Source organism: Falco rusticolus, chromosome 4 (genome assembly GCF_015220075.1).
Source record: "Falco rusticolus isolate bFalRus1 chromosome 4, bFalRus1.pri, whole genome shotgun sequence".
In the NCBI taxonomy this organism is placed as follows: Eukaryota; Metazoa; Chordata; class Aves; order Falconiformes; family Falconidae; genus Falco; species Falco rusticolus.
The window spans coordinates 106,106,209-106,173,625 of NC_051190.1; the positions used below are offsets into that span (position 1 = coordinate 106,106,209).

The following is a 67,417-nucleotide window of genomic DNA, read 5'->3' on the forward strand; positions in this document are numbered from 1 at the left end:
GTTAATATTCTCCTCTCAGGTTATGACAGGTGTATTAGCATTTTTAAAAGTTACACTAAGATATTGCCCTTGTACCATGAATTAGTTCCTTTCCATTATGTCAGATAGTATCATTATCATCAACATCCACTATGCAGGTAAGAGAGCACATTTTTGCCTTTGCCTCTTTATGCTACTGTTCTACTAGCCTGTCTCTCAGCTATTTATTAATCAGGTAAAAATGTGTAGTAATTATTGGAAAGCCACATATTTATACAAACACTATAAGGAAAAAACCAGTTTTGACAGTAAATGTTTGATCCAACAGTTAAACAAACCTTAAAGCTTTTTTTTTAGTAAAATTTTAAAAAGTTTACTTGCTCAAACCTACCGGGAAACCCAGAACCAGTGAGAAGTCTCACTTCAGTAATGTGAGACAGAGGTTGGTATGAGATTTGGAGGTAGAAAATTTGAGGGGGAGGAGGTTGCTTTTGACTGCAAGCTCTGTAACTGCTGCATATTGGAGAAAGTCAGGGTTCTGGTCAACTGACAGATTGTATAATGAAATTAGAATGCATACTCAATGGATACATTGAGAAAATGTTAAACATTGATACACACTTTATTGACTCATGATTCCTCTTTTGCTCATTATGCTTACGTAGTTTCAAGACTTCAGGTTGGTACTTATTGTAATCATGCCGGGGATTAAGACACCCTTCTGGGATTTGTGAGATTCCCTGGCACTGAAAGATTCTGTGGCAACTCGGACATGTACATGTCATAGTACCGACAGTAAATCATGTCTGTAGTGAAAGGGACAGCTGTATCTGCTCCATACAGTAATCATTGCATACATTTTCCTCTCTGAAATCTCTCTTACGAACACATCAAGACACTTATTAATCTTTCACCTCCTCACTTACATTAAACTGATCAATAATTGAAAGTATTTTAGAATATAAATGTACATCAAAAAGGCACTGATACAATAAATGTAGGTATGCTGATTTATATCTTATTAAATTTAGCTTAATGAAACACATGCTATCTCATGCTTTGGTTAACATGTTTGTTTTCCTCTTACGTGTGCTGTTTTAGTTTTAAGTAGAACAAAGTATCTTTGAGAAAGAAAAAAGTAAAAATTGTAATTAGAAAGTGGTTAAGGATAACTCAGAAAAGAGAATACACTACTAGTAACACATTCCAAAACAGAAGTGGCCAGAACTTACAGGTCTACTCTGATAAATTCTTCTGATATGTGAAAGAAATAGCACATATGCGCATGCATAAAAAATAATGACACTTAGATGACAACTACAATTCTTTTTAACCTTGCTGAAGGAGAAATATCAATTGTCTGGGTGTCAAAATCTTTTCAGCTTATTATTTCTACAGGTTTTTCAACTAAACTTGGTCAAGTTAGTACAAGATTTTTTTGCTCAGATAAGCCTGTCCAAGCTTCTTAAAAAAATGTTTCCTGCTTTTCTGTTTTCAGGGAAGCAGTGGCTGTATCAGCATCCCAGTCCCCACAGCTCTCACGTACCAAATATTCTTAAACTCCTGACATGACACTTCCAAGCTGATAATAGTTACACACGTCCTACTCAAAACTGATTAGAACTGAACAGCCTTCTGGTGGTCAAGGAGAAAAGCACCGCAAGGCAGCATGAGTGTGCAAGTCACAAGAAATGAGAACAAAGCTGACTCAGCAAGCCATAGGACCATAACTGCTCTTCCCCAAAGTTAATGGAAAGCATGACAGTCCTATGTGCCACTAACCACTCTCCCCGCTAAGGAAGGAAATACTGGTAGTGCATAAGAGCCACTTCTAAGGATGTCCCTCTATCAGAGAACACTTTGCAGTATTAATTAATTTGGTATTACCACTTAATAATATATTGTATATACCTCTCCTTTTGTCTTCACAATAAGTACTGCATTGCATACATTGTAGTTTCCACCTCTGTATCTTTTTTTTGATAGAGGTAGTGAAATAGGAGTCAAAACTACCACCCTACCCTAACCTAACTGAGCTACCCTGATGGCTAAAACTGGTTGATACGTACATCATCACTGTGGTTGCCTGATGAAGGGCTGGACATGGGGCAGCTGAAAAGATAGGTGGGATATTCAAGTTGGGTATCTGCAGGCAGGTTATTGTCATGTGAAAAAGGGGGTGGGGTGGTGGGGTGGTGTGGTGTGTGTGTGTAATCCTCTCAACCCCAGGTGTTTGATCTGTCTATTAGTGCCTCAGGAAAGCCGAGACCCTGGTGCCCAATCAGTTTGTCAGCGTCCCGTTACCGGGATCCTTTACTGAACAGTCCCACTGGATCAGAGGGCAATTTGACTGCCTTGTTCAGGGTCATTCAGACCCTCAGCGGGTTTTCCCACTTTGTTCAAATGTGTTATCCACTGCCAGCAACTGTTAGCGCCCGCAAAGGACTCAACACTAACAGTTTACAGAACAACACTCTTTATTATAAAATCATGATGAGTTAAGATTCGTGATTGCTAGTGATAGGGACTGTCTGCAAAAACAAGCTTGAAATGATACACTATCAAACTATATACAATCAAAACCTTAATTACTAATGACAGTTAGAATGAGTTAGTTATTTAGCACGCATAAGTCAAAATTTTTACCCAAAAGGCATCCCTATGGGGGAGAAGACAGGTTCAGCCCATTGACTGATCCCAGAAGTTACGATGGAATCTTCCCCTCTCTTCTCCCTTCATCTGTCCACTTTTTATACATCATAGTATATTGCATATTCATTCATCATACACAGGATTGGTTACAAGTTTCTTGCTTCTAATGCAAATTAGAAAAAATAGTATGCATCCTCAGATAGCACTACTGAAGTTCTCTGCTAACTACGCATGCTCCTCAAGCGGCGTTTTGCCCTCTTTCAGGGGAGCTATTGGAGTCAGAGGTCGTGATCTCCCCCTACCACTATTATCTTTGTCCTATTTTCAACTAATTTTCTGTTGATGTCAGTGGACTGCAACACCTTATCATCCTGTTTCCTCTCGGAGCCAGAACTTTACTCACTTGAAGGGTTCTTTCCGCGTTAACTTAGATAATGGTGTTCTTTTCACTGTCTGTTCTCATGCTCCCCAAGGCCGACTCCCTTAATTAGAAGTCCCTTCATAATAACAACTTTAGAATAAGTCACATTGACCTAGCTTCGTGTAGACAACAATTCCCCCTGCCCTGGACTTATTTTGGTCCAGGACTAGTCCATTTCCATCACATTTAGGTGGAGCTTGAGTGACTCTAGTCACACATATTGTTGTTGCTAACTGGTCTTGTGTGCCCAGCGATGTGTAGTACTACCTTGGAGGCAGGCAACTTTGGGAGGTAGGTGTGCGTTAGTATTACAACAAGATTATTTCATCTGGGGAAAGTCATTTCACCACAATGGTTGGCTCAGCCACAGATATCTCATGGATTCTTCACGTGACAGCTGGTATGCAGCTTATCAGCTGTGTGGTACCATCAAGTTCCCATTCCTGCAGGGAGCACGACAGAGCATGGCCGCAGGGTCTCCACACCACTCCATCCTCCGTCACTCCTATCAACATGTGCTGAGTTGGCAGGATGTGTTGCTTAGGGAACTGTGGTGACGTAGATTCCGTGCATGCCAACCATCCTGAAGGCGATAGCTGTATTTTACCCTAAAAAGCTTTCCGTAATATTACACTTCTATTAGGACCCAATTTTTCTCTAATTCCTTCCCCGCCCCCCCAGCTGATTTTCCCACAATTATCCAGCTGCCTGCATCAAGAGCATGCCATCAGTCACCACACCATGGCTGCTCTTCTGTCCTCTACTGGTGATCACCAAAAATGAGTGAAAAAGGAGATACAGTGAGTCTAATCTGTCCTTATAAAGCCATACAAATTGATCCTCTTTGAAACCAATAAAAGTTTTAAAAATATTTTCCAACAAGAACTGAATTATCAATACCTCTCATAAGCATCCACTAAAAAAGTTAAAATACCATTTATTTGAATGTTTTGATATTGTTAGCCATAAAAGGAACAAATTAAAATTCCATAGGGTATTTCACATCTGATTGCTTGCTTAGTTGGGAAGAAGAGCTTTCTAACTTTAAGCCCTTTATATAGACCACTAACAGAATGTGCTGGACATCAGCATCTTACACCACACTCAGACTTGAACTCTGGCAAGAAGCATCTAGAATGTTCCCAGAATCACAGCTCTGGTTCCTATAATTTGCTGTAATTATACGAAGCAACTCTTTCTTTGTAATATGTCAGTAAACGTAAGATGAGAGAAAATCTTTTAATACTCCAAATCCAGTCACAGTAGCAGCTGTTTAGCCACCTGAGTACACCCGCTAGAAATGAACTAATAATGTAGACTACCTCTGGCATCAATCACAGCATCAGTCTTCATAGAGGAAAATGTGAAATTGCTTACAGCAAAGAGTCAGTCGAGCTAGAAAAATTCACTGCTAGGAACCCCACACTATAAATAAATAAAATAATACAGAGGGTGTAACCTGCAAATAACCTAATAGAAATACAACTGTCTTGAGATGACAATAACGCAGAAACAAGCACACTTTGGTAACAGTGAAAATGTGATTATCAGGATATAGAAATTCAGCATTAAAAAACAAGAGATAATCTGCAGAAAGATCCCCAAGTGTTTCTGAAAGAGGTGTAACAAAATTCACGGGTAACATTAAATACAATAGAAAGAAGATGAAGAGAGGATTTTTTTAATCTTGATATAGGTATACTCAGGGAAAAAAAATAAATAAGAGTAGCACTTAGAAAGCAATGAGGAAAAAATTATTTGTCAATCAAAGCACGGTTCATTTAATCACAATCTGTGTATTTGTGTCAAACGAATGACAAATGGCTAAAAGACCTTACTAGCATTGCTGGAAACTACCAATTGCTACTTGGCCAAGTGCAAAACACCTGCTAACTTTAAGCCAGAAAAAGTTTGTAAAGAAAGGAATTACCGTCAGTTAGCATAGCTGGTGCTTAGCTGAAAAGAAGAAAAAAAAAATCCAAAAAACAAACCAACACCCCATCATCAAGGCCCCAGAAGTTGAATTCAATGAGCTAATTTCATTTAATGTTTAGAAAGAGTTGTTTGCAAGGGTCCAGATGAGGCTGTTAGCTGCTGTTGAGTGGAGAAGTGTGCCCAATTATTGCTTGTAAAACAGTGAGAGGCCAGTAGGAAGTGGATGCAAGGTTAATTGTACAGTATCAGAAAACTGGTATTTCTACTGGGTGTGTGATTTTTAATACCCAGTACTTCTTTCTTTTTCTTTTTTTTTTTTTTCTTCCTTTTCCCCCAGGCCTGCAGGGTTTTTTGTTCTGTTTTGGGAGGGCTGTTTGGGAGCTAGAAGGATGGGTTGATAGGTGTTCGGTAGACTCAGCAAGCAGACAGAAAGAAGCCAAAAGATGTAAAGAGAAACTATAAATTGTGTTGCTCTGGTTTTGTGTGACAATACTGAGTAAGAGGGTCTAATGTGTTTAATTTGCTCAATAATTTTTCATGTCGAATCCTAAAGAAATTGTCATTCTTTTTGACATGACCTCATGTTTCAAAAGGGGATCCTCACACTGCTCATTTATCAGATAGAAGAACACCTTTTATTCTGCTGTTAAAATCACTTAACTGATTCTTTTCTTCTCCCATCATAAAGCAGTGTTTAATCAGTGTTCAGCACTCCATCTTCGATATGCATAAATATCAGCATTTATTAATCAGTTACAGTTGTTAAAAAAATTGTATCATTAAAGAAAGCACCCGTGGGATGGTAGGGAGGGAGGTGAACAGTGGCCTCAAGCCTGGCACTCCCCGGAGGAGGCTTCCCTCACGGCCTAGCTTCCCTCACAGCCGGGCTTCCCTCACGGCCATGCACGGCTTCCATCAAGGCCAGGCTTCCCTCACAGCCAGCCTTCCCTCACGGCCAGGCTTCCATCATGACCGGGCTTCCCTCACAGCCCGGCTTCCCTCATGGCCAGGCTTCCCTCACTGCCGGCCTTTCCTCATGGCCAGGCTTTCCTCATGGCCAAGCTTCCTTCACAGCCAGCCTTCCCTCATGGCCTGGCTTCCATCACGCCAGGCTTCCCTCACAGCTGGGCTTCCCACACGGACAGGCTTCCCTCATGGCCATCCTTCCCTCATGGCCGGGCTTCCCTCACAGCCAGGCTTCCCTCATGGCCATCCTTCCCTCATGGCCATCCTTCCCTCACAGCCAGGCTTCCCTCATGCCCATCCTTCCCTCATGGCCATCCTTCCCTCACAGCCAGGCTTCCCTCATGCCCATCCTTCCCTCATGACCGGGCTTCCCTCACAGCCAGGCATGGCTTCCCTCACAGCCAGCCTTCCCTCACGGCCAGACATGGCTTCCCTCACAGCCAGGCTTCCCTCACAGCCCGGCTTCCCTCATGGCCATCCTTCCCTCACAGCTCAGCTTCCCTCACAGCCGGCCTTTCTTCATGGCCAGGTTTCCATCACAGCCGGGCTTCCCACATGGACAGGATTCCTTCATGGCCGGCCTTCTCTCACAGCCAGGCCTCCCTCATGGCCAAGCTTCCCTCGTAGCAGGGCTTCCCTCACACCAGGCTGCGGGCCTACCCTCAGCCACATTCATCCTATGCTTTGTGGCCTGGCTGTGCGTATACCTCACGGCTCGGCAGCTGCCACCATCTTATTGATAGGGTTTTGGAACAGTTTCTTTCATAAAATAGGTTTAACTCTGCAGCTTTTTTAGTATTTTAATTTCAAGCTGCAATAGCAGGAGTTAGGAGCACTCCACCAGAAACACGGCCCAGAGTGGAAAGGCTCATCTCACTACTGGTGCAATAAGCGATTACTATTAAGTATCTAAGGTAAGTGGGTTTTATCTCCTAATTTTTCTGTTTAGTAAACAGCTGTCGTTCTGCCTCTATGTCTTTGCGCTACAGCAGCTGAGGCAGTGCAGGTGAACACAGGACCGGGGGCCTGGGCTGCCCTGGCAGGGACCATCGGGCGCCTGAGCCCGATTTCAGCCAGAGGCCAGGTCTGGGGTGAGGGGGTAGCCCCAGGGCGGCCCACGGAACCGATTACACCCACCGCGACCGGCCCGGAGCGAGCACGGCTCCGCGGCGGCCGCCCCTATTCAGCCAGGGCGCAGGCGGGCGGGGCGGGGCGGGGCGGGGCGGGGCGGGGCGGGGCGGGGCGGGGCCTGCAGTGCCGCGCGAAAAGGCGAGACCAGGCGCGATGCCCGGATTAGCACGGCAGCCATGTGGTGACGTCACGGCCGGTCCAACCAATGGGAGGGCGCGGCGGTGGTTTTTGAACGTCAGGGGGCGGTGCCAACTGCCGGTTGTGTGTGCGGACGGCCTGCTGCGCTCGGCCCCCGGGGCGGCCGGCGGGTGCTGCCGCTGCCGTCGGACGCAGCCGCGCCGCGCCCTGCGGGGGCCGCCAGGTAAGAGCCGCCGCTGCTGGGCTAGCGGCTGCTGGGCTAGCGGTTGTTGGGGCTGCGTTGCCTCCGCCCGGGGCTCGGGTAGCCGCGGCTGCGCGTGTGAGGCGCCCGGCGGCGCACCCGCCTTTCTGAGGAGGTAGAGCTGGTGGGTCGGTGGGGGTGCCGTGAGGGCCTCCCCTCGGGGCTAGAGGAGCGGCAGGCCTGCTGCCGGCGCCTCGGGGACACTGCTCTCCCTCGCTGCCCGTCGTACCGGCCCATGCGAGTGTTTGGAGTCTTGGGCCCGATCTTCAAGGCGGGCACCGCTTTGCAGTTCAGGTAATCGGCGACGGTGACAGCAGCCACGTGACAAAAATTGTTTTGAAAATGGCCGTAGCTGTGTATTTGTGTTTTGCTTTTCATTTCTGTGAGTCTGTTTTATGTGTGTATATGCAGCTTAAAAATACCGTAAGCTTTACTCTTGCTTTTCTGTTCCTTCCCTTTTGGCGTTGTGGAGTGTTGAGCAACACCAGCTTACCGAGTTACTTGCCATTTATATTTCCAAAGGTAGGAGATGGCAGAATACTTGAAAAAAACCTTCGAAGACAGCCTGACTGAAATAAAAGAACGAATGAAAGAGAAAAGAAATCAGAAATGGATAAAGTTGGGTAAAACTAGCCAGATCTCCACCGTAAAGTGCAAAGTAACAAGTAAGATACTTAAAATATTTTAATAGCTTTCATAACTTTTTTCTTTAAATCAAGTTGAAATACTGTTCTGTTGCAGCCAACAGCTCCAAGCAAATGAAGAGCATCCAAGCAAACAACAGAGCTCTAGCGCAGGCTTTGCAAGAAGAAAAGCTCAAACTGAGGGATGCCCAGGCTACCATTTTTCATTTACAGAAAGACTATTGTGATCTGCAGTTCCAGATGCTTGATTTGCAAAGAAATCTTAGGCACAAGCAAGCACAAGGACTTGTTGAGGTATTGCTAATAGTTTTATGATTTAGTGATGGTGAACATCAGAATCTGTACCAATCCACTGATCTTTATGATCTTCAAAGCTTCATTAAAAATTAACTCAATATGTAAACCAAATTTTTTCATATTTACACCTTATTTGGTAATTAAGTAATATTTTTTTCTGGCTACTCTTTCTTCTTTAAAATCTATCTTTTGTGAATTTTTTAACTTTTTATCACAGATGAGGGTACCCATCACAGCTATCTTCCAGATGTAGTCATCTCAATACCAGTAAGGTATTGGTAGCTAAAACTAGAGTATGATAATGTGTTATTTTCCTTTTGTCCATTAGAATCGACTGTTGGCCTTGAATGAGGTAATTTCAAGTGTTTCTCCGGATTTACTGGGCTCAGTTGATCACCTTGGTCCAGCAAATAATTTGTGTTCTGTAAGTATAGTGAGTAGCCTTTTCCTCTGGAGGGGCAGGACTTCTGTTGATTCTTCCCCTTACTCCTTCTGCCACATATGTGAATAGTTTTTGAGATTTGAGCCTTAGTTTGGAGGTATAACTAGTCCCAAAGCTCCCAGTATGACATGAGGCCCACACTGTGAGGGTGTCTAACAGGTTGTTAGTAGGACTGAGGCTCTGCTATGAGGTGGTAGGTAGGGGTACCCTGATTTTCTATAGTTTTGTGTCTTGTGCCCTGTACCATCCTCACAGTTCCTTCTCAGTCCACTGTCTGTATGATTGGGCTGGTGATGAATGTGCAGGAGCTGAGTATGTGAGATCTCACAGCACTTTGTGTTAGCCAGCCAGAAAGAAAAAGAGTAAAGGGCCTCTTAGGCCCTTCTGTGGGTAACTTGTCTAAAATTTGTATATGGTGCAAGCTTGTTTCAGCTATTTAGTCACAGTAAGATTTATTTTGTTGACAGAATCAGAGTGTGCCTTCTTCAGTTCTTGAACATAGTTCCAGTGTTGCAGGACAAATACATTCAGTGTAAGTATCTTTTATTAATACCTAATTAGATTTGAAAATTCTGTTACAGTAAGCTTAATTTTCTGACTGGAAAAAGGGAAGAAATCTAGTGTAATAAAGTAGTTAATTGTTATAATTTGCTATTCAGTAAATCCTACCTTTGGTATTTTCTGTAGAGGACCTCTACAGTGTGCTGATGGAGATGATCAAGCACTTTCAAGTGGGATGGAGGCTGGTAGTGATAGAAATGAGCTGGCTCATTCCCTGTCAGAGATCTGTGAGGAATCTGATAATGCCACTTCCTTAATCACAATAGTTCCAGGCAAAGGTAACTAAACCAAAAAGTATCAGACATTGCTCTACTCTGAATGGGGCGGGGGGGGGGGGGGGGGAAATGTGTGAGTGTAAGTTTAAAATATAATTAGTCCTTTTGAAGTAACTGTCAAGTGATCTTCCACTCACTGTCTTAAAGGTTAGATATTAATGTTGGGAAACTTTTTGAATGAAGATGCCTAGCAAAATGAGATAGGAATTTGAAAATGCTTTGTCTTCTATATACCTGCAATCTAGTTTCATTACCTAGCGAACAATGCAACAGAATAAAGTTAACTTTAGTCATCCATTATCATTTATGAAATCAATAATTGTTAACAAAGCAAAATGCTCAGAAAAATAAATGATCTGTTGATAACCTTTCCAAACAGAACAGTTTAGAGGAAGATACTAACGTATTGTATTGGGTCTAGCCATCCCTCATAGCAGCCCTCCTAGGGTTGGTAGCTAGAAAGGTGTTGATGACCCACCAGTGTTTTGAGCTGCTGTTGAGCAGTGCATGGACAGCATCAAGGCTTTCTCTCCAACCTCCCACCCAGCAGGCTCTGCAGGCAGGCAAGATCTTGGGAGGGGACATAACAAAGACAGCTGACCCAAATCGACCACTGGGATATTCCATACCATATGATCTCTGTTCAGATATAAAAGCTAAAAGAAAGGAGGAGGGCAAGGGGGTGTTCGTTATTTATACCACTTGTCTTCCGGAGCAACCACTTGGTGTACTGAAGCCCTGCTTCCCGGGAAGTGGCTGAATGTCACCTGCTGATGGGAAGTAGAGAATACTGTATTTTGGGGTTCTTTGCTTCTGTGTATGCAGCTTTTGCTCTTGGTTTCATTAAACTGCCTTTATCTTGCCCACGAGAGGTTTTTTTAATCTGATTTTATCCCCCACCCTGTTCTGCTGAGGAGGGGAGTAATAGAGTAGCTTGGTGGGCACCTGGCATCCAGCTAAAGTCAACCCACCAAAAGTATACTTACTGATTTCTGTCTGGAAGCTTTGTTAAACAGAGCTTACCTTGATTGCCAAATAGTGGTTTATACAAATCTGTGGAGAAAATTCTAATAGTCTTAATTTTTGACAGGCTCATAACTTGCACAAAACCATAATAGGTTGTTACTATTTAGCTTTAATACTATTTTCTCTTCAATTACAAGGACAAACATCTCACTTTCAACTGGACAACATAAGGTCAGAGCTGGAAAATGTTACTTCAAGTGCAGAGGGTAAATTCAGTGATGTGTTACCAAAAAGTGTGTCTACCAGACGTCGCTATTCAAAGATGAGAAATTATGATGAACTTTGCACCAGTGTCTTGGACTATTCAGAAGCACCTGGTTCAACAACAGGGCATTCTAAACAGGATGAAATTAGACTTGAAGGTCTAGAGAGGTGTAATGTAGAAAACACAAATCTGGATATTTCTCAGCTGAATGAAAACAATGTGGGCTCAGAGCTGGTGTTGAGGCGGACAAATTCTGAAACTGCACAGTTCAACTTTAACAATAATTCTGATCTTAAACATTCTCTGTGTAAAAGCAGAGAAGGCTCTCAAGTAAGGAAAAAGAAGCATCAGAAGGGAAAACCGGAATGGCCTATAAAGATTTCCAGACAAAGACCAAAAAAAGGACAGGATAAAGAGGCTTCCAAAGAAAAGCTGGATTTCTTGGGGGGCACCAGTGATGCTTATGACTTTAATTTTGAAGAGAGTGTCCATGTTACACCTTTTCGACAAAATAAGGTGAATGACACAGACACTGATGTGGATGACAAAGAAGACTTATCTGAAACTAATACCACTGAGTTGAGTGATGTTGAAGACGATTCAAATGATAGCCTTTATGAGCCTTACAAGAGTAAATCGAAAAAAAGGAAGAGTTCAGTGGACAAAGATACATCACCAGTCCATACTAGGCCAAGGTCTAAAAGACTTTTGGCACAGCATGAGCAGAAACTCCATAATGAAAAAGAGACTGAAAGCAATAAATTAAGTGACAAGTCTATGGGTAAGTGTAGAAAGTGTTCTGTAATTGCTATTGTTTCCTTGAGAGAAAACATTAAGGGAATTTTTTTTCTTTAATAACTACAACAATGTTATTCAAAAAATCTAGACTCATTCCTCTCTGCCTTTTTCCTAATGGAAACTGGAATTAAGATATGTTTTGTTTAAGAAATTGTTTGACAATTAATACTGTATTTTAGATGTGTTCAATGGCTTATTAAAGCAAAGAACAAGATTATAAATGGAGAAGTGGAATAACAAATCACACTTTGCCTGACACTGCTTGGTGTTAATTTATTTTTCCAAACTAAACTCCTGAGTATTTGTTGATGCTCTTACTTATTAAGTGGAAGGTTGAAGAAAATGGTTATAGCTGAGAGTTACTTCACATCTAGTACATTCATTGACACTCTCTTTCAAGCTACTCTGCCTGAATTGTCTTAAGTGTATCTAATTTCTTCCCAGGGCAGCCTTCTGAGCCGTCTCGTGGTCATCTTTCTGATGTTACCAATACCACTTTGTTGCTCCCCAGCACTGGGAACACAACTACTCACCCAGAAGGTGAACAACCACGATCTCCAAAACGCAAGCGAAGCTGTACTCTTGCTGTGAACTATAAAGAACCAAGTATTGCAGCGTAGGTGTCTTACATTGTGGTTTGATATATCAAAGTTAATGACACTCCGTCAAATGAAGGGTTTGAGAGGATTATTTAAATACCGGAAATAAGTTCTTAACAAAACATTCTAAGAGAGGTCTAACGTTAGTAATACAAAATAGTCCATGTGAAATTGAACTTCCTAGCTGAAAGTTAAAACTTCAAGTGACATGAGCAAAACTTAATTTTGTGGTTTTTGTCTTTTTTTTTTTTTTATAGGAAACTCAGGAGAGGAGATCCATTTACAGATATAAATTTCCTGAATTCTCCAATTTTCAAGCAGAAAAAAGATAATAAATGCCGTTCTCTTAAGAAAAAATGTCTGTTGAAATACAATGAGAAATTTGTTGGTTGTCATTGAGCTTTCCAGTCATGATAGCAAAACCATGCTTCCTTCAAGAAAAATCTTTAATCCAGCAAATCTTTGTTGTGTTATAATTGTATAATATATAATAATTTCTGTGTCTAATATTAAGTTTATCTCCTTTAAGGGATTTAGACTTTAATCCCATGGCTTGTTTTTAATGATACACAGGACATGAGACTACTTCTATAACTAAGGTGATTCCATTTGACCTCTTGAGAGGAAGCATCCCTCTATCGTAGGTCTGTGAGATTATCAGAAATATCTGATGGAAAAGAGGGTGAATGTAATTCTATGACTTACACACCCTGCGTGCAGTGACACCCTGTGTGCAGTGGTTGGCAAAGGTGAACATAAGGCACTTTAGACCAAATATTTCTGTGGGGTTTTTTTAATAACCAAGTTTGTACATATCTTGTTTATGTAATGGTTGTAGTTTCACATTGAAGCTCAAAATAAAACATCTTGGTGTTTAATAACAGCTTGGCTAGTGTTCTTTTTGTGTAGTTTTGGTATTTGCTTCAATGGTAGGCATGCTGCAAGCCAGCATACTCCTTCCCCATCTTACGCAGCATAAGCATTGTTTAGAAGCTAGATTACCATTTGTAATTTGATTACACAGCTGGAGCTCTCAAAAGTACCAATTTTGGGTTGGTTAGTACTGCTATGAATGCAAGTTAATCAACCACGCAGGAAGAAAGCAAGTTTATCTGTGAAAGTAGGTGAAGGGTGCTCTGCTTTTGGTGGAGTGTAAAGTAAACTGCTATTATGGAACTTCATAATAATTTTGGCCCTGCTTTGCCAAGTACCTCTACCATCTGAACCGGTACTGTTGGTACCACAATAGGCAGTGGGCTGGAAGAACAGTTACAAACTGTCCAGCAGGAATTCAAGGTCATGGAGTATTCTAACTTTTCTTTGCTTGAGAAACATTTAAGAAGTATTATACATGAATACAAAGAGGAAAGCTACACTCAATTAGGAAAGTACAAAAATAGGTTCTTAATTTGTCAGGCAATCTTGCAAGTCTCACCTGTTCTGTATCACCAGGTGTATCTCTCTGTAATAAAAATGTATAGTGTTAATTACACTTTACTAGTAACTTCCTACATGACTCAACAGTAATAAAAGCTGCAGCTACTGAGCGTATGCAAGGATTTGCTCACAACACAGGCTTTGGATGTTGGAACTGACACTTAACCTTCCATTTGTATCCTAAAATTCTAGCTCTGGGCATTAACATCTTCATTCTGACACCCTTTCCTACTATAGGAACTTAAGAATGACTTGACTTCAGGTTTGCTGCTTTTTCAGCAAACAAAACTGTAACAGCTGTTTATCAGGGACAGAAGAACAATGGGATAGCAGAGTGGCCCAAGGCAGGCATGGTGGGTCTGGGGGTTTTTTGGACTGACTGAGTAAGCTTGAAGAATTGCTGCAGTTCCATCACAGCTGCAGGAAGGAGTCTGAATCTAGCTCACCTAATCTGGTGTTCTTAGAAGTGTCCAGAAAAACAGCTAAGCCTCTTTTGACCAGTATTTGCTGCTCTCTGAACAGTGCACGTGACTATTGTGGCACAGGACTAAATCTTAGTGGGTGGAAGGGAAAAACAAAAAAATGTCTTCATACTCTAATTGTCTGTCAGGAGTGGACAGGTGCAGGGTTCATAGTATGCAAAGTACTGCATGAGTGACATGGTGAGAGTAGCTCAGCATGGACTGTAGCCTGCCCCTATGTGTATCGTGACTTGTGAATAAAGGAGTCAAGTCGACAAAAATGAGAAAACAGTATGAATGTGCTTTGCAGTATAAACCCAAAACTTTTTAACAGCTAAGGCAAAGAATTGTTTGAGATGCTGAGGAGAGAGGAGTAACAGAACTGTAGCTCAGTACAGAGCTGGCAGTGCTACTTCAAACAGTCACAGCTTTCCATGCTGAAAGCTCAGCTCAGCTTAGCACACCATGCTCCTGGTGAACTTAAAGGTTTTTTGCGTGTTTTCTAGTGTACCTGGAAGATGCATTGACTGCACGCTTGTAGACTCGCTGTGCTCAGCTGTGAAATTGCTTCAGTGTGTAATTTGCAGTGCAAGAACTAATTAATGAAAAGAGACCAAAACAAGTAGGGTTTTGTACATATATAATTTAAAACTATTCTGTACCAGTACAATATATTAATTTTACAAATGTAAAGTTCATCAGCTGTTAAAGCATTTGCAAAACCACATATCCTACCGTACTTTATTGCACAGTATCTATGAAAATATTAATTCTTAAATTAGAAAACAAATGTTTCAATATAGAAGAGACAATCTGATTGAAAGACAATAAGAAAATCTACTCTGAAAATAACAAAATTTCACAGGATACCAAGCTTAACAGGTGCATCTGTAGGCCCAATCTACAAAACTGGACTATAGCATCCCATTATCCCATTATAGTACTGGCTATTAAAAAAAAAAATACTCACTGTACCTTTGTTATAGAACCAAATGCAGGTCAGACTAATCTCATACAAAACACTATGGTAAGTCTAGTGTTAACATTTTGAATACCTTGTGTACCACATTTACTACTTCCAGGGAGTTCCTGACATCTACTTGCTGAATTGAGTTGTGTTTTAACATTGCACAGGAATTTTGCAGGAATATATTCTTTGACACAGCACAGGACTGGGTTTTTTTCAGTCTTAGAGCTATTGAATTTTACCAGTGTTACATCTGTGAATATAAAACACCAAGAAAGAAAGTTAAATTTTTTTCACAAAAGCAATTATAATTTACAGTTACAAACTCTAGAAAATGTCAAGTGACAACTTTTTGGCCTGTACTGATCTCCATTAGGAAGTTGTGTACCTCTTAGATGTAGTGTAAGCAGCAAAATATATGTATTATATATATAAATGCTCAATTTGAAGATATACTAACGTGAGTTGTAAAATGTTAATATGTTCCTGGGTCTAAATAATCACAGTTAATAAGCACTTAGAATAAAGCTTGGTAGAAAATCCAGTTTACCACAGAGCCAAGTATATAAGCTAGAAGCTGTCATATGTTGACTTCTTTGTTGTATAATAGTTTTATCTCTGCTGAATAATCTAAAGAATTTATCAGTGAAGAGTAGTAAATAGGGTGGATCATGAAGTGCATCAAAACCTTAACTCTACTAAGCCAATTGAAATTGTCTAGTATATGCGAATCAAATTCTCTGAAGTTATTTTGGGTACTTATGTCCTGCATAAGCCAAGTCACTATGACATTACACATCTAGACAGGTATTTATTCTTTTTTTAAAATAGTGGTTATGAGATTACAATTTGTAGGTAAAGCATTTATCAAAACCCAAAATGAATAGAAAAACTTGCATCTATCAAAGATTACAGGCAGTCCTTTTTCAGAACTGGCTGCTCTTCTCTCACAGCTTCTCAACCAGCTGAGTGTTTCTTTTAAAAAATAATATCTTATAAAAAGATTCTACAAAGAAACAAGTGTTTCAGACCCCTCCCCCCACTTGTTGTTTTCCCTTACTATTTGCTTTTTTACTGGAAAAAAAAATAATAAAACTTTATCAAATAGGTACTGCATTAGGTAAGCTATAACATCTGTTGTTTGGGAATTTTCTTCGTATTCCCAAACATGTGCAATTTCCCACATGTTTTGTGGGGTTTCTGAGGCTGTAGCTGATAAACTTAGTATGAGCATACGGTATTGGGCACAGAAAAGAAATTTTCTGTAATTAAATACATTATAAAGCATTTTAATAAAATAATTTTTGTAACTTCAGTATAGTACATGTTTGCAAAACTAAAAGGGTTTTTAAAAGTGCTAAGTATTAAACACAAGTTTCTTGAAACCTTAAAGTCCCAAAACTCAGATATACAACGGCTTCCCCTGCCCATAAAGTAGGCACACTATTTGGTTGCAAAAAAGACAGTGTCACTTGTCAATTAATCCAGCTTCTTTAATTTTTGTGTAGAAGAATTTCTCCAGTATATTGGCACATTTGTAGTATTCACTCTCGGGGGGGTTGTACTCTCTGCAATTTGTAAAGACTCGCTGCAAGTCTGCCATGAATAATTTCTTAGACACGTAGTACCTATTCTTGAGTCGCTCACTCATTGTTTTGAGATCTGTATAGAAGAAAAATAGATTAACAGCGTTTGATTCAAATACTTTCTATATGCAATATCCCTTTAGACTGATTTGCCATTTAACACAAACTGGCAAAGCTAGGATTTGGAATTCCTAATTGCCTTCATCTAAGGCATGGTCCCTCTTCTAGCTCCAACAGCAGCTGAGCCCCTGGAACTAAGCAGTATTTCACTGTACGAATGATTTTGTGTAGAGTCTGGGGTTTTTTTCTTTAAAAGATTAAAGCATCATTGTTTTGTGTTCTCATATGTCTCTGAGCTTTCAGTGGGTATTAGATGTCCGTAACTAACTGCTCTGTGAGGCAAAGCTGTTGCCAACTCTTCTCGAGGAGGCCTTAGGAGTGTAACAGCAAAGAGTTCAAATATCGCAAAACATGTATGTTAACCTAAAATCCTTGCTTCTGTGTGAACACAGCAGAGAAGAAATATCTGTCTGTACTACAAGCAGTACTTGCAGCTTTGAAAAAAGATTTAAGTTTGTTCCATGCTTTACATATATTTTAATTACATCTTCAGAGTTTATAGTTATGTATCCCTTTGTAAGAGTCATGTAAGAACAAATCTCTCCTTTGAATGCATCATACAAAACCTTTACTTACAGAACATTCTTTAAGAAATGTGTTCTTTTCTACTAAAACCAGTCACCCACAAAATACATAAACCATCTCAGTGCTCACACAATTGCTTTCCCAGTAATCCTTATCAGGCATTTAAAAATATTGTCTACATTAAAGCGTTCTAGGAGTAAGTACAGGAATAGAAGTAGTGGGAGCTGTGCTGCATGTCTTGGCTTTTCTCACCTCAGATGCTCTAACAACTGTTTTTCCAGCAATGCTTGAGCCAGGCTTCAGCAGCACCTTTGTGAAACTAACAGAAACAGCTGAAATGGAGCAGACTTACTGCCCAGAAGCATTGCAAGGAAAGCTGAGATCAAAGACCTCCAATGCAAAGGAATTAAACCTTGAAACTTAAGATGTAAAAATACAGATGTGGGTATTTTCGGTTTGGTTTGGTTTGAATGTTTTTGTTTGTTTGGGTTTTTTTTTGGGGTGGTGGTGGTTTGTTGTAAGGGAGATTTGACTTTGGTAAAGCAGAGGAAAACCCTGCCAAATTGACCTGAGGGAATTATTTAAGAAATTTTTGATAGATGCCCTCAAATACCTCATCCAATGATATATAACTTGCCATTCACTAGCGTTGCACAATATTTTGCAAAAGCAAAGGTTCATTCAGCTCCCATTAAGTCTGAAACATAGGTACCTACATCTAAACTAGATATCCATAGTCTGATAGTACCGAACTGAGAAGGCTGTTCAGCTCACTCTAAATCAAACACTGCCTTGGCTGGTCAGTTAAATTATTCCTTTCTAACTACAGTGAAAGTTTGGCTCCATCTGTCACTCAGCCATACAGATTTTGTATTGCAGATGAAAAGGAAAAAAATGCAAAACTATTTCTGGAAAGTAAGTGGCTGAAAGAGCACTTAAAACAGGGGGGGAAAGTGTTTATAAATGAGAGCTGACCTTAGGAGATAGTAAAAAAACCCTACAGCTATATCTCTCAAATATTGTACAATTTAGTCTGTATGCAAACATAAAGACAAATGAGTATCTTGTATGTGATAGCATAAGAAAATACAATGCTGTTTCTTTTTAATTGAAATTATGTCTGAGCAATTTTTGTACAGTATCAGCATGCTGGCGGTGAGAGCAGAAAAACCCCAGAAGCTGATCATAAATCAAAACGTGATTAAGTTGTGCTGGGTTCCTTAGCTGAAAAAAACAAGCAAAACTAAACCAAAGTCTTCAGCTTAACCCTAAAATGAGAGCTGCTTCCCCTCACTCCAACGTAATACATCTGAACAAGGAAGGGATAGACAACATTCCTACTTCAGGTTTGCCAGCCCCGGCAGTAAGTTCTTTGCAACCACTCTTCAGATTAAACAACCACCTAGACCTAGCCTCTGCTCAGAAAAGCAGACAGAAAACTGTCATGGGACGGTGTCAAGATTCTTTTTCTTTATTGCTAGAAAATACATTTGTGTCAGGGATACAGGAAGCCAGCTGCTGTTTTATAAAGTGCACATGTATTTGCCATTTGGAAATCGTAAGTTGAATATTGAAACATCATTATACCAAACTGGTATACACAGCCTAGGACCCTATGTGAAGCAACATGAACAAACACTTTAATTCTCCGAGAAATTTCTCTGAGAAGTATTAATAGTAGCCTGCAATGAACTTGTATTTCATTCTCTAATAACGTTAAAAGCTACATGGAGGTGAACATTGCATAAACAATGCAGGAGTAGCAGGATTCTGTTTTAAATATGCTGCAATACAAATCAACACAAGCATCTGCTTAGAACAGCACTGAATCACCATTGATATTCTATGACCCAGCAGTCAAAAGCAAAGAAAAATGTTATTAGCAGTTGTGTACTTCCCTTTGCAAGTAATCCTGCATAAACAATAGCTGCATGATTTAAAAATTTTAAAAAATAAGTAAATAAACCACCTTGGACAACTCTGGCAGATCTAAAACACAAACGCAAAAGTTATCTTACAATCAGTTGCATGAAGCATTTTCCTAAATTTAAACTGGAACAAACTGTTAAGACTTCACTAGGAAACCCTGGTACGTTTGGTAAAGGTTTTCTCTGTGTGATTTGGAAAGGGTAAATCTGTATTTCAAAGCAACTGAAATGCTCAGGTGTTCCTGAAAGTTTGCCCTGAGATTTTTCTGACATACCAGTAGGATCTGCAATGACCAGTTATCACACACAAGAAACATATTCATACAACTCACATAAACCAGCTCAGTCCTGAAAGTTTCTACCTGACTGCACTGTTTTAAGAGCTTGCTAGGGCTCTCTAGGGCATACTAAGATTTCACATGTATACATTACAGATGCTTCACAAATGTCACAAAGCAGTCATAAATTTCAAACGACAGCATCGTACATTTTGGTACTTCAGAGCTGCAAGCTGTTCAGCTGCAAGTAATATGTATCTTTTAACATAAAACAATCAGATTACAATTTATCTGCTATGTCTCCAGCTATAAAGATTTTTAAACTCTATACTTAAAAAATGTTAATGGCATTACCCATGGGAAACCTTATAACTTCATAATATCCAGGAGCTTCTGTTCTCTTCACAGGTTCCATGAAGGGCCAAGCGCTTTGATGGCTCTTTGGTAAAGAAAAAAGTAAGGTATCTAATATGGAAACTCTATATTGGAAATCATTTAAAAATCGTTACAGAAGGTAAACTAGAACTAGCACTCACCTTCACTTGCTGCAGGATGGTTTTTAATGTGCTGTAAAGTTGATCTGGATCCTTGGGCTCCTTACTTGAAAGAAAGTATGAATACATGAAGATTAGCTTGAATCCCTTATCTTCATTCCTATGATGAGCATCCTAACCTAAAAAGAACTCCAAAGTTTCAAGCATTTTATGGAAGAAATAAAATGGGAAAACAGACACCCCGCAAAGGAAAAAAAAAAATCCAACCAAACCCACTTAAGTACTCATCCCTTGCAGATTATTTATCTATTTGCCAATGGATTTAAAGAAATATCAAATGACGTTGTTTAAAGACTTTTCTCAAAGGAATCTCCAAACCGCTTCAACGTTTTACTTTGTGCAGCACTTACCCTCTTTCTTTTCCACTCGGTTTCCAGCCAGTCTCTCCTGTACACCAACAACATGAGAGGAAAGATTACATGGGAACTACAGTAGGTCAAAACATTGAGTTATCGCAGCTCTAAAAAGATAAGCCATTTCAGCACTGCTGCAGTAAAATGGATTTGTTTTAATACAAGTTACTCCTAAGGAAAATCTAGCCTACAGCCCCATTCAATTTCCTAAGACCTCTTCTTCCAGACTGCTGAAAAGATTCTAAAATACTCCTACATTAAACACTTCAGTAATTCAGCGCATATGTTACCACAACCTCTGTAAAGAACAACGATGTCAAAGTTATCCAGTTTGATTCCCTACAGTCAGAGAATAAAGTGCGGAAAAGCACAGCTGAAAAAAATCCCCCAAAAGATGATACTTAAATATTCTAATTCTGGTTTGTCCTGTAAGTCCGTGTGTAGCATAGAACTCATCCTAGTAGAGAGTGCAGTGCATACCAGTGGAGTCAAACTGCTGACTACACTGTGACACAAATCACAGGGGGATCACATAATAAAATTACACACGTGTACATAAAAGAGGATCAGCCTGGGATGCCTTGGGGAAGTCTTGAAGACAGCAGTTGTAAGGGAAACATAACAATCTTAATAGAAATCAAATCAGCAGACCAAAACGATTCCATTTTAATCAAAAAGAAATATGTGGCTACATTAGTATTTCTAGTCTTGGACCCTTCTTGGGCTGTTCTGCTTCTGTTATACATTAAAAGAGGTTGATACATACTAATTCCAGGAATGCTTTCTATAGGAATCTGCCGTACTCCGTCTTTGAAGCAAGAAAGGCCAGGATAAACTTTCCGTATCTGAGCTTGTTTCCTTTCTATGAGCTTTTTAATGATCTGTAATAAAGCAGCAGAGTAAACAAAAAATAACTGATTTGCTCAAAAGTAACTCAAAGGATTAATGCAGAACTGTGATGAACAGAAACGCTCTTGCTTCCTAACCCGATGGTCCTTCTAGACCCACCGAAGCTGGTAACAGAGGTGGGCTACCTGGACGAAGACTGGTTCTGCAGATGAGGCTACCAAGTCTCTCAGCTGCCTATTTAGGCACAAATCTGGAAGAAACTGAGTCATTGCTTGCCGTATTGATCACAAGCTGCACAGCTCCTGGGAAGGTGGCAGCAGAGGTAGGGAAGGAGATTTCCTGGAAGCAGGTTTGGGAACTGGCTCCGATTCTAACAGTTGGTGCTTCTGAACTGCTTCATCCTAGCTGGTCAGAAATTTCAAGGCACATACTGAATGCACCTATTTCAATGTACATACATGTCCATATTCCAAAATTTTAGAAATACCTGTTCACTTCGAAGTCTCCATACAACTATAGGAGTTTCTTAGATATCAGTCAGAGGTACTTTTACTGAAGATTTTCTCTTGAGGAAGTCAGAATGATGCCGCTCTTTGGAACCAAAATTCTGTTCTGCTTGTAAATGCCAGGAAAGGCTTTTCCAGTTCTGGGGTACACTCTGTTCTGCTTTGCAATCTCATTACCTCAATTCTAAGTCATTTGCTTTGGTGCTCTCGGTACACGCTTAGACACTTCCCTAAGCTTTGTGTGTCCTGAATATGTCACTTTCAAAATGGCTTGCTTCATAAGTGGGAGTAAAGAAACGCACAGCCATTCAGAACACCATAGTTTGAGAGACTGTTTTCTTTGGAAATAATGAAGATGGATGTATTTTTAATTTTTGAGGAGCTTCACTCCCCCACACATTGTCTTTTCTCTCGAAGAATAGGAAAAGAAAAAAAATCAGACTTCCAATAGAGGTTACAAATGTTAAGAGAAATGTAGTATACCACAGCACCATGGCCAGATTCCAGCATAACGTCAAAATACTTTCAAACTAATTACTAAATCCACTTTAAACCCCTTCTTACAATTTAGGAACTAGTGGCTGGCTCTTCCTGCTTCAGATGAGCTGTTCATTCAGTAACACTGATTACTAACGAGTCAGCAGGTCACAAAGCTTTGCCTAAAGGGATTTTTCTTATTTTTTAGAACGACTGTAAATAAGCTACACACCAGGTAGTGCAAACTCACAAATGGTGGTTCTGTGACCAGCACCCAAGGGTCGGGTGACATGGTCTTAGCAGCCATAGGCATATGCTCTGACTCTTTAAATAAAAGCTGAGATCCCATTAAAAGCTTCACTTCTAAAAGGAGAAGACTATAAAATTCTGATGTCTAGTACTGGCCCATACCAGCAGCAAACCAAATCAGTACCTAATCTATAGCATCAATGCTCAAAATTCCACTTACGTCCAGGTATCATCTTCATTGCTTTTGATTTGAGCTGACAAGCAAACATTCTTCATAAAGCTGCAGACTGTGAGGGCCATTTCTAAATTTCCTTGGAACAGGGAGAACAAAAACCCCGATCCATGTTTTGAGTGTCAAACAGGCAATCCTAAGATGCACTTCCAAAGGTGTATATATTTATTCTTTAAGAAAATACAACAGCAACAAGCTCTCTTTCTAATAATGGTAGACGTGAGATGGCTGGAGGACCAATGCACTTGAGTGTTTCCAAGCGCTTTGAAACAATATGGACATCCCACCAAATCAGAGAGTGAAGAATGCAAAATAACGTAAACAAAAATTGTAAACTAAATGTATAGCACTCAGATATTGTCTTTCTTTCTGCAGTCACGGGCCACATAGTTATATTGGAATGAAAATAATTGTTCCATAAAAGAGCATTTTAACACAATAAAAAGTCATGAGATTTGACCAACCTTGAAAGAACCAATTATCCTTGTAACTTGTATGTCTTTAAAAACACACAAAGGTATTTAAATACAACTTGAAATGTCTTAATTCTTTGACTAATGAACTATGCTATCATATGGAATATAATTTATGTATTTCTATCATAAATTTACCTTTAATTTATTATGGACTAAACAAAGAACATCCCACTTGAACTCTGCTATTATATGGAATATAGTTTATATATTTCTATTATAAATTTATATTTAATTTATTATGGACTAAAGAAAGAACATCCCACTTAAGCTCTAAGAAGGCACAGCCTGGAATTTAAGACAGCCCACCCTTGACTGGTATATTAAAACAGTGGCAGAAAAAGTAATCCTCTTTCTTTCAAGTAGAATACAGGGCACGCAGTACAAACACTCCATTCAAAAGTCACTCTAAAGTACACTACTGTCATAGAGGGGGGGAAAAAAATGACAAAGCTGCAGAACAAATCAATCTCACAAGATTTTGCTTAGTATCATCTATGACAAAATTTAGCTATGAAATACTCCTCAAAATACCAGTACTTTTCAACACTTCTGTTATCATAAAGTTAGTAAGGTAGAAATTAATGTTTCAGCTGCAAAATTATAGCACTGGGACCTCAATGAAAGAATTATTCTACCTAATAGAAGTACATATTCCAATATTTTAAGCACCAAAGCAAAGACCAAAGCTAGCCTGGCACTGACTGAATTTTGTCTAAACATCTGAATACATCATAATAATCAGTGTTTCATTTCAGCCTTTACCTCTTTTTGCTTTTTAATGATGACAGAAAATTCCGTGTAGGGGATCCTTGGATTTAATTCACATCCCATTAATGTGGCACCCTCATAATCCTTGATGTAGCCAACATATTTTGCTTTTGGTACTTTAATATCTTTGGAGAAACCCTGAAGAAGAAAAAAACTCAAGTTGTCATGATGCCATTTTCCTTTTACATTTGTTTTAACTGAGAGGCTATGATGATTTAGAACTAAATTCATTATAATGTTAAAATACAGACAATACAACAGGACGAGTTACAGACCATGGTTAATAGTGTCGCAAACACCTTCTCATGGGAGTCACTTGATACAAGAATAGTTAATTGCTTATATGCATAGGAAAGCAAGGGAGATAGGAAGATTAAGAGATGGTCAAAAAAGATTTTCACTGTGTATAAATTTCCTGGATTTTTCAAAATATTTGCTATTTTAATATTAAAGGATGCTAGTCTTGTAGTCATCAGTCAACCAAAATTGCTCTGAAGTCAATGAAATACAGTAATTTTATAACAAGAAAACATAGTATTTTTTTCCAAAGTTATACCACAGTCTTCATACAGTTCAAAAGTTAACTGAAAAACAAACCCACAAAAGAATTAGCCAAGACAATAAAAAGCAGCATAGGACTCTCCCTTTTGGCTGCATGTTATTCTTCTGTTACAGAGGTTACAGCCTCAGTAAAATGCAGAAACCAAACCAGGACTTCTGCCTCAATTTACCATCAGTGGCTTCAGACTTACATGGAGACTGGGCACCTTCAAACTGGGGAAGGGACATTTCAGACACAAAAAGGGTCTGTCTGCACAGCCGCATCACAAGCCCCGCTTTTATTCATTTTGAATGTGTGAAGAGCAAATTGTATCAGTTTTATATACAAAGTCACAGAACAGCTGCAGTTGGGAATAGACTTAAGGAGGTCACCTAGCCCACTCCCTGCTCAGAGCAGGTCTCATCAGGTCTGGTTGCTCAAGGCCATGTCCAGTCTTGAAGACTGCCAAGGACAGATTCCACAACCTCTCTGGGCAACATTTTCCAGTATTTCACCACCCTTAGGACAGGAAGAAAAAAAAAAAAAAAACAACTTCTATCTAGTTGCAATTTCTCACGATCCAATTTCTGTCGCCTGTAGTCCTATTGCTGTACATGTCTGAGAATAGTCTGACTCCATCTTCACTCTGCCATCTGACCAGATAGTTGATACCTGTTTAATCTACCAAATCTATTTTGACAGATTAGACATCACAATCCTTCCTGAATTTGAACCTCACGCTTCAAATCAGGAGGAGCTGTGAGCACAGGTCAGGTAATTTCGAGTCTGCCACAGGTATGTCTGGGCTTTTCTTACACCTCTTACAGAATCAGTGAATGCAGCGAATGAATGAAGCAGCAGCCAACCCATATTCGACTGGTTTTTACATTTGCTAGGCCGCACACCTATATTCAGGTGATTCCATCGAAGTAAAATGCATTATAAGCTAATACCATTACACAAGATGAACACAGAGCACATCTGTAGATAAAAAATACACACATAAAATTGCACTATGCATTTTATCCAACTACTTTGTCAGATCTAGCTTTTTAGTTCATCACTGTTAACTTCTTGCATCAAGGAACTTCTTACATTGACTTACTTGTTTTTTGAAGTAGCCGATAGCGTATTCATCTGCGTACGTGAGAAAGTTGAGAATGTTGTGTTTGATGTGGTACTCCTTCAGATGGTTCATTAGGTGAGTCCCATAACCCTGTGTGAAACGTACGAGGAGAAAGCCGTTGCAAAGCCTTTGGGGACTGCACACATTAGAAACTGTGGACTAAGGGTTATTACAGACTGTTTTTCAAAATGCAGCCTTTCCTCTAGATCCTGTTTTAAAGATTTTCTCCTAACTATACTTGGTGAAGCAGCCTCAAGATAAAACCATTTTCAGCCTTGTAAGGCTATCTTTGTGGCCCAACAGGGAACACAAAATACCACATTTTCTTGTGTCTGATTCACTTTTAATCTAAAGGAGACCAAAACCTAGACTCTGTAGGGGTAAAAGCATGGCTCTACAGAGGTACATTGTCCTGGAAGCTGTAATTGAAGGTGCAGACGTTATTTTTTTCCTTTTAAGTTAGATATCAGCTATTAATGGTCACATATTTCACCAATAGCAAAACTACGTATATTTTAATAATAGAGCACCCTTTCTTAGCCGTATCACTTGGAAACTTCAAAAAAGGAGGAACACCATTCTGAGATGCGTCCCCTGTTTCACTGTGTTCTGTGCACCTGTAGCAGAAACAGCCTTTGCCTCAAAGATTTTTTCATCTGAATTTATCACAGGGCATAAGAGGGTATAGTGAAACAGTTATTACCATAATAAGCAGCAGAAAATTATTGAGTCCACAATCAAATAAATAGCTATGCCTTCTGACTGCCCACAGGAGTAATTTTCATTTTCATTCAACCCCAAAGTAAACAAAAAGTTCCATTTATTCACAAGTAAGCTATAGTCTTCCTCTTCTGCCGTGAGATGAAAAAATGTGAAACAGACAGGAAAGCCCATAATAATGTGTTGCTTCTGCATACATTCCAATTCTAACATCATGGAGACTAACTGGACACTTACAGAAATACATACGGAATCGTTCTGGGTACTTTGTTCTTGAAAACTGGGGAAATTTTCACTTATGTACATAAGCCAGAAAAATAAATCAGAAAATACATACTTTTGATTCAAGTCACAATTTAATAGCCCCAAACATGGAAATAGCCAGATAAAAGCAAGTTAGGTAAGTGCTGAAGCTTAATACAAAAAATGTAGAAGTGACACGTTTTCTTTAAAGTCCTGCTAATCTAGGTATAAAATTTGTGCCCTTCCTTTCCAGCTAGTGTTTGGCGCATCTGGCATTCGGACCTCATATTTGAAATTGAGACCCCTCATATGTGTAAAAATAAGTACTTCTGAATTTGAGGAGGCTCTTAAAGCTGTATGTTCACTTGTTCAAGTGGCACACATCAGGCACAGCATCAAATATACAGAAGTGGTTTGACAACTGGCAACATGTTAAGTGGTATAGCATTTCTTCACACTCAGAAGCGCTCAAGATAATGAAGAGACTTTCTAATTGCAAATCTGAGTTCTCAAATTCTTTGAAGAGGACAAAAACTCTGAACCGAAATTTTTAATGAAAAATATTTTCCTTAAAAGAAGACTAGCAGTACACTAACTAGCCAAGCTCCTCACTTCCCTTCTCATCAGCAGGGAGAAAGGGACAGCATTTGAAAGACTGCCTTTATTTACACCTGAAACACTGCAACTCATCCCAGTAATTCTCAAGAACCTAATCTCTGACAAAAAGCGTCAGCTTTGTGTCTGAAAGAAATTCCAGCAATTATGATGGCAATTACTTCAATCATTTTTTGCTGACCTATTATTTTTATAATCTTCACAGGATTCATTCATTCTCACAAACACTTGCCAAAAGTCTAACAATCCTAAAAGGAAACTAAGCCATGTACAGTAAAATCTAAAAGAATTTTGTAACATGGGATCAAACTATCTCAAAACCAACCCAACTTTTAGATATCACATATAAAGGAAAGCAGTACCCATATTTCTTAATCCAGCCACAATCTCAATTAAAATAGGAATTTATTTTTCCCAAGAGTAGGCAGTTCATCCATGTGTGAACATTTCTTTTTTTCTCAGTTACCTGCTGGTAGGGGTCACCTTACTCGGACAGGAACATGGGAAGGTAAATTTTCAGACAGAGTCAACTGATTCAGCAAGGCACCCAGAGGGTAGCAGAATAAATTGTGCATTATGTGTGCATATGCAGCCTCGAAGGCTCTCTGATTGGTCAGATTTATTTGCTCTGTTATATTCTGAAAGGTTATTCCTGGAGAATCACAACACACCTTTGGCAGCCTAACTTTGGCAGTGTAGTGCAGTAGGTTGTTTTAGTGGAATTAAAACACCCCTTTTATCAACTAGTCAAGCTTAGAATAGATATAACTTCAGCATATTCCATTATTTTTTGCATTTGCTAAAATGCCTTAGATACTTTTATGACAGACCACTGCTAAGTGTAAGGCAACGTTCCTCTAACACCAGCGCTGAATAAAATCAAATATATTCCAAGTACAAACAGCTGTCACAGGCTTTCAATCCTGCTCTGTTATCCTTCCACACCCAGAGGTCTTCCCTTCAAAACAAGGCACACAATTTCTGCATGCTCAACTGCTACGAACTCTGAATTAACCCACCCCTCGGCTCTTGCAGTTTCAACTGAAAAACATGAAGCTACAGCACCATCTATAGGCAAAATCCCCAAAGTCACAGTTAGATCTACCAATAGTCCCAGGGAAAGCAGAAGGGATCTCCTGTATTCGTAGTGATCTATATTTTTTCAACACAGCTGCTAATTCTCAACACTCGGAGAACATTTTGTGAAATTAACTCAAAAATAGAGTGTATAGAATAGACCATGCGCTTATTTTGAGATGCAAAACTATATCTAATTTATAGATAGATATTTGATTGTAGTCATGTAACCATGACGAAGTGATTGAACACAAATTACAGTCACACACAAGCAATACTTGTTTCAAGTCAACCACGAGGTGTTACACTACACAGAGAGGCAACTGCTGGAGACAGAGGAGTGAACAGTCCAAGAATGGGAGACTACTGGCCCCTGTTGTTGTATTGAGAAAGATTTTATTTCTTTAACTAACTACAAGTAATCCTACTATTACGCTGACAATTCTAAATCTGCACATTTGTTTAGGTTTTGTGTATTATATTCTGAATCACTGTATCTTTCAAACTCTATTTTTGTTTGGCAACTCCGCAATATATTCAATGTGGCTAACAAAATTAGGAGCATGTGCAGCAGAAAATGGGACTCAAGTACATTTAATAAACTCTAGTTGAGCATTATTTTTACCTTGACTTGCTCATTGGAAGTCACAGCACAGAAAACAATCTCCGTAAATCCTTGGGAGGGGAACATGCGGAAGCAGATACCACCAATAACACGACCATCTTTTATTAATGCAAGGGTCTTGTGTTTCCTGAGTAGACAAAAACAACAGTCACTTTAATTCAAGCACATAGTACATCAAATGCCGTTACCTACCTTTTTTCAGAAACTTGACTCGCTTTTTTCCACAATGCTAATGCAATTGTATATGCTTATATCTATAGAAGAGTTGCTATTCTAACACCATGCTTTGAATTTATCGTAAAATTAATCACTCTCGCAGCGAGGTCCTGGCCTCACCAAGTACTCCTAGATACTAGGGTAATGCCCAATAAATAAAGAGTTGTATTGCTTTCATTGAGTCTATTGCTGACAGTTATGCCATTGCACAGTTCTCAGGATGATTTTACCCTGACTACATTATAGAGATTAATGGAGTTACAGGACAGTAAGTCCTCTCTAACGGATTCCTGTTTCCTTGCATGCACTCTCTATAGCTAAGCTACCAGTTTCAAATGCAGCTGATGATGCAAGAAATGATATTTGTTATTTCTAATGACCCTCTCTTAGAGGAATCAAGACCAGAGTAAGTATCTATTTCTGTTGCTCTTACACTGACTGCCAGGAAACCGTAACAAGGTGCAATCTGAACTCCTGTGTCAAGGACTAAAATTTTAGTGTAACCCTCAAGGTCTGGAAAGATTGACACTGCACCCATTTTCTAGATTATTCAATACATGGTATCGTATAAATACAGTAAATTTACAGAAGACATCATTTTTGGGGGAAAGGTTAGTGCGAAAAGTAAGCCCTCGCCATAAACAGTGGTCTGAAGAGTAGTTATGTTTTATGTGCTACCATTGAAGGAGATTTTATACATTTTATATATTCTTCTTTTCCTTGTACTTATTTTAGTGCTTTTTGTTTGTGGAACGACAGCACAAATGCAGTAGTTTGAGCTTTTAATTTTGTTTACTCATGTCTGAATTGTTTAAGTAACAAGATTCAGTAAGGATGGCCGTTTCGGAAATAAGAACATTAAAGGCGATAGTAAGTAAGGTAATAACTGAAAAAAAAGAGATTTGGGAAGAGAACTGTCAGACTCCAGTATCTCACATTTGATGCAGGTTTGGGGGTACCCACTGTTTAGCACGGGTCTCCAGTGTGTGTGTCCCTGGAGACTCACAGCAGACGCTGGGGTACCCTGAGCTGCCCAGGCGATGTGCTTCGCTCCCTTCGGGTCAATGTTTGCCTCAGGCACACAGAGGAGGGCATTTCCTAGCTGTTGCAATAGCCGTACCTCCTCCTCAAGCACAGACTGCTCTCCAGACACATATCTATACTGAAGAGCACTTAACTACCAGCAGTTCCTCTCAACCTGCTAGAAGAGTCTTTCCCAGTAGGAAGTATGGGGGAAAGCCATGACTCAGCACCACTGCTTCAGAAATTTGCTTTGCTATCTGGTTATGAGGGAAGGTGGCTTTCTCAGCCAGTAGCCTCTGCTTGAGACCATAATGCTGCTCCGGCTCCTAAACTCAGACAGGATCCCGGCGCTGGCTCTCTCTCCCAGCTGAGCACCTCTTACCCCAACACAGGAGAGGTAGAAGAGAGTGGGCTGGTGCTGGCCCTCACCAGACAAGTGCTGTTCCTCCCTGAACAACCCAGGGGAAGGCCCCAGGATCAGTCTCTTGTGCCCACAGACCGAGCCCCCGTCCAACAGCCCCCAGCACTGGGCTGCTTGTGCTTCAGGGCTGGCACAGCCCCAGCAGCAGCAGTGTTTGCTGGCACCGAGAGAATATGGCTGAGGGAGTGCCAGTGAGCCTAAACGCAGAGGGAATGGTTCCAGAAATGTTTTCCTAACCGCTGCAGCTATAATATAACACTGGGCACAAAGACAGGCACTGATATCGCTGGTGGTGGAGACAGGTTCTTCCACAAACCAGGCTGCACAGTTGGCTGCGATCAGCTCAGTCTGAGCTCCTCAAGGTCTCTGTTGGCACAAAGCAACGAGCCTGCCCCCTCCACTGCGAAATGCTGCAGTCAGTGCAGTAAAACCCTAGCCCAGGGGTCCTCACATTTTTTAACCAGGGGGCCGGCGCGCGGATGCAGTGGCAGGCAGTCATCTGCGGCTGCTTGGTTTCCCCCTCAACCCCCGGCGGGGGCGGGCGGGGGGGTTCTGTAAATACCGGGGGCCGGATTGAGGACCCTGGGGGGCCGTATCCAGCCCGCGGGCCGTAGTTTGAGGACCCCTGCCCTAGGTTGTTATCGGGGACAGATTGTTCAGAGGCAGAAATTTTGGGAGAACACACCGTTGAAAGGAAGCAGACCCTGTGAGAAACGCAATGCTGGAAAAGTGGACACCGCTGAGGAGAACCTCCCTTCATGCTTGAGCAGCTGAGGCACAATTCAGTCAGGACACTGGGCTAGGTGGAGGACCACATGCAAACTGTGGATGCTGCTACAACCAGTGTGTCTCTTTTCAAGTGCTTGCAGTGTAAAGCTGCACCCAAAGCAAGCCAAGAAGCTTGCACTGATCAAGAGAAAAGCAACGTGCTTGGGTGGATGAGGAGTGATTTCTCCCATGCCGACTTAAACATTGCTGTTTATACAAACACAGAATTGTTTAGGTTGAAAAGACCTTTAAGACCATGAAGCCCAACCATTAACCTAGCATTGCCAAGTCTGCCATGAAACCACATCCTGAAGTGCCACATCTACATGCCTTTCAAATACCTCCAGGGATGGAGACTCAACCACTTCCCTGGGCAGCCTGTTCCAATCCTTGGCAACCCTTTTGGTGAAGAAATTTTTCCTAATATCCAAGCTAAGCCTCACCCTGGCACAACTTGAGGCCATCTCCTCTTGTCCTATCTCTTGTTACTCAGGAGAAGAAAGTGATCCCCACCTGCCTACAACCTCCTTTCAGGTAGTTGTAGAGAGCAATAAGGTCCCCCCTGAGCCTCCTTTTCTTCAGGCTAAACAACCCCAGTTCCCTCAGCTGCTCTTCATAAGACTTGTTCTCTGGACCCTTCACCAGCTTCACTGCCCTTCTCTGGATGCGCTCCAGCACCTCAAAGTCTTGTAGGGAAAGGTCCAAAGCTGAACACTGTTCTTCATAAATCACACAAGTTCTTCTCATCAAAAAACTTCAGTCTCTGCTGCCATTTGGTGCAAGATCTCCACAGATGATGGAGCAGCCTGCAACTTAGTATGGGCCTGGAAACCACTAATAAGCGTTAGAACTGAAAGTCAGAAAGTAATTATGACATTAAAAAGTACAAGATAGGTAGAAGCCTTCCCCACAGGCCCACGTCCCTGTATCGGGTTTGTGTGGCAAGGTTTTGGTAGCAGGGGGGCTACAGGAGTGGCTTCTGTGAGAAGATGCCAGAAGCTTCCCCTATGTCCAACAAAGCCAAGGCCACCCAGCTCCAAGACGGACCCACTGCTGGCCAAGGCTGAGCCCATCAGTGATGGTGGTAGCACCTCAAGAAGGGGTCTGGGGGAGAAGGGGGGGACTGCAGACTGGAGCAGGGCAGGGTGTGGGGACCCTCCCCCTGAGGGGGAAGGAGCGGCAGGGACAGCGTGTGATGGACTGACCCCAGCCCCCTGCATTGCTCAGGGGTAGGAGGGAGAGAAACTGGGGAGTGAAGTTGAGTCCAGGAAGACAGCAGGAGTAGGGGAAAGGTGTTTTACGATTTATTTTTTATTTTCTCATTGTCCTACTCTGGTTTGATTGGTAATAAAATCATTTCCCCAAGTCAAGTCAGTTTGGCCCATGACGGTACTCGGTGAGCGATCTCTCCCTGCCCTTATATCTTGACCCATGAGCCTTTCGCTGTATTTTCTCTCTTCCGTCCAGCTGAGGGGGGGGAATCGTAGAGTGGCTTTGGTGGGCACTTGGTGTCCAGCCAGGGTCAACCCACCACAGTCCCACAACAAGAAGTCACTTGTCATTAATACAGCCACCGAGATAGTATTTGGGTAGAATCCAATTAGATTACCCAGGAGTGAGTGGGAGCCTGAAAAGATGGGAAAAGGTTAGCACAGGCAGAGCCGTCCTCCACGCCACCTCTGCTGGTCCCTTCCTACATTGCTCTGGCAACCAGCACCACCCTCTTCGTCTCACCCCCTAAACCCCTCTCCAGCAGTACTCACGGATCAAAGACCAAGCGTGTGATGTACTCCTTCGGCATTCGAGGCAGCTGATGGGAGAACACATTCTGCAAACCAACCAGCCACATCATGATCTTCTTGTTGGGCTTCTGGTTCAGCGAGTTGCCAACTACGTGGAACTCGATCACCCCCCTGCGCTCCTCCAGCCTCGCCGCCTCGTCCCGGGCCGAGTGCGCCGAGAGGAAGTTGGTCTGCACCACACAAAAGAGGAACAAAGTCACGTTTTCGAGATTTCACATCCTCTGATGGAACAGCCTTAAACACACACCCCTCTTTTTTCCAAGCCATCTTTTTTACAAAAATAGAGCTACCAATGATTAACTTTTTTAGCAGAAGTGACACCATCAAATAAGCTGGATGGAAGTCTATACTATAGCATACAAAGGCTTATTCAAACTTCTTTTCAGAAAGATTCGGTAACAACAGCGATGGCTATGACTCAAGAAGTTTCAGACTCTCGAGGGACACACTCATCCAGTTGAAGCCTATGCCCCTAAGTCTTCATATTTTCTTTAGTCCTGCCAGCTTGGACAAAAGCAGTGGATTCGCCTACACATACTGCAAATCACGTATTTTAATGGTGGTACAGGCAAAGCTGTATTTTTTTTCATTTTAGTAGTGTTTTCCACTATCTATGCCACTATTATAAAAGCCTAAAAAGAACATTTTAATGCCTACTGATTTTGCTGTTATGTATCTAGGAATGCATCCATATATTTGAAAGGAGATTAATTTTTTCAATACAGACGATTTATTTAACTTTTTTTTCCAGATCACTTTACAATGCCAAAACATCTCTGCATGCACATACTGTTTACTTTTTAGAGCAAAGTTTGGCTGCTGTGTTTCTAGTCACTGCCAGCCCCAACAGCCAGACTGGCACAGCATTTGTAATACGCAGAGCCATCAGTCACAGTATATAGTCTGAGTAAGAAATGTAGGTGGGGTTCCAAATCTTCAGCAGTCTCTAGCTAAACCTTGGCAAACAAGAGCTGCTGGCAAAACACAGCCTGGCGAAGGAAACAGAAGGACGAAAAGCCAGCCAAAAAAGAAAAAGAAAAAAAAACCCGAAACTGTGCAATTCTGTACATGGCATAATTCTGCAATTCTGTTTGTTTTTCTCTTCCAGCAGAAAAAAAGAGCAACTGTGGAAGATGGAGCAAATAACTGTTTAGATCAGCCCTTCTGCACTAACAGAGGTTTTAACTTTGGATCTTTCATTCTGCTGCAATACTTGAACCCCATTTACCTTAAGAACTACATCTATGATTAATAATAAAAAGCATACTCTGGAACTGTTGTGTAACAGAAGTACCTTGCAAAATAACCTGGAATCCACTTTTTTTACTATCACTAGTTTCCAATTCTCTTTGCAAACAGTACACAATGCATAAAAAAAAAAAAATCAGAACTATTCACGTTAATGATGCATTTCATCAGCATTTTTTTCTCACCTAATCATACTCTTCAAACGTCTCTATTTTTCTTATTGACAGCATAGCAAGTTTTGTGGACTCGTAGCTTACAATACTCTGTCCATGTGGAATATTTACTAAAATCACACCATTTACAAACAGACCATTGCAACACCAGGTTTATATATTTCTTACCTCTGGCCCAAGCATTGCTGCAGGATCTGTAATTGTTGACATTACTTCATTGATTAACTCAATAGGAATATCTCCTACAATCCTTGGTCTTTTGGAATCCTCCAGAGAATAGGGTTCATTATTTTTTCTCTTTTCCCCTATAAAAAAAAACCAGGACAAATTAGAAACAATGAAATTGTTACAGACTTACATTATGAAGTCTAGGACTTATGCTATATTCTCTAGTTTGTATGTCAAGTTTTGGGTGTTTTTTTTTAATTCCCTATAGAAAAGGAGAAAGAGAAGTATTGTTCAGATTTCATTTATTTATCACTGCTGTAATTCTGTCTTTGCCCTGGGATATTAGCATGAAGCAGGATTAATATACTTCTCTTTCTCCTATGCGTTTGCAAATTCACAGTGAAACTATTTGCTTTTCCTTTTTGATCCAACATTTTCTGCAGTGAACCTCCGTGCTGCTTTCTCGGAAGGTCAGTGCTCAATACAAAAATTATAGTGAATACTTCTAGGTAACATGAAATCCCATTTTGGATTCACTGGAATTAAGTATCCATTATAGAATTATTTCACCCTTTTTGTAAGCTAAGCAGCACATACAGTCAGATGTCATACATATTTGACTTAGAAAAATCCATTGTATTGGGTTTGCGTGGCAAGGTTTTGGTAGAAGGGGGGCTACAGGGGTAGCTTCTGTGAGAAGACGCCCGAAGCTTCCCCTGTGTCCAGCGGAGCCAGTGCCAGCCGGCTCCAAGATGGACCTGCCACTGGCCAAGGCTGAGCCCAACAGTGATGGTGGTAGCACCTCTGGGATAGCACATTAAGAAGGTAAAAAAAAAAATCAAAACAAAACAAAAAAACAAAAACCCTGCGCAAGCAGAAAGGAGGAGTGAGAATATGTACAACAACCCTGCAGACACCCAGGTCAGTACAGAAGGAGGACAGGAGGTGCTCCACGCACTGGAGCAGAGACTCCCCTGCAGCCCCTGGTGAAGACCACGGTGAGGCAGGCTGTCCCCCTGCAGCCCATGGAGCTCCATGGTGGGGCAGGTACCCACCTGCAGCCCATGGAGGAGCCCACGCTGGGGCAGGTGGGTGCCCGAAGGAATACAGTGACCCATATGAAGCCCATGATAGAGCAGGTTTTCTGGTAGGACTTGTGGACCTTTGGGGGACCCACACTGGAGCAGTCTGTTCCTGAAGGACTGCACCCTGTGGAAGGGACCCGTGCTGGAACAGTTCATGAAGAACTGCAGCCCGTGGGAAGGACTCACGTTGGAGTCCTTCCCCTTTCTGTAAATCCAGGTACGCAAAACCCTTTCCAAATGCTCACTAAGCCCTTCACAGATAAAAAAGTACATTGAATTTCCATGCATGATATTACTCACGCATTTAGTCATTCCATTCTTAATCAGTTTATTATTGTTTCTTCTAACTGCCTGAAATAGGAGACTTACAATTTCATTAATTCTCTTAGAACCCCTTTAGAAACTGGTTCTGCATCTGTGGTGTTTCAATTCTGTAGTGCCAAGGGCAATCCCAATGATGACTCAGCTGCACAAAATGATTAGTTCATCAATTCCATATTTCTTTTCAAACTCTCAAAAAAGATAATTTATTTAGTGACTACTTACTACTCATTTTGTTGATCTGTAATTAAAAACAAGTATCTTCAACTCATTCCCACTTTGAAGACCATTTCCCAACCTGTCCCTCAAAGAAAGCTGAAGTTTACGAGCTGCCTTAAGTTCCTCTGTAGTGAACACTGAGGCTAAGAATTCATTTAGCTTTTTCTTCTTTCTTGAGGACTCACTTTACATAAGCTCACGATCATGTGTCTGACCTACAAATTTTCTTGACAGGCTCATTAATCCTGAGGTGTTTGGGAAAGGAATTATTTTTGAGAATTTATGCATTTGACAACTACTTTTCCCCAAAAACTTTTTTTTTTTTTAACCTGACCTTATTCAGGTTTTAAATTTAAACCTGGTTGGTGTGTTTGTGCTTTTCTTTATGGCTCAACTGTATGCAAGTTCAGCACCTTAAAAGATTTTTTAAAAAAATATGCAATGGCCTCTTGTACTCTGTCTTCATTTAAATGAAACATTTTTTCATGGCTCATAATATATGTGCTCCAAGTAAAGTATTTTGCAACACCCTCTGACACCAGCAGACCTTTCCCCTTTTTAACTTCATTCAAACATTTTTTTTTCCAAATACAGTTGCCATTTATGCTAGTTAAACAAGCAAGCCTCCCTCTCTGTTACCTAGGTTTGGGTCAAGGGCAGAAGAAATTTTGCAAGCAGGACTCATACTCCCACTGTTGGGTTGCTCCAGAGACGAAGGACTTGCACTGTATGAAACAGATCTTGCCACAGGAGGAGGACTGATAACTGCAAAGGCATAAAAGAGAAACAAAAATATCAGGACACAGAACGCTGAAGGACTGTCACAATGATGGACCCAACATCACACCCACCACCTGACAAGTACCAGCTAATGTGCAACAGAGCAGTGCCACCAGTTCACAAGCAGAGGCATGAAAGCTTTATCTCAACATATTTTTCTAAACTTCTACCTAACGAGGCACTGTATTACTGCTGGATGACAGAGGCTGCAAATAGCAGGCTTTATTATTCTGCAGTGCTGAGCACAAGCTAAGAAAACCAACTTCCTTCACATACCTGCCAAGCCTGCTGGTGTTTAGCTTCATGAAAAGGCTTTTTTTGGGGTCTATTGAAAAGCAAAATCTCATCACTCAGCTTCAGCCATCCACTTTAACAGTGTTCAAAGGCTGGTTGGACAAATCAAATGCAATAAAGGGAGAAGCTGTTGCACCAGCCAAGAGCATGAAACTATTATTCTAAAAGGCCACAGACTAACATCTCCCTCTTGAATATTAAAAAAAACCCACCAACATTCATCCCAAATCATCCAGGTTTCATTTGTGTGAAGACTTTTGGCAGGTGAGCAGGGAGTTGAGGTGAAAGCTTGTAGTCTGGACACCTGCAGTCTTTCTCTTTACATGCCTTTATCCCGGTGTAATCACCAGCAACAGCTCTTTTGTACCACATTCATACCAAGAACCCAGTGCTGAAGAGGTAGACATTAAAATGAAGTACTGCAGAAATGTACATGATAGAATGAACACTGAGAGCAACACAACTTTAGAGCTGCAATGAACTTGTGCCAAAGGTATAACTCACCAGCTCACGGTGCAGACCAGGAACGCCTCACAAAAAAAGTATGTATCTGTCACAGTGGAATTTCTCTGCTACTCTAGGAAAATCATTACCAGATAAAGGGCTGACATGATGGTTTTGTCAACTGATAATCACAATTGTTTCAAATAAGGATTTGTTAAAAAATACTGAATTAAATAGCTGAAAATTGAAGTCAACCCCTGAGAAACAGTTTTGAACAGGAAGGAGGAGGAGAAGGGGAAAGTGGAAGAAAATCATCAGTGTCTCCGTGCAATTTTAGGGATGACTTGGATCAGTACCCTACCTGAGGAGAAGTGAATAAAGCTGCAGAAAGCTGATGAAGCACATGAATAAGAAACAAAGCAAGGAAAAGCTAAAAAAAGCCAACAAAATCAAAGGCATGTGTAAAGGCAATGGAACATCTGATGTAGAAGGTTCTTGCTTTCCTATGCTAGGCCCCTACATCCCTGCTGCTAAGGAGATGGAGGACAGGCATGGGTTTACATGTGAGGGGACCACTGTCCAGCAGGTGACCCACTGCAGCCATTTACCCACTGACCATTCTCTCTGCCCACAATGGGTGCACTCAAGTGGCTTGAGTACTCAGACGATTTGCCTCAGCCTGCTCCATTGGTACCTCCAATTAGACGGATTTCATCACCAAAATGGGATCTTTATATGAGGAAGCAACAGAGAGTCAGACACCTGACACCCTACTCGAGGCAGACTGATTTCAGTACAGGCTGCTATGTATAAAGCCGCATTTCTATGTCTCATTCCTTAGAATTCATGACTCGCACAGGTTCATCTCTAAGTTCAGGTGCTCTCTAACCCATCACTAAATGCAAATTACCTGTCTGGATTCCCAGCTGGCCAGTTCGGGAACTAGACAACATGAAATCCTGATCCCAAATGGGAGAATTCTGGCTGTACACTTCTTCTTCCAGCATCGACAGAAACCTAGGCACAAAACCAGGTGAAATTTTAACTTAATAGGATCGCTCAAAACAGGTTATTTTTCAGATTAAGCATTTGCAACTTGTTTTAATTTGAAAATATTTACTGATTCAGTAGGAAAATGCTGTTGGCAATTTCCTTTAAAAAAAAACAAAACACAGTAGAGTGGGTTTACCTATGAAATTTTATCTCTGATTATAAGCAGTATCTTATTTGAAAATGCAGAAACAGTTACAAACTACTTTTACAGAACAAACCTCTGCACTAGTAAGAAAGCTGAGTTGACAGATGCCAAGGTACTCATGTTATACAATGACAAATGAAAAAATATGTCTATTTTGATCAACCAGTGTTTTGCAGATGCACTTGCTTTCTGCCTCTTACAGATTTACAAAATCCCAGTGTTAATTATTAACAACACACTTAGGAAGTTATTTTCATTCCTTGAAGTGTCCTACTGTAACACTGAACTGCATGTTTGTGCTTGCCTAACAACATTTTTAATCTTACTTTGGTACACTCACAGAAACAGCATGATTTTAAACCTCTCTTGCTAGTATCAGATATGAAAGAAATTCCACAAATCAGACTATCCAGCACGCTTGCCTTCACAGGGGTAATACATCAATTCCCTCTTAGAAGCAAGATAGCTGCTTATCCGATGTTGCACAAAAGCTGTTTTCAGACCAGAAGTTGACACAGCACATTTTTACCCTCTGGAGTCATCTGTATGTATAGAAACCAGCCAGCTGAAACCAACAGGACTGTTGAGCAAGACTTTCTTGCACAGGATAAGGATTTTCAGGATCAAGTCCTACTCTTGTATTTTATATATAGGGCATTTATAGCTAAGCACAGCACTGTGTAGTGTTTGCTGCTACCTACACAGCTGATAACAGCTATAACATTTGTGACAGCTACTTGCCCACCTGTGATGGAGCAGAAGCACAAATTAAACTTCAGCCAAGGCTACTTGGCTACATCTACAGGCAGCACAGAGGCTCTGTGTTCAGACCCCGTGCAACTGTTTGCTAGGTACCTACAGACATAACCTGTGGGTGCTGCCTTTGCCCAGGAAGGAGCAGCTGGAGCAGCCGGGAGCCCTGCACTGATGCCAGGCACCGTCCGTGCTCTGAGCCGCAGCTCCTCTGCAGCGTTCACCCTGTGTAACACCAGCAGAGAGACAAATGCTTCAGACAAGCACAGCCCATAAAAGATTTAAAGGTTTTTCATATTTCCCACAGATCATCAGCAAACAGTGCTTGTCTGTCTTTTTTTTTTCCCCAGCAGAATATTAAAAGGAACTTCAGCGAATAATAATGCTTTTCAAATTACTTATTGAGGCTGTAAAAAGCAGGGGAATCAGGGGGGCATATGCACACCTCCTTCCCCCCCACACCTGCTCCTCGTATCAACGCGGTGTTAAATCCTTTTTTTATACCTCTTTCAAGGCCAGATCATGATCCTATTCCCAGATATACACAAACATTCCTGTACCCATAACAGTCTACCCCAGAGAGAGTTTAAATTCTTCAGAGTGGTAAAAGGCACTATTAATAATAGTAGGAGGGACAAATCCTGGCTCTACCCAACTTTGGAAAGCTCTTGTTTTTCATTCCCCTGAGCACTAACCCAACCCTAGCCCCAGGCAGCGGCTTGCATACCAAAAGTGCCACCAGCTCTCTTGTAGGTTCTGTGTTGTTTGAAGGGACAGACTTTTAAAATACGGGTTAGAGAGCCAAGCCACCCTGACAAAATAAAAGATATTTTTGAAGTGATACACTATTTTAATGGGAAGCAAGTAAGATGAATAAAGCTTTTTATAAAGCAAAGCCCTAGGACAATGCAAAGCAAGTGGTTGTGTACATACAATACATTAGTTCAAGCTATGCCAGAAAAGAAAGCTGTAGTATCTACTTGTTGCTGAATAAAAGGAGAAATTCTTTTAAGCTACAGGTAATTTTTCCATTTCCATGCCAAAGTGGCATACTACTAGTTAACTCTGAATGCAGGCACGTTGTGACCCCTTACTTGGGAAAATGGGTGAGGATTAGTGTTCGTTTCTCCTGAGGAAGCTTGTCTTTTTCTTGCCTGGCCTGCTCCAGCAGTTGCCGTCTCATTACAGTAAAAACAGAGCGAAGCAATGTCCTACCGAAAACCTGTGTGGTTTCATACCGAGGTAGACTGTCACAGAACTGAGGGACATTGCAATAACAAAGCCATCTGTAAAGGGAAAAAAAGCCAGATAATTATCACCATCTAACATTTGAATTAATGCAATAAACCCACTACCCACATCATTTATAACGCGGCTGAGCCTATATGACCATATAAATCAGTTCCACATCAAGTCTGGACAGAGTTAAGCAGCATTTATATTGCTCAGTTTTTTAAAGAAATGACAGCCAAGTACTTTTAAGTCTCCATATATTCTTTTTCTCTGCGGTCTAGTTTCCACAAAGCACTCTTGTTCCAGACAATAATAATTGATCACATAAAATTCACGTTGATGTCAGGGATTCTCACCACAGCTCATTCATTCAGCCACCCAGGTCTCCTGTGTGCGGCTCCAAAGACCCTTATTAGCCTGGGCCATTTTCCCCTCTTTAAACTTCTACATTTCCCCACATAGACACAAAAGGGGTAACACATGTAACTAGCTCCATCCCAATCTGACTGGGCTCCCATCCTGGTCTCCCACCAGCTGGCTTCTTCCCATTACACCCTGACTTGATACTCTTTCATTTAGCAGTAACTCCCTCCATAAAGAATTCCACATTAAGGTGTGCATGTGATAATGCAGCATGTCGTGTTCCTCTCCTTGGAAAAGGGATCATGGTACTGAAGAGGTAAATCAGACATACACTGACAGTGTAGGTCACAACACCTGTTAAATTTATAAACATGATTTGGGTATCTGTGTGTAAGTGAACAATCAATGGTATGTGCAGATTTAGCAGAATCAGACAACAACTGTTTATGTTATGAAAGCTCCAACAACGAAAATATTGTGCACTGGATGCAAACAGACTGTGCTGGATCCTGCATAGATTTTCTCATCCAGATCCAAAGTACAGCCTGTCTCAAAATGCTCTCCCAAACTCTTGTGTCTCAATCCTTGCAAAGGCAAGAGATGCAAAAGATTTGTGAGATACAGTTGCTCGCAGAGCCCTACTCCCCGTTCTTGGCTGATAAGGCACACCTTTCAAAATACAAGGATGCCTGCGAAACTGATACAGTTTCACTCCAATCATCTGGTTTTCAAATTGAATTGGTGACTGCAAGAAGCCAGGAGGTGCACAGCAGCTTCCTCAGCATCCCAAGCAGTGCCTTGAACACCACCAGGGAGGGGTGAAGCTCACAATGACAGATGAGATTGGATGGCGAGAGGCAGCGCTTTGGGTCAGAGGGAACCTTAGGGACTGCGGGCAGGAAGGTTTGAGAAACCACAAGTGACAAAATGATTAACAACAAAAGTCACCAACCAGAGCCAATGCTAGCTATTGATTCCTAATAAAAGCTGACTCCAACCAACCCTGGCCGACATCTGTATCACTAACAAATGGAGGTCAAAGACCCACCGAACATGGTCTTAGGAACCCCAAGGATTATCAATAACTGTCCTTTACAACAGGTAGAGTTATCTGAGGTGACAGGTCATCTGAGAGCATCCCAGTCGGACACAGACACAGCGCAGTCTGCAGTCATCAGCCACAGTCTCAGCTCACACCAGGGTTTGCTGTTCTCCTTCATGGAACTGAGATTTGCTAGAGAAAAGGCCACCAGGAAAGTGAGCAGAAGGCGATGCTCATCCTCAGCCAGGAAAAGTGTCCCTGGCAGGTCCTGGGAACAGGCTGCTGACAAGGGACCTTAGCTAACTGCTGCCTGTGCTCACAGACGGCATGTTAACTGTTGCCTGCACTGGCAGGAACCTTAACTGCTGTCGTCGTGCTAACTGAAAAAGGCGCTGCACTATTGTTACGAGAAAAGCAAAATCAAAAAAGACACAGCTTTTTGTCCTAGCTCTTCTTCCCCCAGTCACTGATTTATTCCTTTGAATTGTGACAACATATTAAAACGTCACAACAAGAACTATCATTTTAAGGAACCTAATAATATCTATTCCCCATTTAGCTTTTTAGCACTTACAAAATTATTTTGATTTTTCAAATCTTCCATGATTTGGTTTCAAACTGTGACGCTTTACAATGCTTATTTTCATTCTTTTTTTTTTTTAAGTTGAATAACAAATTACCTAAATTTTTAGTACATGAAATAAGGATCTTAGATGATGCTCAAATCTTAAGACTGAGAGCAACTTTGCAAACACAGGACTTGCAAAAGCATTGTTAGATACAGATATTTTCCTGTTCTTCACTGATAAAGCACACACCTCAAGACACAAGGACGCATGTGAAACTCTTGACGTAGCATCACTAAAATCCCCAGGTCCTCACATAAACTCCACGACTGCAAAAATTCCCATGGTGGTGCACCTCTGGTGTACAGTTCCTGCTGTATTCCTGAAGCATGTACATGCCATACTGGCAAGCAAGACTTGTAACAAGCAAAAGCAGCATTACCTGGTATAATTCACTTTATACCCCGCAATATCATCATTAGGTGATCTTAGTCTTCGCTGAGAAGGTGTCTCCAGGTGCCAGTAGTTAATGCGGTTCAGAAACATTTTTGCCAGTTCCACTATCGTTTGCCTTTCCTTTGAGGGTAAGTGGCTAAATTTGTACTGCACGAAATTATTCACACCCTTAAAACAGAAGAAAATTATGTTTAATTATTTAGCCATAATTTTTGTAGGAGCGTCCTCAAACATTCCTCACTTTACATTTATTAACCCTGAACTTGCACTACCAGGAAAGAAAACAAATACCGGAGACCATAAACTCCTGCCTCAGCTACTCATGTAGTGCCACAAGCTGCATCCCCTGTACACAGCAGCAGGTACATCCAGATGTTTTTATTCTATTCACTTCCATCAGCTGACTTCAAGGGAGAGAAGGAAAATTCTCTTTCCTTGCTTCTCAAAGTAAAACATTTTGTCAGGGAACAGAGGAAGATCCAGTAAGTTTTCTTCTATATGCTCACATATGCACAATTTTGCTGGTAACCATGCTGCATGATTTATTTCCTCTGTAAATCAAGTATCACCTATAAACCTCTCCAGCTACTTTGCAACAGTAGAGCCGGGCTTGTGGACTTCTAGTTAAGTTTGCATTGACACATCATATTATTTCTTCAAGAAGTGCCAGTATTTCACAAGTATATCCCCTCATTGCACTTCATACACTGTCCACTTCAAAAAAAAAAAACCACAATCAATGATAGTTAAAATGTGTGACTAAAAGTGCTGCAACATATATATGTATTATAAATCAATTATAATAGGGCTGATCAGCAAATAATTTTGTGTGATTGAGCTGTTGAACAGCTAAAACCAGAATTTTAAATATTGATTTATTTTAAGGGAAAATTATTTCAAAATAAACTGTATAAAGAATTACCCTTTCATCTCTATGCTTCCCTTTCTTAACGAAATTGAAACATGACAAAAGAGTATACTGCACAAAACCTTTTTATAAAGTATATTTTAAGGACTAGGAGTGTGTGGAGATTACAAACACTTATTCTTTGTTTATATTCAAACCAAAGGAGAACTTAAGGTGAAGACTTCCCAGAAACTCAGCAATAAAGTGTTTTGATTTTCCTAAATTACCAGTGAGAGTCACAAGGAAATAATTACTACACGTGACAGTCTTCACATTTAAAATACTCTTTGTAACAATAGAGCACCCATTCATCTACCGATGGCAAAACACTGAGCTCCTGTTTCAGTGAGGTATGTGAGCCCCTGCAGTGTCTCACTGGAGCTAATGGGTCCGCTTGCGTGCCAAAAGTGCATTCTCAGGAGCTTACTTAACCAAAATCTGAATTTGTCATATGTTCTTTATCCACTGAGTTAGAAAAGCCTCTGTTATTCTTTGGGTTTGGCTTTTGTTTTTGTTGTGTAACCTTTGAAAGAGAAGCCTATGATCTCACTGAATTGGATTGTAACATTTTCATTGATTTACAGAAGACAAGTGTCATTTTGATACCGGATTTCAAAACTTCAACAGCATTTTTTCATCACTCGAAACAAAGAAATATTAGAACTGCCACACATAAAACTAGTATTTTAAGTTCATTTCCTAAAACCACAAAAAAGTTGGTTTCATTAAAGCATAAGATGAATGATGAGGAAAGTCAAATAATGTAACTATTGTACCAACACTAAAGGAGAAGCAGCAGCAGCAGCCTCCTCCCGTCCTCTGCTTTGTCCCAAGTAACACACAGAAACGATCTGCAAACTGCCTCAAGTGCCATGTTTTCAAAACCAGCATCTAGCTACATTTACAACAACAAAAACCCAAACCACCAAAACCCAGAACAAACAAACAAAATCCAAAGAACCCCACCAAATCAAAAAAAAAAACCAGCACAGGAACCAAACCCACATTTTGACTGTTTACCTGTTCAATGCTAGGTTTCTCAAATGGGGGACTTTCCAAAGATCCTTCTACTACAGGTTTTCCCATCTGTAAAATGCACTTCCTCAAAAGCTGTTGAGAATATACAATTTTTTTCAAAATTAGCGTATTTGCATACATAGAGTCAATGGAAGTCACAGGTGCGCAACACACTGCAGTGCTGAAAAATCTCCTGGCTATATACCTGCTTGCTTCATCATCTAAATTTATAGCTACTAAACTTCACTGTGAATTCATCTTCTTTGAAATGCATGTAAGAGGCTTCTCTGAATGAATGTAGGCAGCAAAGTTAGCATTTATGTCAACTGAGTTTCCCTGACGTGCAAGTGAAGAGGGGAAGCCCTGCAGGCTGTGCAGTTTATAGATGGGACTCACGGTCAGCTCCTCAATCATCTGGATGACTTTTGGAGTAAGATGTGGTACATCGCAAGTCCCAGAAATTCCAGCCCACAGTTAGTCACTAGAGCATCACACTCGAGAAAAAGTCTCACCAAATAAAGTCAATACATGCGTGAAAGGCACTGAAATTGGCTATGTGAGAGAGAGTGAAGATACTACACAAGCTCAGCTTACTTTGAACAGGTAGAAATAAACTTGCTTGGTGTCTGCATCTTCCTCTTTGTGGACACAGGTGAACAGATACTCCACATCCAATACAATCCCAAGGAGCCTATTCATTTCTTCTTCAGACACGTTCTCCAGGTGAGAAACATGAGCAGCTAAATGAAATAGAAATCCAAACCTGTACAAAGCCTACTGAGAGAACCAATACCACAAATATTCCCCAGGATAACTCAAACTGAGCCATAATGGTAAAGGCACTGATCCTGTTACAACACATCTTATCAGAGGTAATTGAAATATGTGTCACATCGGAGCAATTTGTAAAGGTCGCCCAGTGCTGGTAATTCCCACCGCAGAGGAACAACAGCTGGTTGGAATCACAGCATCTGTTAACACTTAAAACAGACCACACGAGTCCTGTTTGTATTAATACATGTTGCAATATATAAATAACTACACACATTTTTGTCCCAAGAGGTATGCTTTTGAGACAAGGTTTCTTCACTAAAGAAAATAAATCCGTAATACCTATAAATTAGCTAATCCATGTGTTGATGCAAGTAGCTTCTTATCCTGTGAAGAGTTAAGTAATTTTTTAAAAAAATCAGCTCCACTAATAGGTTTTTTGTTTTAAACTGGATGTTACTGGCTAAGTTTCTTACTTCCATGTTATGTAAGGTCAAGCTACGCTTTGCGCATGTTGTATTAACAAAGCTTTTGCAGATTGTACATGCTCATTTGTTCAGAAGTTTACAGAAAAGCATCTTTCATCATATCATAATTTCCAAGTGACAAACTCCCTTTTATCATCTCCGAAGGTAAATACAGTTCCACATCTGTAATTTTAAAAAACCTGAGGTTTGCCGGCATGAAGCAGGACATTCGTTTCAAGCTGGTTTGAATAAGTGGCCCGAGGAAGAGAGAATGCAATTTAAAACACAAAGTCAATTCCCAGAAAGAAGATACTTGCATTACAAAAAGCAATGATCTTCACTGACTCCAGACCATTGCATACGGTATGCATATCCTTTCCTCCGAAAGGACAAGAAAATATCCTTTAAAAGAAAAGGAGAATGATATAAGAGGTTGGGCATATTTGTTTTTCTAAGCTTTAATTATTTTTACCAATATTTACTTCTTAGATTAATAATTATGTTATCTTAGATATGCCAGTGCGATTAGGACTGTTAAGAAATTTTCAACATCAGTCTGATTCCTTAGTGGGGGAAGAAGTGAGGAGAAATAACACTTGACTTGAAAATTATCATATTTATTGGCCACTCAGCAAAGATGGTTTGTTTTGTTTTGTGAAGTTGAGTCTGACACCTGCTAAAACATTTAAATTCAATAAATTCATGCAGCTTCAAGTAAAAAGGGTGCCACAGCTCAGAACATTAAAAAAGGTAACAGCAATCATTTCCACTTAAATGAACATTTATAATAAACTATCTTAAGTTCCAAACATATGCTCATAAATGAAAGGGGGATGCCCACCATGAGCTTTCTTTAAGGACAAATATTCAGCATTCTGGCCAGAATAAAACAATTTAATTTCTGTCCTTGAGCTAGATACGAAGGTTTAATATTCCCAGCTGTCTGTTCTGATCTTGTAAAATAAACGCCCTCCTAGATGAGCACTGCACTAGAAACTGATAACTTACTAAAGAAACCTTGGACTCAACTAACAAATCAATAAAACGTCAGCATAAGAAGCCATTTCCACACAGTTTCCAGAACAATACTGCAAGTTACCTTGACTACTTAGTGGCCCTACTTAAACATTTTATTAAACTAGAGAATTATTACCCACACAGTCAGTCTAAAAGTAACATAAATGTATTACCAGCATGTATTTGCCACTGGTTACCATTTACTGTAGTTACAAATATACATCAGCCCAACAAAATATCTTTCTTCAGATGTTCACAGCCCATTCCCTAATTCTTGTGGCCATTAGTAAACCTTGTATTAGCATCAAAGCTTTAGTACACTGACAACAAATACTGCCTTACTCTTTGACTAGAGTTACACAGTCCCATTCATCTGCATTGCCTCACTGGTACACCCTCCTTCAGCTGCTGTTATGCTTGCAAAAAAAAATATTTAAAAAATAAATTAAGAAAAGCAAATTAAACCCCCACAACTATAGGCTGCTACAGCATGCAGAAAATGAAAGTAAGCAGAAAGAGCAAGGCCAACGCAATGGTATGATGACCTGAAAGAAAGCAAATTAACTACTTTAGTTGTGCAACTTCAATAAGCCAGTACTTGACTGCATGAATTAAAAGCAGTGAGAAAATAGACTGAGAAATGTGTCCACAGTCTATCTCAAAATCAGCATGTACACAGAAACACTGATAACGTATACAGGACAGGCAAACCAAGAAATACCCAAACACGCTACATGAAGGTGCATAGCAGGAACTGAAGACAGTGTTGGGGAAAAAAAGGCAGACTTAGTGTGTATATAGTGTACTAACACATCAATTAACTAGTTTTAAAAGTGACTCAAGACTGAAAATCTTTACCAACATGAAAATGCACCCTGTAACACAGGAGAAACCAATAAAATATAAAACAGAAAAGAGCCTCTGACTAGATAACATCTGGTATTGAGGCTGGTGGAGAATGAATTCTCCCAGCACACAATTCAGTCTCCACTTCATAGTGTCACGGTAGTGACCCAATACATTGCCCAAATAAAAGAAACATTCATTAAAAACCCAGCACTGAGCCAAGCTTTGGGCCTGAGCCACAAACAGAATATAAGCTGTAGGTAAGCAGACAGAAATAACCCCAATATGGTAATACGCACCACCAGAAAGATTGATGTACCAAAAACTGCACTGGCTTGAAAATCGAACCATACCCCCAAAAAGAGATGTCTCCTAGACTAACGTCTAGGATTACCTTTGAAGAAAATAATAAATAAATTTAGAAAAGGCAACAAACCCCAATATCCTACGTTTTACATCACATGTGGCTGTAACCAGTACAGGAATTTCTATGTATCGCTCTTTCAATAGCTCTTTGAGGAAGAAAAAATGCAGCACAGATAATCTGAAGCCTACATACCTTGTGGTTGGTCTGGTTTTAAAGGCATTCAGCAGGAACACGCTAATTTAGAGGAGATGAATAGTAAAATTATCTTGGAAAACACTGCTGACAGACATATTTTGCCAGTAGTATAAGGAAGCACACAACAACTCACTTCAGTTATTTCAAATAAAACGTCATCCTCATTAGCTGCAGTCAGAAGAATAAGAAACCTTACCTTTTCTAGAAACAGCAATAAATAAAAATAAAGTTTGTTCCAAAAGGTACATTTCACTGGTACTGGTTTTACAGTACTGGTTTTCCCTGTCTCCCTAGCTAATGAGCTATTTAAGAATTTTTAATAGACTAGAAACAGCCTCAGCCTTTAGAAGAGCTCAGGTTTTGTACAAAATACATAGCATCCACAAATTCTGCTGAAGAACTGAGAATTGACTTAAAAATAAATAAATAAATAAACAAATAAATAAATAAAAACTTTCTTCAAAGGCCAGGAATGAAAGGGGCGGGTAACACAAGCTACCCTAACTGCATAACCAAAAGCAGCACAGAGAAGATGCATGATGAAAAGTGGAAACTAAGTTGGCTAAAGCGACCAAACTTCCTGTGATACTATGCATTTGTTAATCTTCTCTTGCAAGCAAACTCAAGAGATCTGGGATATCAAGAAATGAAAGAAATCTGCTGAGAAGCCCAGATATAGATCAAGTGTAACGACAGCATAACAAGAAAAAAGAGCAGAAACAGAAAGAAATCCCAATGGAAAAAAAAAAAAGTTTTCCACACAAAGTACAATATTATTTTTTAAAAGTAAAAAATAAATGACCCATTGTGAAGATTTTAGATTTCCTCTCTCTTATGTCACTGTCCTAAGTTTTAGCCATCCACAAAAATTAAATAGCAACTGCCTCTTATGTATTATTTCTGAACCTTATTTTAGCTCAATTTTTATGCAATATTCACTAATATATACAGAAAGAGCCATCAGCTTTAATTTTGGATAAGCCCAAATTCTTAAAAAAAAAAAAAAAAAAAGGATTCACCACTCTTTTTCAAGCTATGAGGGTAACAAGCCATTATTTAATATTAGTCTGAAAAAAAGACAAGCCAAACCAAAATGCCACAACAGTATTTGACAGTGGATTTTGAGCAGTTGCTTCCAAGCTATACAACCCGCCTGCACAGTTACTTAAGACAACGCTAAGATGTAGAAGCCCAGTATTATTTTCTGTGACGTGGAAGAGGCGCAGTTCTTTTTGTAGGTAAGAGTACCTGCTTTGGCAATGTTCAAGAATATTTCATAGTTTATTCTATAGTAAGAAAATGCAATACAGCCTACAGGAGATAATTATTCCCGTTGTAACTAAGGCAGCTTACAGGTAAAACAATGTGAGGTTAATGTATGTTACGCAAAGTATTAAAATAGTTCTGGGTAGCTTAAAAGTGCTTTTGCATTTTAACAGCTTAGAGTGTCTGGGTTGTTAGAAGTACCTTAGTTCAATTTCTTCAAAACTCATTTTTAGGATATTTCTGACAGATTTTAACCAATGTTATTGACATTTATGGCCGATCGTAACCCCCTTTTCTAGGTCTTGGCATGGCATCCTGGCTTGGGTCTCGCAAGAGCGGAGATGGCTGGGTACGGGCACGTGGAGCGGAGGGAAAGGCAGGATCTTACCCAGTGTGTGGCTGCAGCTGCGGCAAGGCTCGGCAAGGCTGACCGCTGCCTGCTGCAGCTCTGCCCGCGGCGGCGTGGGAGGCGGGTTGGGGTTCTTCCAGCCATTGCATTTACAGGACTCCTCAGCCTGAAATCAAAGCAATGGGATATCGATCAACACCGTAAAACGTAGGAATGTGATGAAACTGCATTATTTCAAAAGCAATATAAAGTAGCATTATTAATGAGTTGGGGTTTTTTTGGTTCGTTTGGCTGTTTGAGGCAGGGAGGTGGGGGGGGTGTCAGGATGTTTTGTTGTTGTGGCTTTGGGGTTTTTTACTTTTTTTATCTACCACTTTATTTTCTAGAAATAACCAGATGTAAAACAGTACCCCAGAGCGATTAACACAGCTCTGGTAAGCAGACCGCGATTGGAAAAATACATACACAAACTCTGCCTAATTCCTTTACAGAAAGCCCCGCTCCAGTGAAAGAAGTATTCAAACATTTACTGGTAATATCAGCATGTACAGATCTTGCCACCGAGATCGTTTTAATGATTTAAACGCAAACAGGTTATCTATCAGGCAGCACGTTTATCACTGCCTTTTCAGCTATACCAGCAACAAGAAATCAGGCAACTAAAACCAAGCCCGTGACAATCCAAGCAGGGTTCACTAAATACTGAAATGAGGGAACAATGACCGCACTCCTGGAGAACGCTGCCTACAGCAAGGCTCGGCCACAAAACCGACGGATGCCCGAGACAGGGACACCACCAATGCAACCTGCTGCTTACCCTAGAAAGCTTATTTACACTCACTGAGTGCACAACACCCCGACAGAGTGCAGCTGAAACGAGTGACCGTGGAGGGAGAGGTTGTCACCTTGGTAAATGTGCCTCAACCATTCAGAAGTTCAAAGTACCCATTCTAGTTACCTAAAGAGCAGTGGTATAGGAGGGGATTTTCCTCTGCATATCCAAAAGATCTTAGTTATTTTGATGGTAAAGTACTTCTAACATCATTTGTACTCCTATTTGAAGATCTAATTGGAAGGAAAGCATGCTATTCTGCTGTTCAGAGATATCTGTGCACTGGGCCATTATAAGATACTCATGAATTTGCACTGCCAAGACCTCGGTGAGGAAAGTATGCCAACTGCTGCATAATATTTATGACTGAAACAACCTTAGTAGGAAAAACTGTGATGTCAATATATCCAGCACTAATGTGTCATTTTTCAGAACTGATTCTGAACACGTTTAATGCAATCTATTTCAGGAACCTATTTCATTTTCCTTTTATGTTTCCAAATCCCACCTTAACCTAAGATAGAAGCACCCAGGAGAAGCAGAAAGGACTGCAACTTGACAGCTCTTAAGACTGACAGCTTTGTAGATTGATGGTAAATTGTTCTTCCGAACTAATTTCAATATTCAGCAACCTGAGCATCCAGAAAACTGCTGCTTGCAGTTTGCTGAGCACCACATGATGGTTTTACCATCTCCAATGTTTAAGTAGCTATCCAGCTGGGCTCCTGGCCCCAGGTACCATGGCCTCTGCCTGTGCCCAGGGTGGTCTGGCAGGTACCAAGGGCTGTGAGTGGAATTTTCAGCAGCCAGAGCCACCAGGACGACTCAGAAATCCACCTGCAAGTGCCCAGCAAAACCACTTACACGTATTTCCCCTGGAAAGGGGACAATGTGCATCACCTGAACCCCCTGGCTCTCCAAACCCACTGTGTGGGTGCAGACTGCCTGCTACCCCACCTATTTATAATGTGGCATCACAGAGGTTTCAGTATGAAATGGGGGGAGATTAAAACAATATTTTTTAAAAGTCTCATAAAATGCAATCTGGGTGGACTTTGGTAAATGTTATGTTATTTTTCTATTACGTTTTCTATGAGTAATATGATTGGTAGAGAAGTGAAGAAGGCCCAAAGTTATTTTAGAGCAGAAATCACCTCTCACAGTTTCACAAGCATTGAGCCAGTTTTACTTTTGTTTGTTATCCAGACCTACAAGACCTCTTCAAGTTTAATGGCTAGACGGAGAGATCAATGACTGAGTGATACCTGCAAAGCAAGGATTGCCCTGGTGCCAGGACTTTGGACATCTGTGAGATGATGTGAAACCCCACTTGCAATTAGCGTCTTGAGTTAGACAAAACCAATGCCAGATAAGCTATCCACATTTGCTTTGTGGGAGAGGCAACATTGCCACGAAAATTTCTGCAGTTAAGGCAAGGATAGAGAAACTACCACAGGAAAAGCTGCCAGAAAATGAGATTATTGCCAAAGAAAATTCAAGAGACAATCATAAAGAAGTTCTAAAAAAACCAAAACATATTGATTGAATATTATTTTAGGGAAGTAAGATTTGATCCTTCTCGTGCAGCTGTCCAGACAAATGCTCAGCAGTGTAAATCACTGACATAATATCATGCTTATTATTAACTGCCTTAAATCATACTGCATTGAAACATGTCCAAAAAAATCCCCCTCAAACTAGGCACATTCTGAGGTATTTTTTTTTCCTACAAGTGGAAGCAGTATTTCACAGAAGCTCACCACACAGTGTTTACTATCAAGCCTAAAAACTATAAACAGTGAGTAACTACACAAACTTTAGTGTCACACAATAATTAACAGCCAAGATGCAAACAAACAGATGTACGAATCGTGATAACAGCTCAGTTAAACTGCCAAAAATAAATATCAACCCACCCACAGACAAATGAAAACAGCATGTTCAACGGCAGATTTCTTCTGCCCTCGGTAGTATTTCCTCACCACATCTTTTTGAAGCAGCTGTTATTTTGTAGTGTTCAAATTATTCCAGAGACCTGTCTCAAACAGCTACTAGGGTGGGGGTTTTTTGTTAATCTAAGAAACACCAGAATCAGCATAAATGTTCTGTTAACCAAGGGGAAACACAACCCAAAAAGGTCCTCTTTAAAACCAAGCTTTCATTGTAAATGTTGACAGTGCAAGTATTTTGCAGTGAATACGCAATGTGCATTCCTCAGTGGCTTAAACTGCTGAGTTGTTTTAAGTCTTCTACAGCGTTTTGTTCATTCAATCCTTTCTCTGACTATCTTCAGCTTTTTTCTTTTTCTCTTTTTTTAAATGTCACTCATCTGCTTTTCATTAGAAAATAACGTATGACTTCACCTCTGCAAAAATTTAATTTAAGATCAAAACAGTTTCGAGGGGAGGAAGGAAAAGAACCATTTGAACTAGTACATCCAGTCCTTGGAGCCCCGTTTTCTGGGACATCTGCAGAGTTTTGATAAAGCCACTGGAGAAAGATGGAGACTTCTGCCTTACTGAAGCCGGCAAAGAAATGATTGTCATCTTTGCAGGCCTGGGGATGCACCTACCTTCATTGGCGCTTTTTAATAAAATCGGATGAGTGCAATATAATAAAACACAACAATTGCACACCGTTGTCTGCCCCCTATCCCCACCCAAAAAAAAAAAAAAACCCACCAAAAACACACCACCAAAACAAAACAAAAGAGTGGGGAAATTATGTACATTCTGCACTGTACAATATAATTTCAATCAATTCTTTGATCCTTTCCATGTTAGGTGGAGTGTTACACTGTGGGAAATCAAACTGTCTGGTAGCTCTGGGCAGTGAAAACTGCAACTCTGGACAAACTAAAGTTACCGTTTCCTTTAAAATACTGAATATATGGATAGCAGGTCAAAAATGGAACTGAAAAAACGTACAGCACATTTTAACACGTGTTGTTGGCTTTTTTATTTAAAAAGGAAGCACCTCAAAGTTAAAATGTGCACATCTCTGCCCTTATAAGTGGGTTTCAGATGTCTAAATAAATAAGATGTCTAAATAAATAAATAAGCAAGAAAAAATGTTACAGTAACTTACGAACCAAAACATTCCTCTCCCTTTCGGATACTGAAAGGAGCCTAGGTGTGCTGGGCTTTCTTTTCCAACTCAAAATCGTACAGGTTGCCCTGTTTGGTAACTGAGATGCAAAGCAGACTCAACAGATTATATATACACAACATTACAGATCCTTCTATTTCCAGCAAGTATAATTACTCTAGAAAAAATATTCTTCCTCCCAACATAAAAGCTGTGTAAAATACCCTATAATTTTTTTCCTGCAAGCAATAATCTCAAACTGAGGCTTTTAACAAAGAAAATCACACAAACTATAACAAATACATTGATTAATTTAAAATACGTATTTTTCCTACTCATATGTCCAGTACCCAGCAACCAGACAGCTAGACACTGCTTGGAGAGCCACTCACACGTACCAGGAAATTAGCTGAGCCATTTACCTTTAACAATAAAAATAATCCATTCAAGTGTTCAGCTCTAAGCATATGTTCTTCATTTACTGATCAATCCAAGTATTTTATACTCTGTATTTTCCTGTTTCATTTACAGAAGAGATGTAGGCTACCACAGAAAGCTTTTACTAATAACAGGGGCCTGATTCCCACCTTGTAAAGTTAATGGTAGTTCCCCCATTTAATTTAAAGGAAGATGCTTTAATTGGGCCTGTAAGACACTGTAAAACACATTCACCCCACTATGAAAATGATCATAAGAAAGCTTTTGATGTCTTGGATGTCTCCTGTACACTTCTGTAGGAAACAACATCAATACGTTCCCAGCTGAGCTTGAAGGAGCTGCGCTCGCACTACACAGAGCCCAGCAGTAACACGGCCACGTCTGCCTCCCGTCAGGGGAAAAAAAAATATTTCATTACAGAAACGGTGGTACATATTTACCCTATGAGCTCTTTTTTATATCTAGGAGCAGGAAAACTCCACAGAGGTCACTCTAGGATGAGAGGTGGGAAGAAGTGCCACTACCATGGGTCAGCAGCTGGTCTAGAGCCTGGGACCCCGATTTTACTTCAACCTGCTCGCTCACCTGCCGCAGGGCCTCGGCCAACTCCTCACCATAAGCCTGCTCACTCTCTGTCCATTTTGTTTATCTAAAGCACAAAGTCTTTCTTCAAGGAGGTATCATGCCCTGCTACTTGCCAAAATGCCTCAGGTTACGTGGTTCTAATTATAAGCATCCGGGCATTACTCTAAGATACCTATAATGAGAAACAACCAATTTTACAGAAAACTTAGTGTACTAAAATAGTACATATTTCAAGTTGTTTATAAGGAAAACTCCCAGTGAGACTAGAGAATTGTATTTTTGCACACTGTAAACCAACAGGGGAAAAAAAAGCCAAGGAGACTTCCTCCTACATCTTCATTAAATGTATTTATGTGTGTAAGTCACACAGTGCTGCTTTTATATAAAATGCTGCAAGCTCTCATGCCTAATGCTCAGTTTCACACTAGACAAAACCAAAACGATATATGCAGCCATTCATATCTGCACAGATATAGAAAGTCCCAAATACAAAATCCCTCACAGCATACAGCACTACTGCGCACTTCCAAAAGTCATGAAAACTGTGCCAATTCCTAATATATATCCTAGGATTCAGAACACACTTTCTTACACACACACACACAAACTTGGACATTTAAGAAGGTTGGGATTTTTTACACAGAAGATCCTGTTCTTTCCCTTCCACCCCAACCTTTTCTCACAGGGGAAAAGGCCAAGCAGAGCAGCTCAACAGCTACAACTCTCCCGTCCCAATTATTTATCAGGAAAAAGAAACAAACCCCACACTTCCCTAGCCTGGCCAGCAGCTCCCTAAACTTCGCTCTCATTCTGTTCAGAATATGTGCACACTGAAGATGTCTTTGCCAGCAGTCTCTGTCAGAGTTTCCCGTGAAGAACAGGGATTGCTGAAGAAGGACCATGAGGTCCTTCCTGGGGACTGAGCACCCTACCCCAGAACAGCCCCTTCCACCCTTTTCTGCTCACCATTTCTGCCATCACCAGTGAGACTCACCCTCTGCACGGCCACTAACCTCTCCAGATTCTTGTATTGCTGCTCTTCATCCCTAGCAAAAACACACTCCCTGCCTCTGCTACTCCCAGCACCTCTGAGGTTAAGTTCCTAACAAATCCCGCGCGCTGAATTTTGCGATTAATTTTACATGGGAGAAGGTAACTGACACTTAAGGATGCCATGACTTATTTTCTGCACTAACTTGTACAGGCCTATGTAGATTTACACAAGATTCACATATGGCCACTACTTGAATTAACACAGATGTCCCCTTCAGAGATGGCGTGAGTTTTCACCTTCTTTCACTCTTCTGCACTCATACACAGAAATGCAAAATAAATGGAAGAGAAATTGCAACCCAAAGTAAGAAAAAATTGGAGGCTACATTCTGCACTGCTACGGTTTCTGGTAAACCACTAAAGTTACAAGCCAAGCGGTGTCGTTTTGGAGCACCTGCCAGTTGTTCAGGAAGAAAAATAATACCTTCTTCCACCCTGTTCCATCCTTCCCCTTTTATCCCACAGGAGAAGCGACTTGCTTAGTTTACAAGGAGCTTCCCGTCTGCCTACTGGCTTCTGTTTCGAGACCTGTAGGAAAGCTGCCTGCCACTGAATTACTGAAGAGAAGTGAAATACCAAAGGAAGGGTTTGCATTTTAACCTGAACACAGAGCAGTGTTTAGTGCTGTGGCTGTGCCTAGATCCTGGCGGGAAAAAGAGGCCCCCCCAGCGACGGGTCCCACTCCTTCCATCGCGGGAGCGCCAATGGGGCATGCACCCGGGGCTCCTCACACAGGAGGGACAGCAAGGACACCCCAGCAGGGCACCGGCAGTGCAAGCTGGCGCCTCATTGTACCCCAGCACTGCAGCCCCCCTCCTCTCCCAAACGGCACCCACCTCCGATCCAGCAAAGCACCTGTGGCAGCGCACAGGTGGGGCTGGCGAGTCCCTGAGAAAGCAAAGGGTTTAGGAGGAGGTGAGGCTGCCTGTGCATCTTCACAGCACAGCTACTACCTGTGCAGGGCGAAGCACCTCAGGAGAAGGCTTCTGCCCTCACAAAAGATCACATGGACATACATCAGGGGGATTAAAAAAAAACCCACAAAAAAACCCCACCACACACCACAGGGAAGGAAAAAAAAAAAAAAAGCAACTCACACACACGCTCCTAACAGCCTGTGAAAGCCTTACCCATCCCACAACCACTTCATGTATCAGCAGGTCCTGGTAACATTAAAATATGGGGGTGCAAAGGAGATTTAGCACCGGGGGAGCTTCAAACCACGCCACCCAGCCTGCCAGCAGGGCCGCACGTTTCAAGCACGCTAGCTGCTCTTTCAACTTACTGACACTGGTGTAACCTTGCAGTGTACCACGTACGCACCAAAGCCGAAGTGGAGGTGCCTGCATATTTGGAAACAGCTAAGAAACTGAAAAACGTGTGTCTTCCCTCACACGCCAGCATTGCCCCGTGGCTTCAGCGTACAGTTAAAGCTCCTCACACTACCAGAGAGTACTGCGGGGCCATACTGTGATGCTTCCTCACATAGTTTGGCCTTTCCCTTAGCATTTGCCCTTTTGAGGCTCCAGAGTAAGGGAACAGGGAAAATAAGATGCACATTTCTGACAGACTGCTATTTTCAAGGCTGAAAGCGTTACTGGAGGATTTAGCATCAGCACCGCCAGCGTGAACACGGCAGCCCCGCCGTGCACCCAGGGTGGCCCCGCTGCGCCGCACACGCACAGACGGTGCCAGCTGTCACGGGCCCGAGGCACCGCGTTCGTCTGCGGCGAACAGGCGAGTCCGGCCGCTCCCACCAAGAAGAAAACGGCGGGCGGCGGGGCCGTGCTTGCGGAGCGAAGCGCAGGGCGGCTCTCCCGGGCGGAGGGGCGAGCGCCGAAGAGGAGACCCCCGAGGTGCAGGCGCGCCGGTCCGGCCCGGCGCTACGTGACCGCTGGGGACGCAACTTTCGCGAGCCCGGAGGCCGCGCCCCTCCGCCGCCCAGCTGAAGGGGGGCAGCGGTACCAGCTGGGGGCAGCGGCTTTTGCGGCGTCAACAGCTCGGCGCTGCGAGTCCGCCCGGCAGCGCCGGACCCCGAGCGGGGAGCGCTGCCCCGGGCCGTGCTGCCGCCCTCCGGCTGTCCCCGCTCCCTGCCGGCGTGTTTACGCGGTGGGCAGCTGCGGCAGCGCCGCTAAGCCAGCGCTCACGGCCGGCACCGGGAGCCGCCCCGCCCGCCGCCGCCGCCTTCCCGCGGAAGGACGAACGGACGGACCGACGGACGCCGGAGACCGGCACCTCCGCTGCCGCCCGGCGCGGGCAGGAGGCGGGCACTGCCCCCGCGGTCCCGTCCCTGGCGCGCTTGGCGTTTATTTGTGCGACCGACGACCGGAAAGCCGCGGGGGGAGCAGGATGCACCGGCACCGCCGGAGCCGCCACTTCCGCGGGGAGCGCCGGGCTGCAGCCGGGTCACCTCCCCCGCTCGGCGCGGCCCTTCCCCGCCGCCTCCCTCCCTCCCGTCAATCCCCACCCTCCGTGGGCGGGTGGGCGCCCGCGGCCGGGTGGCCAGGTACCTTGCAAGCGGAGTAGACGCCCAGCTTCTCCAGCTTCTTGGCCCGCGGCGCGGCGCGCAGTTGCGCCTTCTTCCCGGCGGTGCGCGCCGAGCCGGGCCCCCCGGGGCTCTCGGCGGCGCTGCGGGCCGGCCCCCCGGCGGCCACCCCCCCGGCGGCCGGGGAGCCCTGCTGCGGCCCGCCGCCGCCCGCCGCCCCGGCCCCCGCCGCCGCCAGGCTCCGCCATGCCCGCGGCGCGGCGGCAGCCGCCCGTCCGGCCGGCCGGCGCGGTGCGGTGCGCCCGGCCCTAGACCCTCCCCTTCGCCGCGCCGCCGCCGGCTGCTCCCCGGGGGGGCGGGAGGAGGGACCCGCCGCTCCGCGGGCGGCTCCTGCCCCGCCGGGAGGGGAGCGGCACCCGCCTCCCGCCGCTGCCGTACCGCGGGGGGCGCGCCCGCGTCCCTGCGCGGGGGTGCGCGGGGGCGGGCGGCGCTCTGCGCCCCCGCGGAAGGGGCGGCGGCGGCATCGGCTGCGTGCGGGAGGCGCCGCGGAGCCACCCCGGCCCTCCGGGAGGCGGCGGGGGACGTCGCCCGAGGAAGCGGCGACGTCGCCGGCTGCGCTCACGGCGCGGGGCCCGGGCCGGCGGCGGCAGCGCGGAGCGGCCACGCTCCCTCACCGCGCAGAGCCCGGAGCGGCCGCGGCCCCCCCAGCGCCGCTACTTTGTGTGTGGCCGAACCACCGCGCTCCCACACTGCGCGCTCTGCGGCCGCGGTTGGAGGGTTCGTCTCTTCCCCGAGATGGTTTCTCATTCAATATATAAACACCAGCCAGTTTTAAATACAGGGGAATTCGAAAACTCTGCTCAGCTCCTCGTGTCGTGGTCTTGGGGTTGCTGCCGCTTTTTTTTGTTGTTGTTGTTTTGGGGTTTTTTTTCCCCTCGTCCGGGAACAAGCGTCGACATCAGGTCAACTTAAGTCTTAAAGAGATTACCTTTTAATTGAATGCTAAATTCAATCCCGCCACAGAAACTGCTCTCTGTGCACAGAAGCAAGCGCTTCGCTTTTCAGGCGGTTATGCTCCGTTGCACGTATGTAAAACCGTGGTTGAGCGGCGAGAAACCACAAATGGCAATTCTGCAGCGGGGCACCGCGGTTGGAAGGGTTGGGACGGAGCCTGGGCGTTTGCGTGGGACCTGCGGCTCTTTGATGTGCAAACCTGAAGCAGCAACATTGGCTTGGAAGGGAACCCCAGCGCAGAAAGGGCTCTTGCAGGCGCAGGGCCTTGCCACCTTGCATGGGGCAAGCGAGGGGGACTCCAGACTCTTGCAAAGTTAGGAGGAGTGGTGGGGGTGGGGGTGCGTGGACGGGGACAGTCTCACTGTGGTGCCCCCTCTTCCCTCACCTTCTCAGCTGCTGGCGGTATTTTCAGGCATATGGTTATACGACGCGTTGGTGTATTCATTGAATGATAGGAAAAAAGAACGGAATAGAACGCGGGAGTATTTTCATGGAAAAGGGGGTGGCGGTTTGTCGGGTTTTAAAATCGACCAGGGGGGTCATGGGCGGGGGGAGGGGTGTCCCGGCCTCCGCCGCCGGCTCGGCGGGGCTGTGGTCGCCCGGCCCCGGGAGCGGGCTCAGGGCTTCCCCGCGGCGGTGACAGCGACCCGTAAGATGGCTGCTGCCGTCCCCGCTGCTTTAAGACGGACTGTTAAGGTGGAGGAGCCGCTGCCCTCGGCGGCGGCTGCCCCAAGCTTCGCAGCAAATCAAAGCGGAGGGGGAAAAAAAACCAACCCATTTTTCTCTTTAAATTGAACAATGATTTTTTTTTTTTTTAGAGTATTTTTGAAGTGTCTGAATCGTGTTTTAAAACAACAAATAGCCGCTGTCTGATAAGAGCCACACAAGAAGCTTTTCGCATGCATTTTTTTATGCCCGTTAAGTTTCTACTTTGCTCTGGGACTTGAAAACGAAACTGGTATTGCTTACTTTCACTTTCAGCTTTCCCACTGCTCTTCCTCGGTAGCAAATGTTACAAGCAAAGAGCGCGTCTGGAACGACATACTGGCTCCTATGGACTACTTAACGTCCATGGCTGAACGCAGACTCCTAGTTTTTTCTGGGAGTGGATGTAGCCTTCACATCCCCCAAAACGTTTTTTCTTTCTTTTTTTTTTTTTTTTTTTTTTTTTTTTTTTCCAAATCACCAACTTCTTGAAACGGGAAGCTAATGATATTTAACCCAGAATTAAGTCTGCACGCCTGCATATAAATGAATTACGAGTTTCAGTTCTGAAAATACGTTTACTGTTTTCACACAGGTGAGTAACTCCACCGACGTTTATTGAGGCCACTCAGTGTGCGCTGATGTCTGAAGCTGCACCGGTGGGTGTTCACAGCATCCCAGCCCAGGCAAACCACCTTACTCTTTCACCTTATTCTTCAAGGCCCTTAAAAACCAGGAAAGTTTTTACTTCCTTTACAGTAAAAATAAAAGATGAAAGTTGTTACGAAGCAGATACTGACTGTGGTTAAATGCCCAAATATTTGTTTACATGTCATGGTGTGCTTTTGAGGGTCTAATGGGAAAAACAGGGCTGTAATACATTCAGTAAGGCACTGGTTAGGGTCAAAGCAAAACCCACTGTTACTGCAGTTCCTTCTTGAATCCCTAAGAGCATGGCTGTCTTACAATACTGTATCTCTTGTTTTTCTTTTTCACCTTGCTGCTCACTAGATAACCAGAACAGTAAGCCTACCAACCTGTGGCTACGGATACAGTTACTATAGTAACATTTATAAACACTAATTTCACGACACATGCAGAACTGCTGCCAGCTAGGAGCAGCTTAGAAAGAAATCACTTTTTAGCTGCAAACAGGTAAGTCTTCTTTTTTCCCCTCAACTTTAAGCTTGATTTAAATAATTGCTCTCATTCTAACTCTGTGCAAATACATTGTTTAAAAAAAACCAAACTTGACTTTGTCTTAAATTGCTGCAGTGACGGGTAAAATACTACGTTCACAATTTTGACAAGAATAAGGAATGAAAAGATCATTTTCTGGCTGGAAACACGGGACTATGATGGGTTGTGTTGACTTGTAGTGGTTCCAGTAAGTGTAATTGGGCCATGACAGGTTACACTACAGTAGGAAAAACCAAAAAATTTATGCTTTGTCATATGAGTGTATGCATATCATTCTCAATTTTGTATATCCAAGATGGCTTTTTCTGTTGACTGCATTTACAAGCAAGCACACGTTAATTTTCCAATTGTAATGCATGCATAACTCTGAGCACAAGAGAATCACTCTGGTGCTTATTTTTCATCATTAAACATGTACTATGAAAATATGAATTTAGGTTCAATGTCAAAACATTGAAAAACCCTGGCCACGTTTCTCAGTTTCTGTCCCTCGGGACATGTCAGTGGGTTTGCACAAGTCTAACTGACTCTGAACCCCGTGTTTAGGACGCACTGGTGGGAGCAGAGCGAGCCGAGCTGCCTGCCTGCTCCGCTCACAAGCTCAGGTGAGTAGCTGGGTGACTTCAGGAAGTTTAGTCAGCTGCATCAAATTAAGCAAGCCAGGAGCTGGATGAGACACGAGTGCCAGCTCGTGTGATTCTCAGGTCTCAGGCAGCCCTGAGGAGGTGCCTGCTCGGAGCCAGCGCTCCCAGGAGATGTGCATCTCACTTTGTTGCTCTTGCCCTAATTCGCTGTGTACACCCGGCAGGCTCAAATGCAAGACCGTGTGCCTTATTCCAGCCAAGGAGGCGGTTGCGTGCCGAGTCAGAAAGAAGGAAGTTAAAATGCAGTTCAGGGTGTGCCTGACGCCTGGTTAATACCTAGCTGCCATTTAGGGCTTTTGGGCCCTATCTCGGTCACCTGGTCATTAAAGAATGACTCAACTAATAGCAGCCTAATGCCAAAAGCTGCCTCTCTGAGAGGGACCTCCAGCCCACAGCCAAGCCTGGGAGCCCACCCGTACCCCTCATCTCTGTCTCCCAGCCTGCTGGGAGCGAGTGTGCCCAACCCAACCCAGCCCTCTCCCTCTCCTTTTGCTTAAGATGGGACTTTCTTCCTGCTCTCCCACCTGTTTTTATTCTTGCCATTCAATGCAAATGTGAAAAGCGGAGCTCTTGCCCCTCCAGGGAGTTTCTCCAAGTATAAAATCCTATTGTGTCCTTTCATTAGTACATTCCTTGTGGGTGAAGTGGCCTCCCTCTTGGCCACCACGCATTCAGGACTGCTATCAATATTTTATGAATCACTGGAAATATTAACAGTACAAAAGTTTTGTTCGTTATGCTGTCTCGAGCATCTTGTCGGTTTCCCATGGTGCTTACATGTGACTTTAATAATGCAGATGGCAGACCTTCCCACCAGGCCTTTGTCTGTTAGAGGGAACCTCACACACCAATTACCCAGTTTTTAAAGGGGAAAAAAATGCGAAAAAAAAGGAAAGGAGAAAATGTCACCGCAACACTCACGGCTGTTTCAGTAACATAAACTTCTTGTTGGTGATGGAGCCCTTAGCAGTTTTCATTCACTCCTTACCCAGAGGATGCCCTTTTTGACTGCAGCTGGAGTTTTGATTTAACACAAACCAAGTGAGAACATTGAAGGCTGGGCTCATGCAGCACAGGACACGTGCTGCTTTCGCCGGTGCAGCGTCAGAAGCTGCTTGTTAAAGTTATTTAGTCATCTGCAGTCACTACATAGGCTCACACTGCATTTCTCCACGGCAGTGAGAGCTCTGGGTTGCTTTATGCAAACATGGGATGTACTATCTGTTTTTCCCTTACCTTTTATTTCTTCTGCCTCCCTACAATTTTTTTTTGTTTATTCCTTTCTCTCACATCTTGCTCTCTTCTTGCTGCTACTTAATACATGGCAGAGATTCCCTCCCCCAATTCTTTGGGATCCCATGCAGCACACTTTGCCCATGCTTTGACAGTTCTGCTAACACCCCATCCCCATGCAGGGCAGGTCACTTGGTGCTGGCAGCCTTGCAGACCCCTGGGCGCCTGGCACAGGCTCGGCTGGCAGGGGGTGGGACAGAAGGGACCTCCTTTCTGCTACCTGCACCCCAGCAGCTGCTGACCAGCACCCTTGATATGACACTGATTTAGAGAATAAAACTCCGCATAGAAAACCCCTTTTATTTCTGAAGATGAGTTTACACTGGCCTAAGCACATCTGACTACGTGAGCCCACTACTGGGCCTTCCCCATATCCGTGTGGGAGAGCACCTCGAAATCTTGAGAACCAGGGACACAACCGCAGGCATCACAGCTAACCACTTGGCTATGCTGCAGAAACAAAATAGGTTAAAAGCCTCCATTTAGACCAACTATACTTGTGGTGTGTTCAGCTGAAAAAAGCAGAGGAACTCCAGTACAGCAGCAACCCAAGATGTGGGTTTGTGGGGTAGGGGGCAGGGTGCCACTGGAAGGAGAGTGCAGGAGGCACAGTTATGGTATCTTCATGGATCTTCCACAGTTCTCTCTGTGGATCCCCAAAACCTCGCATACCACCCCTCCCACGCCAAGGCCAGCGAGCTTGCCGTCCCCACTCGATGCTCTGCACCTCTGCTCCACGCAGGCTCTCAGTGGGTTACGAACTGCCACCACTGCCCCACCATCTACCAGGAACAGATCCAAAATAGCTGGAGTGTAGAAAGAGCTGGGTTTGCCATTGTTTTGCCATTTCCCAATTTGATGCTTCCTTCCAGCTGAGAAGCTGGACCTCTGTCCAAGCGGACAGTGTCACAAATTGTAACTGTCACCTAAGACCTAATGGTGGGGACTGTTTCCCCTTCATAGGGTGACACAAAACCGGTGGGCCTGGAATCCCAATATTCCAGTTTTGTACAACAATTAAGATAAATAAGGAGACATTATCTTAATTTATTCCATAATTATTTTAATTATTAATCACTTCCTTCTTTCTTGCCTATTATCAGGCCTAGAGGTGGGAGTGTTCCCAAGTCCTGAAGGCAGGCTCTGCCCCCCGCATGCTCCTGTGACTCACCAGGTTCATCTTTGTCTCTTCCCACACCTTTCATAGCAGACTTCCTTCAAGCTGCATGATTGCTTCTGGGGATACAGTAAGTAGGCTACTGTGCACACCTAAGTTGACTCACTTGGGAGACAATGTCTTGTTCCTTCTGCATCATTCCCTCTGCAGATGGTTTTGGAAAATGAGAAGGCCAGCTCTGCTAAAACTGGGGGAAGGTGTAGGGCATGGCTGCTGGGTTAGCAAATGAGTTTGTCTTTTCAGGTGAAGAGCTTTTCAGAGGTCTTAGATGAGTTTTAAAAACGCTACATAGGGGTTTCCACAGAGGATATTAGCTCTTTGCTTCTTCGGCCAAAGGTTGACCATGAAAAACTGGGACCTACTAAGGCAGCTCCTGCCCAGCGGGGGTGCTGGCTCTGGCCATGCTGCTGGGCATACGCTGCACAGCACCATCAAGCACCGTGGCAAATGCTACAGCCCCGCTGGCCACACCTGGTGGGTCCTTGGCAGGGGCTGGTGGTATCAGGCACACCAGCTCAGGGAAAGACAGTCTTGGCTATGCCAAGAGAGTCCCCACCATGGTTTCTGTAAGCAGGTTCAATGCACTCATAAAAAATTTTCCAGGGGAGATGCTGCTGCCAAACTCTGCCACGCTCAGAGGGGAGGGAAATTGGGCAGGAGGGAAGGAGCAGAACTGAATGTGTGAAGGCAATGAAGCCATATTGTGGTACTGTGGCATCACAGGCACGTGGCAAAGGGCATACGGAGAGGGAAGCGCTGGCTGAGGCATGAGCAGAGGGAAGGTAGGGCAAGGAGTAAAGCACGGAAGAAGGAAAAGCCAGGCAAGGAAGCTGGTGCTCATTCAGCAAGAATGCGTGGCAGTGAGGCCTGTTTATACATATTGGCTGATAATACTGTGATGAGAAGCTCAGGGAGGCCGTGACCTCCATTTTATATCACACAGCCCCCTTCTCTGCTGCCTCCCGTCACCCGCAGGCAGGCATCTTCCCAGTGCTGGTTTCAGCATCAACAATAGTCACTGTTTTCTATGACCAAGTATGTGACAAATTATAATAATAAAGAAACAAGCGTCATGGAGGAAGGAGTTCAGGACTAGATTGTGTAAGTGAAGTGCTGACTGTGACAAAGGAAGAAGCACGCTCTGGGTGGAGACAGGAACGACGTGTGTCAGAGGGGAGATGTCTGCATATGGGACTCTTCTGTTTGGATACAAACCAGGTCCTGGATCCTCAAGGCTCAGGTAGTGACACCTTCACCAATTATAAAATGAGATTGTAGTGCCAAACTGCAGAAACGAAAAGTAACCTCTCCTTGCTATACGAAACAGCAAGCAACTCCCAAGTGTCACAGCTAGAGAGGGTTTCCAGAAACAAGAGGTTTACTGGGATGATGGTTTCCTCTGCCATACGAGCCCCTGGCCTGCAGTCCTGTGCTCTGCCTCAGTCCTGCCCCTCTTAGGGACAGGGCAGCGTATGGCAGAGGTGGGGCAGCCTCCCCTTCCTAGTAGCGGGACTAAGCACTGACCAGGAGGCTCTTTGTTGTGACACAAACAGTAAATACGTACCTTTTTGTCAAGGGCAAAAATCAATCTTAAACTATGGTTCGCTCCCCATTCTTCTACATCTTCTAATTTATTTTTTTTTTCCTGCTTCTATTTTCAGCTCAGAACATACAGCAGTGTTGGGTTTTGGCTCCCTAAATAGGCACAGGGAGACTGCAGTGAGCTGGAGAGCTGAATTGGATCTTTCACTCTCTGAGGCCGAAAGCTCTTTAGCTTTGTCTATTCTGCTGTCGGTATCTCGCTGTTACCCTTAAACTTGACAGCAAAAAAAACCTTATGAGCTTGTATCTGCTCCTGATGAGGGAAATGCAAGGAGAAAAGGAAATCCAGGTCAATCTTTTTACCGTAAGAGATCAACAAAGGGAACGTTTCATTTTTTATTTAGTTTTTACACTATTTTCAGTTATTAACGTAAGCAATGTATGCATACTATAAAAAAATTAACATCAGGGCTGCCCTTTTAATAATTACAAGCAAAATGAGTGTAACTGAAAAGTTGTAGCCTATCTTCTTGTTCTATATGAATTATCACAGAATCACAGAAT

At 42.5% G+C, this 67,417-nt stretch overlaps 2 protein-coding genes across 2 annotated transcripts; one reads left to right on the plus strand and one right to left on the minus strand.

Moving 5' to 3' along the window:
• Positions 1-7,337: 7,337 nt before the first annotated feature.
• SGO1 (shugoshin 1) lies at positions 7,338-13,193 on the plus strand. The gene is made up of 9 exons (XM_037382840.1): positions 7,338-7,445; positions 7,986-8,128; positions 8,205-8,401; positions 8,733-8,828; positions 9,314-9,378; positions 9,534-9,685; positions 10,846-11,694; positions 12,156-12,327; positions 12,568-13,193. The coding sequence occupies exons 2-9, from the start codon at positions 7,993-7,995 to the stop codon at positions 12,707-12,709; spliced, it is 1,809 nt and encodes a 602-aa protein (XP_037238737.1). The 5' UTR covers positions 7,338-7,445; positions 7,986-7,992; the 3' UTR covers positions 12,710-13,193.
• Positions 13,194-14,831: 1,638 nt separating this feature from the next.
• KAT2B (lysine acetyltransferase 2B) lies at positions 14,832-59,489 on the minus strand (the record flags this gene model as incomplete). The annotated part of the gene is made up of 18 exons (XM_037382841.1): positions 14,832-16,837; positions 19,967-20,051; positions 20,149-20,212; positions 20,517-20,553; positions 21,286-21,400; positions 24,071-24,214; positions 25,723-25,833; positions 29,024-29,150; positions 33,215-33,423; positions 34,843-34,979; positions 37,107-37,232; positions 38,896-39,002; positions 41,031-41,222; positions 43,583-43,764; positions 45,524-45,613; positions 46,115-46,260; positions 50,838-50,964; positions 59,304-59,489. Coding segments are annotated over 18 exons (2,379 nt in total), but the record flags the coding sequence as incomplete, so codon positions are not given.
• Between the last annotated feature and the right edge of the window lie 7,928 nt (positions 59,490-67,417).

Coding starts and splice junctions, on each gene's coding strand:
- SGO1 (XM_037382840.1), top strand. CDS start 7,993: ATGGCAGAATACTTGAAAAAAACCTTCGAAGACAGCCTGACTGAAATA. Junction 8,129..8,204: donor CGTAAAGTGCAAAGTAACAA/GTAAGATACTTA, acceptor GTTCTGTTGCAG/CCAACAGCTCCAAGCAAATG. Junction 12,328..12,567: donor AAAGAACCAAGTATTGCAGC/GTAGGTGTCTTA, acceptor TTTTTTTTATAG/GAAACTCAGGAGAGGAGATC.